A 72,089-nucleotide genomic window follows, 5' to 3' on the forward strand; every position below is an offset into this window, starting at 1 on the left:
AATGTGAGTAACAAGAAGTGCTTAGAATGTTCTACATGTACTCCCAGCTGAAATTATTTTCACAGGAAAAGTAATAGGCAATTGCTGTTACATTCTAATGAGTAACATGTAATGCGTCCCTATCACTAGTACAAATGTTTTCATTGATAGAGCTTAAGATAGCAGCTGCTTTCCACTTATATCACAGCTCAGTATTCAGTTATCCTGCCCATAACAATATATATAAATCCTTCCTTTCCTTTTTTTTTTTCCCCAATGTAAAATTTTCTAGCTTAAAGCAGAGGTTACTCCTATCTGTTCTTAAGTGAATGACCTTTCCCTTTTTACTATAGAAATTCATGCTATTCCTAATGTCCTAGTTCTTGAGATAATTTGGTCCCTTCCTGGTGACCTTCTAACCTCTTCTGTGTTGACTGTAGGCTAGATCCACAGAAAGATACAGCAGGATTCAGTCAAAATTTTAGATTTGCTGGTTTTGCTGAGTACCTCACTATCTCTGATGGCATTGTCATTATATCACCAAAAAAGTACCATAACAATTCTGTTTCTACATGTGCCCCAAGTTTTGAAGGTGAGAATTGAGGCTGATGTCAATTTAATTTTCAGACCAACCTTAACAGCATCCTTCTATGAACTCCTTTCTTCCTATCCTTCCTTTGCTTTCTTTTTTTACAGGACTTATACCTTCCGTCTGGACTTCTGGCAGTTCTCCCTTAACCCTTCCAAGATTTAACATTTTTGCTGATCTGTTCCTTTTTCTTATTCATTGTTTATGTTCTGTTTCTTTTAGTGGCATTTTCTGACATAGTCACTTATTAAATTAGGCTTGGAGTTCTTCCTGTCAGGTTTTTTCCTGTTGTTTAACATGGAAATTCTGAAATGGTATTGCAGTAAAGAAGTTATATTCTTCTTCCATGTACTTATCATGATCCTCTTTTTTTTTTTTTTTTCTTTCACAAGAACAGTTCTCTTTTCATAAACGGTTGTTAGTGGCTGAACAAGTCTCAGTTTCCTAGAAATACTAATAATCTACTTATTTTCCTTCCCTTGTCAAATCTTTACCCTCATCCTTTGGAAGAAAAATACTTTGAAATTCCACTGGAAGAATCACTGAGAATAACACCACTTTCTTGAAAGTTTTCTCTAAACTGGCACAATCTAGATCTCTTCCAGTAAGAAACCAGCAGAATCATTGTTTTCCAGTGCAACTAAAAATTAACAGAGTGTTTTTCAGGCTTCCTCAGGTTCGTATTTCATATCCTTACTTTTAGCAAACATAACCTTCTGTTCACTGGATACACTTTGATAAGAAAATGTACTGGCTTTGGTGGCTTTATAAGTATTTCTTGTTAAAATGCTTTGCAGGTTTGTATACTTGATCTTTCCTGTATTTGAGAGAAATCCCAGCATTTTTCCTCCCTGATATTCTTAGGTCCTCAGGTCATGGCATTCCATTTTATCTTGCAGTACTTTGCATATTATCTTCATGTCTCCTTGGACTCTACTCTCCCAAGCTACACCTACACTAGTAAACTAAACAGAATGATGGCAATTAGGCTTTACCTTTTTCTTACAGCTAAATAGCATAGTCAACAGACTCTTTTCAGCCCAGCCCACAAGCACTTTCCCAGATAATGCGGAGTCACCACTTGAGACTTATCTTAAGTCAGGAACCATTCCCAATACACATACTGCATGTGAGCTCCTTGTTTGGTGACATGAGAGAATTTAACTTGGTGGACATGGACTGTACCACAACCCCTGGACTCAGAGCCAGAAAGTGATCCTTTACACATTTCATTTTTTAGTACAAACAAACCCAGCTGTCCTCATTACCATTTTCCCCTGGAACTAGTTGAATTTCTGTTCTTCTTTGCCAGACATTTTCTGTTTGTTTCTTATTCTACAGGAAAATCTGTTTGTCAAATCAGTTTTTCTGTAGTAAGGGGTATCTTCATTTCTGTTCATGAAAGTTACTATCTGCATTTCTGGGCATCTTTAGGTGTGTGAATATTTCAATGGCCCATTCATTCTTCTAACTTCTCTGTTCCATCCCTATTTGAGCACCAACTTTTCACTCCTCAGATATCCTCTCCACCTTATATTCTACTTTTTTAAATGCTTAGCTTCATTCAGGTCCTGATCTAAAGATAATACACTTTCTAGATTTCTGGACTTACTCTCTCCAAACCATCGTAACCATCACTGTCTTTGGACCCTAACTTTAGGGAAATAAGGAAAAAGAATACCATCCAAAATTGCCTATTTGCAGTCTATCTGACTGCTGACCATTTAGTGTTTCAATGCAGTCTTGCTTCTGTGCTGTGGCTGATTTAGATGTCCATCAACAGTGACTGAAGGGAGAAAGCTTCCAGCACAGACTCAGCTAAGAGCTGACACAGAAATGTTAAGCCTGTGTGTAATTTCATTTCAAGATAATTTTTTTACCTAAGAGTAAATTCATGGGAAAAGTTCAAACACTCTCCCAACATAAATCTCAGCTAACTGAAATTCAACATTAGGCTTGATATTAATTCCATGAAATTGAGTAATAAAAGTTCTAACATCTGAATTTCTAAGCACAACTGTCTTTTCAAGGAACTGGAGAAGTTTTACATTCTTAGCTTTACTCATTTCAAACTCTACCATCCATCATGAGGGAACCTGATTCTACATTCTACATTCTTCCTTAATCTACATTCTACATTCTTACTTGGGTGAATCATGAATTACTTCACTCAAGATACTGGAAAATAAATGTATATTGATGTAAGTCTGTTGAGAGCAAATTTTATGTGGGAATATAATTGACACTTTGAAATGTGTTTTCTAGCCGCACAAGAATCCTGCCTCATGAATTAGTATTCAGACTAAAAGATGGATTTTTATAAAATATAAAGTAGACATTCAGAAACAGCTACACTCTTTCCCCAGCAACATCAGGTGGTAAGATCCCAGTCCAGCTAGAATAGGACATCCAGGAGATAATCTAAACCAAGAGGTACATAAATGAACTGACTTAAAACAGAGGTCTCCAGAGCTACCTCTGAATCATGTTTAATACTTGCTCTTGTTCAGTTAGTTTAACTTTTACATTCAGATTTATTGCCAACTTTCAAATTCACTGAAAGCAAGATTAAATAAACTTGGACATTTAGTATCATTTTTTCCTCAATGGGCTGTCTATCTTCTCTGACCTTCAGTTTCTGACTGAGAAGTATGCAAATCTCCTGTTATCTCCAACCACCATACATGTGTCCTTGATACCCAAAGAGTTGAACACAAAATTCAATGACTATATTTCAGGAACTGATTTCACATGCAAGCACCCGAAATGTCTTCTAGTACTGCAAGAAAAGGAGTCTCTCAGTGCTTTTCATCTTTCTCTGTATTTGTAATTGGTTTGTGTGCCTTTATCTTATCTCCTCTTTAAAGCAAACAATTACAGTCTCTTTAGTCTCTCTCAGATAGATAGTAATATTTTCCATTTCTGACCTGCATATCTCTGATACTTCTCAGTGTCTACTACATATTTCTTGAACTGGAACCACAGGAGCTGAATAATAGCTTTGTTTGCTTCTATTGTTATTATTGTTACTGTTGAGAACATACCATTGTTTGCATTACTAGAAAGCTGTTACAATATTTTGACACCGATTTCCATTCTCTTCCTTCATTATGTGCTTTGGTTTTTTGCCACTGGTACACACTGACCACAATTCTGAATTGCTCAAAACTATGTCCACATTCTCTGCCCAGCAAATCCTTACCATTACAGTGGAAAACATCTTATCTAAATTTACTATCGGGACATTGTAGGCATGAAGTCTACACTAGTCGAGGAAATAGTGTAGAAGCCTTGCATAATGAGCTTACAAAATGGGCAGAGGGTTATTGAGGAAGCTCCACAGTAAAGCACTTTGAAGTTATAGGTAGTTTAATGCAACAGAATTGGCTATTTTAAGGAGCTGGAGTGTGTGTGATGAGAATCTGCTAGGTTGTTCTCCCAGAGGAATTATGGATGGGATGGTGGACTACAAAGGCTTAGTGAACAGGAAGGTGAAGAGATTATTTCAGCAGTCTGACGCCAAAGGAAGCCTTAGCAAATGACAAAGAAGTAAAGGTAACACTGGGATACCATAAGTAATGTGCTGAAACAGAGAAAATAATAGGAATAAAAAAAGAATAACACTAGAGAATAAAGTTCCTTAGGTGCAATTGTGGCAATGAAAAATCAAACAGAGGTACCCGATGCAAGGGAAAAGATGGTGAAAGATCAAGGAATAGAATGGTGAATGGTGGAGCGGTCAGCAGAGAAGTAGCTGCTGAAAGCATCAAATTACAGAGGAAGCTTCAGAACGGAGCCAAATCCTCATACCAGATAGAGTAACATAGCTAACTCCATCATTGTCAACCAATTCATTCCTGCAGATAAAGTGACTGCTAGTGCAAACATTTCTTTATGAAACCTGTCATTTTTCATTAAACTCTTTCATAATTGGCATGTTGATATGTTTGGATTTTAGGCCAAAAACATATAATTCAGAAATCGTCATTCTTGCCAACTAAATAAATATTTAAATGTTTTATTTAACTTGATTAAGCATGTTTTCAAATTTTAAAAAATTAACTTCTGGAAGTTTTCCTTCTATTACTAAATAACATCTGAACTAAATAACATTTGAACAAAAGGATGTTCCCTTTTCTTTTGTGAGCCCCAGATACTATTGAAAGATGAACTTTAACCTATTTTTGCAGTTTATACCTTATCTTAGTGTTAAATGAGGTTGGTTTCATTTGAATGATCAGCATAATGAATCACTACATTGTTGATAGCAGAGACAATTGGACAGTCAGACACAAATACAAAACAAAATGCTCCATCTTCACTAAACCCTTGATGTAAAGGAATTTTAGCTAAAGTGGCAACTTTTTGCAACCCCGTATTAGCCAGAGAGACACATTTTTCAAAGATATCATGGACTGATTTTCAAATCCTCAGACCTCAAAACAGAATCTTTGTATAAAAAGAATTCAGTGCCCAATGTGAAAACCCAACCATATAATTTGATACTTCAAATTGGAATCATGTTACAATGTCACTGTAGCCCCTGGGACATCATCAAATGTGTAGGGAATGCCAGTAAGAGGTAGCGTGCTTATTTCCAACATGATTATTTCTGGCTGTATTGTGGCATTAACAAAAGTAACATGATTTTACTAATAAAAATGTACTAATATTGGACATAAGTTTTAACCAACACTTCAGATTTTGAAACCCCTTGATTTTGTCAGAAGTCCATATCAATCAATGCATGGATTTTGCATTCTACATGAAAAATCTTCACAGTAAAACTCCTATTTACTATGTGAAATAATAGGGACAAGTTAGTATTCTGAATAAATACACTTCTTTTGTGCTCATTTATATTCCATATCATATTCTCATATTCCATCAAAACTGAATTTCATTTGGAAACTTATAACTCTTAAAAATTTGGATTTTAGGAGACACATTTTCATCTTCAGCAATACAATAACAAAAAAAAAACAACAACAAAGTCTCATCCTGGTTAGAAGACTGCTACATTTCTTTTTTAATCTCTTTAAAATATGAATCTGATTCCTATCAGTTGTATGTTCATCTAGGATGCTATATTGAGTTTAAAAAGGAATGCAAACAGAGGTTAAAAAGGCCTTTCTTCTTAGAGGACATTTCTAAAAATCAAGAATTTTTGTTATCATTAGTAGAATTGTGCTGTTTAATCAGCTGGGTAAACTGAAGATATGGCAATGACACAATGCAAAGCCCCTTTAGGGATAAAAGACAGGTTTTTTTTCTCAAATCTCTGTGACTGTTGGCTTGTCCTAGAATTTAGAATCGCAATCACTACAATAACATTTTTAATTTTGAATTAAATTTTAATTTTTACCCTGGGAAGGTAACTGAACCCACTGCTCATTAAGGCTGTATTTATGAAGGTGACCAGAAAGGGAAAAGCCTTTGATGTCAGTACCAATAAGATGAATGACATGTCCCCTTCCTTCTAACTTTTCAGAGCCTCAAGCCTAACAGGTGCAGTTCATCATCCAGTAATGAAATTTATAACCTGGTCCATATATAGATTAAAGTTCAACCCCCACCTGACAGCCATATCTACTATCACTTTTGTGGCTTCATATATTTCGTTATCATTCCTGGTAATGTAATGCAAAAGGTACTGACTCATTTTTATTTTTTTTTTCTTCCTTGTATTACATCAGTGCCTTAGTAAAATGAAAAAAAAATCTCTTTCTCCTCCTCAGATGAGACATTGGGCAAACCTAACTATTTCCTTAATTATCATGTGAGAGTTTTGTCCACAGAGCCTTCATTGTGGCCTTCAAGCAGCTAATATGTCACAGGGGGTATCTTCTGCAGTATTAATTATCTAACATTAGGAGAAAGCTAGTAATCAGGGCTTCCTATGCTCTGCAAGGCAAGTTAGTCCATGTGTGGTTCTATTCCCTATTACTAATGTAAAGACAAATTTTTTTCCCTAAGCAGAACAGTGTCTTGAAAAGGCTTAAGAATGATCTAGTAAAATTCCCTGTAATATTATGTAGAAATTTGTGTGGCACAATACCTATCAGTTAAAACTATCAGACTGATGGATCAGCTCAGACGCTGAATGAAGGTGACATGTCAGACTCTTTGACTTTGAGTGATTATTGAACAGCTCTCAGAAGCAGAAAGAAAAATGAATTTCTCAGAGTAGTGGAAAAATGAGCTCCCAAAACAACTGGAAAAGATTTAAACATTATTCCTTGGTGTATTTTTGAGCAGCAGAAGCCAGCAAAACCAGCAAGTTAATAGTTCTATAAACGATAGTTCTTACTGTCAAAGCTTCCATTTATTTGAAGCGCCAAAGGCTAAGTATTTAACTGTAGTGTTGTCCATTTGAGGAGCACGGTCTTCTGTAGAAAATTAACATGTGACAGATAAATATTTGAAAAGAAAGAATAGAAAAACGAAGGAAACTGTTTCTACGTTGATGAACTCAGTTCATAAGTCTGGAAAACAAATTGGGTCTCTGAGAAGTGGCCAGATGCAGAGATGAGGAAAAGCATCATAGAAAGCACAGTAGTGGTGTGAATTCATTTTGGGAAAGCAGTTGGAATTTTGCAGGCAGAGATGGCATCCTGTGTACATGAAAGCTCTGGCAGTATGAAGGGTTGAAACCATGGGAAAAATGAAGCAAAGAGGTGCACAGATTTTCAAGTTGGAGTTTTCATAAACCATGATTCACTGAACCACTTATGTCATGACACTCCACTGGAGTATATGTTGGCAAGGCTGGCAATACTGGACCATTGCAACCTGGACAAAAAGGATGACAAAAACACCACTGGTTCAGTGGAATTTACTAGGACAGCAGCAGTTAATTTTGCTACAGGAAATCCCTGGATTGTCATTGTGAAAGCAAATAGGTTATTTCTTAGTCTTACTTTTTTGCAGATGCACTGAACATCTGTACCAGAAACAGTGCTATTAGTACAAAAAAAGACAGCAGAAGATCAGTCTTTTAGTGGTGAGTTTAGAAGGGAGCATTTGAGTGAAAAGTATGGATAAATAAGAAATTGGAATTAATGGGGTGGGGATGGGGGTGAGAAAGAAAGGGGGAGGTGGAAACATAAAAAAGATGCTGGTTTAGAAATATACTGAGCACTTTGCAGTGTCACCTTGTTGGTGAGAGACAATAAAGTAGAGGTTTGCAATGTCTTCGTAGGTATCTCGTGGCAGAATTCAAAACTGAATTTAGAGATCCCAACCTGTCTCAGTTCAAAAGTACATTACTTTGCCTAGGGACAAAACAGAAAATGAAGGAACTGGGGAAGTTTAATACTTTGAAAGGAGTGCATGAATAAAAGGTTCAACAGAATCAGTACATTTTCTTGTTAGCGCAAAAGGACAGACCCTTTGCCCAGGAATATTCTCAAAAGAACTAAATAAATATGTAAAAAGGAAACATTTTCCACTACCTACAAGGAGAGAAATTCTGGAGATGGCTTATGCCAAATATTTTTCTACTCCTGATGCCTCAGCAGGCTTCTGGCAGTGGTTCTTAGACAAATAGAGTGTATGTTTATGCACCTCCAACACCTCCTTTGGGAGACACAGTTTCCTCCAGTTGCCATTGGGTTATAGTTAACACCATAGGTGTTTCGCCAGAAAATACAACCATTTTTCTCTGATGAGGGACATGCAAAGACCTAAACAGACGACACTGTGATCTGGGAAACATAGTGGAAGACTAAGACCAATGTTTCCAAGGAGCTCCTAAAGAATCATAAGTGTTGGGCATTAATGTGAATGAGTAATAGCATTAAAAAAAAAAAAAAAAAAAGAAAAAAAAAATGAACACTGTGTAGTGGGTATATTAGAAAGAGGAGAGGAGAGAGGAGAGGAGAGGAGAGGAGAGGAGAGGAGAGGAGAGGAGAGGAGAGGAGAGGAGAGGAGAGGAGAGGAGAGGAGAGGAGAGGAGAGGAGAGGAGAGGAGAGGAGAGGAGAGGAGAGGAGAGGAGAGAGGAGAGGAGAGGAAAACTATTATGTGTGCAGCTAGGACTTTGTACTTCCAGATACATGTCCCAACATGCAGAGGAGTTGTTTCATTATTTACTTGTTCAGTTTTCTGGCTCTACAAACTTCCAGTTGTGCTACATAGTAGTCCAGATTCATCAGAAAGGCTGCTCCCACCCAAAATTACATGTAGCCTTCTACTTAGGACATATATACATAGGATCAAACCCTATTAGAATCAAACCCTCACTCATGATAGCAAAGCAGGAAACTTGGTCAGCCGCTTCTCAAGAAAGTGCTGCTGTTCCAATGGAAATTCACCTGTTTATCAGTCATTTAAAGTACAGTTACCCAACCAGTTACATAACTCCATCATGTATGTGTGAGAAGGCAGTAGCCTGTTAATACTGCAGCTAGACTGAAGTCCATGAAGGACAGAACATTAAATGATCGTACCTTCGTAACTGGTTGGACTCCACTGTACAAGGCCCAGAGCATCCTGATCTAGTAAGATATGTTTTGAGTGTGGGGCTGTCTAGATGACTTTTAGAGGTCCCTTCCAAACCAAGTTTATTCTATAAGTCTAAAATTGCTAAGGTTTCCATATGATGTCAGAGGTTTTCCATATCCATAATACCCATGCACAAATTGTCTCTCCATGCAAAATTAATTCAGCATATTGGAAGTATTGTCATACTTCCTACGTTTCATACTTGAGTATGTCTGATGAATGCATGAAGATTTTGTGAACACACAGTCCATACATATATATGTGTGACAATTTCAATTTATCAGTCGTTCTTTATGTATATGAACTGCACTTGCTCTGTGTTATACACAGAATCTGTGCACGTTTTGTGCATATTCCATGCTTTTAATTTTTAGGTACAACCAACATATGAACATGCAGAACATCCTAAACCAATGACAAGATTGAAGAATGAGAGAAAGAAATGAAGAATGAAGAATGAAAGAAGGCATAATTGGCAAAATTCATTAAATATATGACAGCTCTATCTAGCTTATTTCATCAGAATTAATAAATGCCCTACACTTTCCTCAATAAGCCATGAAATTTCATTTCAGAATGGTTAGTTTCCAGAAGCTGATGACATTTTTATCTCCTTTAGGGAATTTTCCCCTTACTAGGATTTCCTAAGGAAAAAAGGTGTGGAATGTCCAGAAATGGTTCCTCTCTAAATATAGTTTCATATTTGTTTTTTAGTATTTTTTAATATTGGTATTTAAGGTTTTTGAATGGAATGGTGAGCCAACTTAACGATCTCTTGGTACCTACTAATTCAACAATGTTACTTTATAATGGTGAGCACCAAGGCCCAAACTGTCCTTATTTCTGAGCTTTGTGGACTAAAGGAAAAAAAGAATAATCTTAAGGAAAAAGAAAGAACAAAGCAGTCATCGCACATGGTCTTGATCCAAAGACACCTGGAGAACTTCTGTTTAAGGGGTTTGAGTTTAGATCAGGACTAAATCTGTGCAAATTAGAGATACACAGCATATACCAAAGGTTGGAGCAATTTCCAGTGTAGAACATCAAGGAGTAGAGCTTGAGGTTTCCAACATCCTTTCATCATCCTTTCTCTTTTCAAATCTGCACCAATAAAATTTGCCTGCCTTTGCCATAAAGCATGAAAAACATACAAAGATGTAAGACCTGCGATTTAGTCAACAGGCTTTAGAATGGTTCCATCTCCAAAGTCTTAATTTCACTTCCAAGAGATGCACTCAGAGGAGAGTGGACTTAGCCAAATGTAATTGAGAAACACAATGAATGAAATAAGATAATGTGATTTAAAACAGATTAGTATGGAAGATAAACTGTGTTCTGGGGTCAAAGCCCAAGATTTCACAGACAAAGGTGAAATAAGAACTTTGTTGTCTAACTCCATGTGAACATTGACTTCTTCCAATGAGCTGAAAACATGAGGACTCCTTGATGATTGAATAGGTAAAAGCAGTGTGTGGCATTTTGTGGCACCTGTTATGGGAAAAAAAGCTGTCCCTTGACTAGGTAATCCAGCAATATAAACCTGTCACAGTAGAGCGGTGCACCCTTGTTATCTGCATGCTTATGGGCTGAGTCATAGCTTCCGTAAACTGTTTATGTCCATGCAATGTCATATTAATACAATCAGCTTCAGTCTGAGCCCAAATGGCCAACTGGAAGCAGTGAGGAGACACAGGCAAAATTGGGAGATAGCTAACAAATCTCTCGATGCTGGACGCTTCAGAGGTCTATTTATCTGCAGTGCTAAGTGAATAAATATGTGTATTTTAAGTAATAATCAAAATGTCTTGATGTTTTAAAGGATTAAATTCTATGTGAATAAAAATCTTATATTTATGTACAGTCTCTTTGGTAGAATCATGCTACAAAGTAAAATCATTATTATGTATCACAAAACACATTGAGGCAACTGTGGACACAAAAGTAAACAAGAAGCTATGTTGCTTTTTGGAAGTAAAAATTAATTATCTCCTATTGGTTGTTTTATTGTATCTGTGATTGATATAAGCCAAGGACAGAAACCACAATGGAAAAATCTAAGAAATGCTTTCTTCATGATGCCTCCAATACTGATGAATCCACAACAGAAATCACTGCAAAAAAAATCTCTGAAATAGCATGCTCTTGTTAATGTAATCAGACAAAATCCTAATTACAAAGGAAGATGTCTTTGTTATTGGACAGTACACTCCATTCATTGTACATCAGTGCTTACCATTTGGTTGAACTGATGTTAGGAGTTACATGATCATAGTGCATCCTAGGAAATATAACCCAACTCTCAAGTCTGAGAGAGAGGGTATGAAGAAATAAGAGACTTTAAAGGTAACTACCAGGATGCTTGGTAACATGGTAACACTTCAAGGGAAAAGAAATTACTGCTTAGCTAAGCCAAAATTTGATTTTTTGAGTCAACAGGCTAAGAGGAAATATTTTGATTCGGGCATGTCAAAACATTTCCATTTCATCAGATACATGAAAATTAAATTTGCTGAACAAAATATTCTTAACTAATTCCATAGTCTTTTTTTTTTTTTACTGCAGTTAGCTTTGATAGATACAAGTAGAGAAAGAAACCAAACTTGAATTTTTCAAGCCATAAACCCAGTCTTTTTTACCAATATTCATATTCATTAGAAGGTTCTTTTGTTTGTATTTTGATCAGGTTTATCTTCTTCATTCAGATAAATTTTATCATCTATTTTCATATTTTTGCTATTATTAGCAAATAAAGAAATTGAATCTAAAAATAAGGAAACAAAAGAATTATGCAGAGCTTACTTTCAGCATGAACATGACTGGAATATTGCAAGTAGATATAAAATTATTTTTAGAATGGTAAATGACAAATTTTGGTGCAACAGTGGAAAAAAACCCTTAAACTTTCATTCTTGTGCCTGTAAAGAGGAGATGTCTAAATTGCATAATACTCTCATATTCTCAAGTACCCATACCCTTAAGCCTCTCAGCATCTATACTGAAAGCATGCTACAGCGATCATTTCTTCTAGCTATAATTTCTGAGTTGTAATTGTTCCTGTGTAGATGTGGGAAATTTACTTGAATACATTGTTAGCTGGAGGACTTTGCTTTTAAGAGTCTCTTAAAGAAAAAAAAAAAAATGAACTGGAACAGTGACTTATCTAGAATATATGCTTAGTCTTCTGCCTTCCGGGGCTCCCAACAACCAAAGTAGAGCATTGTCTGGAGTGCAGTGAGGACCTGAAACTCTCACCTTTGGACCTTTGGCAATTTGCTCTGAGCTTTCTAAACCGTTTGCCTCAGCTGCTTGCTGCACACTATATAAATGGAAGTCCAAGTCAGAAGGCTCATTCTCCCTCTGAGGCTGTAGGGAAGAGGTGAAGAGGGGAGGGAAGGAAAAACAGGGGAAAATAAAAAGCAACAAGAGTGTCCAGGGCTCACCATGGGCCCTGTGCAGCTCTTGCTGCTCTTGCTGCTGCTCAGCAGTGGTGTTCTTACACGTAAGTACTGCTTTTAATGTTAGTGCTTTTTGCTGCTTTATTTATGAACCCGTTAAAACAACAATAATGCAAAAATCAACAGGACAATGGCTTATAGAATTAGGGTAAGTGTGGCAAAGATCTCATCTCTTCCCTTTGTAGGAATGGGAAATCAGGAGGATCACATCAAAAATTCACAAATGTTTTCTGGTATCTTTTTATCAGATTTAATGTATTTTGCAACTTGTAAGGAATTCACATAATTTATTTTGGCCTGATAGTTTTTCTATAATGCTGTCCTTCTAAACCCCCATGAAGATACTGAAGTTTGGAGATACCATACAGATTTATCCCAGCTGGTTTTAACCTATTTTGTGGCAAATGTGAAGATAGAGAGCAGTAAAGCAAAATGTCTTTGGCAGGTAATACTGACATTTGAAACACAATTTTGTGTTAAAAGGCTCATGGTCATCAGTAGTAGTGGTGGTTAAAGAAGTAAGCCAATAAAAGGTATTTTTCCCCTAAAATCAGAAAAGACAGCCTAGATCAATATGGTGCTGTGGATTGTAAGATATCCTTCCTTCCCAAGAAGTGGCTTTTTTAGAATATAACACTATAGTGTAACTTAAGACTTCAGGAAGCTTTAGGAGGAAACTGAGTCTGAGGCCAATTATACAGGTCTGGTTTATATATAAATTAAATTCACCATAAATACACCTTTGTTGAACTAATATTCTACTGATGAATGATGATACACAATTTTAAAGGATGCACTTTTTTTCCAGTGGTTATTAATAGTGTTATTACTCTTACTATTGTAATAGTAATTGTAGTATAACTATTGCTATTGTTGTTACTGTAGCTAATGAGACACCCTATTTCTATAGTGTGGTCATTCTTAGAATGTCCAGAATGAAAACTTGGAAAGTGTGCAGAGAATATTGTGATAAGTCCTGGTGTTCATGTATGATATCCTAAAGAATGACATAGCATCAAATGAATGCAGCAAATTATAGATTTGCTGCATTACAGATTTGCTATATTATACATATGATATACTTTATTTTAAATAGAGTCATATGGGACATATCTAAAACAGATTGGAGCAAATGATTCTACATAATTTGAATAGGCTTCCAATAAGTGTTCTTCTCTTTCAAAGAATAAACTCTAAATATTCAGAAAATATTTAATAGAAAAGAATAGTAGTATTAATCTTCACGGTTTTCCTTTTTTAAATGCACAAGAAGCTAAATACAGCCATGTATTCATTATGCAGTACTTTTGTGTGCTCAAATAGGCTAAAATTTTAAAGTAAACCATGTTATATGGCAGATTTAATTTGTCTACCTCTACTTTGTTTGTCCATAATTTATAAATTTTCTATTTCACATAACATAGTGCTTTTAAAAATACTTGTTAACCAAAAAGCTGATGCTTCTCAGTTTAAATCAAAATAATTTAATTCAGTGACTTCAAGACATTATTCTGAGGTCTTAGTTCACAAGGCAACTACTGTAATTCCCTCTGGATTTGACTCTGTACTGGTAAGGGTAGCTTTGTTATTTAAATCAATGTTCAAAAGTTGGTATGAATTTAAAAAGCCTGACAATGAAAATATAGTATTTCTGATTATATTTCCATAGCCCTTGTTTTATAGCTGTAAACTGCTTTTCCAGCTTTTAATTCTTTGGGTTTTTTATTCTTTACAGAAGAAGAAACACCCGAAAGTGGAAATCCAGGATGTTCAAGTAACTGATTTCTTAAATCTGCTTTTGTTATCTTATTTTGCTATATTAACTGAATGCATCTTTCTAAGCCTGACTTTTCCCTAAATCTCTTCCTCTGAAACAGAAGTGATAGTAATATTCTTTATTGCCACTTACTTTAGATATTTAATTAGCCACAAAGCTTGGCTCAAAGAATCTCGAAAGTTTCCTAAGAAGTGATTGAGTTTCTAAACTTTTAAAAAGCTGCCATTAATAAACTACTTTCCTTTGTTTTGTTGATGTCTTAATTGTCAGGTGCAAATTCCCTAATCTAGAAATCCCTGTTTATTAGATGTGATACTTTAGCAGTGAGGTTATGTATATTAAACTCTACAGTGGGCTGAATTTCTCTTCCCATTTACACCTTCCAGTGACTGCTAAACCCACGGAATTGCACTTGGATATCTAACTAAATACCTGTAGAATAAATCATCAACTCTGTCAGCAAGGACAGCAGTTTCTTTAAACAAGTCAAGACTCGGGAAACGCTGACTTTATGCCCTGTCTTTGTAGTGAACTCTGACTAGCCTTGACTGCTTGGTTAGATATATAATGTTCCACCATAGGGTCAAAGTACTGCAGGAGGTGTTTTGTTCTCGTCTTCGGTGTCTTTTTCCCCCTTGTTTTTTGCTATAGCGCCATCTCCGGGCAACTGGGTTTATTTCAGCTGCCTGAATCAACTTGAAGAATTTGGGCTTCATTGCCAATTTCTTATGTATTTTGATACAATAAATTACATTATATTTACAATTCTAATCTAATAATTTCCCTATTCCTTTTCCATTTATTCCTGTTTAAAAGCAGGACATGGAGGCATAATCAGCCTTTTGGCTTTAACATAGTAGATAATGGTGTTGAGAAAATTTTTGAGAACGTTCAGTTAAACAGTATTATAGATCAGGACAGCCAAAAGTGACAGGGATAATGCTGAATTTTCTTATAGCAGTTAATTTTAGTGTTAATTAGATAATTCAGTTTGCAAATGTTTTTGATGCTGATTACTGCATGATAGTATTAATTGTATTAATTCTGTTTAGGAATTACGTGAAAGTAATCTCAATTGAAACATTATTACAGTATGTAAAGTCTATAAAAGTGACAGTCCAAGGAGGAAATATGAGATTTGTAGTACTATTCTGTTCTCCTTTTAAATATGTAATTCTGTCACATAAAAAGGTCAAGTTAACATTTCCATTAGCCTCTGACATGACAAATATTTTATAAAAGAAGAAGAGCAAACTACATTCATGGCACATATAGATAGGCAAAATCATACAGATTTGATGGTGAGCACGTGGGTTTACACCAAGATACCTTTACCTTTTTTTTCCTATAAAACCAGATCACGACTCTAATATTTTCAAACAGTCACAAATAAGTGCAAAGGAGCAATTTAGGAAATTCCTTTTCACTCAGCATCGCAACAATGTCATAATCCCAGTAAGCTGTTCAGTCTAAACAGAAGGAGCAGTAACTTCTGGTTCAGATATACCTAAACTGCTCTGACACAGTCACTTAAAATACCTGATCATCATATGTTCAGCTTAAAAATAAATCCTGCAGTTATAATGGGAATGAATTGTAATTGAGAACATTGTTAGGCCTACATTATGCATTCCAGACGCCAAAGGATCTTATAACCCTATATTTAATACTGAAAAAAATTATCCTTTTCTTTATGTCTCTAAGTTTATTCTTGCTTTTAAGGTTTAGAATTACAGGTGAATTGCCTCTAAAAGCAATGGGAACAGATAAAACACAGGTGAAATTCATCCCTTTGAGGAAGCTCACTAGGTTTTGAGGTTTCCTTTGGCAAAAAAAAAGAAACACCTCTGCAGATACTTCCTCCTGCCTTGTTCTTACTCATATCAGTGATTTTGCCTTGTTCTGGATGCTTTTCATATAACTGATGTCTATCTCCATTAGTAAAATTTTATGATCTAATAAGTGAATTAGAGTAGACCATGTTTCGGGAGAGTCTGGAGCCGAAAGATACTCTGTAGATTTCGGTGAAATGGTATTGAGGAATGCTAGATTTGGTGTTTTGTCTCTTTCTGTGTCTATTTGTTTTCAGTCTCAATCATGTGATTTAGATAAAGCATCTCCTTGTGTTTGAATTATGATGGAAAAATCTAAGCTGAAATTAATAATTTTGTTACCAGTTTGAAAACTACCATTTGGCTGATTTAATTTGGAAGCAATAGGGTCATTTGAGCAACCTGGTGTAGTGGAAGGTGTCCTTGTCCATGGCAGGGGTTTGGAACTAGATGATCTGTAATGTCTCTTCCAATCCAAACAATTCTATGATTTTTAAAACTTCCATATCTGAAGTTTTCTCCTGCTTTTTTCGGTAACTTTAATGGGGCATTATTTGAAGGCCAGATGTTGTCATATTGTCAGATCTTATCATACAGAGAAGTGGACCCCAAAAATTATGTTTTCCCCACAAGTTTTGTCTTACTCTTCAGAATGTATCTCTCTGACATTACTTCTTTGTCTGAAAGCTGTTCTGCACAAGGAAATAGTGGGAGGGTCCTCATGCTTCCTTTAAATGTGGCATTCATTTTACTTACACAACACTAAGCATGTATTGTAAGGATCTACATATACATATCCTACACAAATCATAAAAGCACTCTTGTTTTCCCAATTTCAGAAGATGCAGCCAGATTTAAACACCTCAGAAAGTATGTTTATTCATATGAAGCAGAAACATCAAATGGGATCACGGGAACAGCAGACTCTCGAAGTGGTTCAAAGATTACTTGCAAGGTAGAGAAAGAGGAGTAAATAAAACTGATTTGGACTGTTATATATCTGTATGGAATAACATGGAAGCTGGCAGCTGGGGAGCATTCTTCAATGTTTTTCCAAACAAGATAATTCTTTTGAAAGGCACATGTTAAGAGTCCTGAAGACTAAGCCCTTCCTGTCCCAGAGAAGGCACTGAGGGTGTCAGAAGTCCTTCATACCACTGTGCCAAATGCATTTCAATCCAGATCTAGCTGTACTTTTACATGAGAGAGGGGAAGACATGGTATTTCAGTTTTCCTTAGCTCTCAGGCTGAGTTTGCCAATGTCCACAAACAATTCTAGAAGTTGAACTAAAACAGCTTATTGGTGCCATGAAGACCACTTAATTGCTTGTTGATGGTAACAGTCAAGGCAGAACTGGAGCTATAGGAGTAAAAGATCCTGTAGCTCATTAAATTACCCAATCTCCCTCCATTTAACCCCAAACTTTCCCATCATGTGTTTGGTTTGTGTTTTTTTTTTCTGAAATGAATAACTAAGGAAAATATTTTTTTGTTTAGCACACACTGTTAATGACAGATCACTGACAGTGATCAGTGCAATGACTCAAATTTTCATACAGTTCTTCTAGTACCATAAATTTTCAGAACCTAAGCTGATTGCTTAGCATGTATTTAGCATACTCCCTACCATCAAACCAAGCAAAGACCAACTTTTATATCATTTCCCTCAAGTTACCTTAAGTTATTTAGAGTACTTTGGAATGTTTCCCAAAAGTTTCTAGCAGGGTGATTGTGACACTCAGAAAACCCAAGGCATATCATATTTGCAAAACTGTAATGGATGATCCTGGAAAAATTATAATGAAAAAAGGATAAATACGTCATATTTGTATTTCCAGGTTGAACTGGAGGTACCACAGCTGTGTCACTTCATCCTGAGGGCAATGCATTGCTCCCTGAGGGAGACATTTGGTGTTGACACTGAAGGAAGGACAATGCTAAAGAAGTCAAAGAACTCTGAGGACTTTGCAAATGCCATGTCCAGGTAAGCATTATCAATTATCATCAGTACTTGTAGCCTTAATATGGAACAGGATTCAGTGTTACAGTTCACTCTATGTTTCGCTAGGCATAGAACATGTTTCACGATAATGTTAGGTTTATAAGCTGGTTCCACAGCAAAATTTTTTAGATCTAACTTGGCAGAGTTCTCAATTGCTAGTAGAGAAGGTTTTTTCCCATCCAGAATTTTCACCTGGAATATTTTTGTCATCTATATCATCTACATCAAGAAACTGTTGGGTAGTCTCCTAAAAGATTATTACAAGTGGAATGTTTCTTCTTATAAACAAATCTTAAATGGCTCTGTGCAGCCATTTTAAGATAATTTTCCTCTGTTGACGTGGTACAAAGACTGTGCAATAGAAAGGCATTTGAGACTGAAGTCCATGTTTCCTATCCAAATCTTTAATGACCTATGCAACTTATCTTTTCCTTACTTATCTGCTTTTGTAACTTATGGCCGCTACTCCCTCCACCCAGCTAGTCTCTAGTGCTTGTCAGTGCATGTTTTACTCATGCATCCTCATGCTGTTTCAATGCCTCAGTATCAACTCCCTCTTGTTTCAGAAGCCATAGATCTCAAAACAACTTGAGACAATGTTAAACTATGTTTTTCAGAAAACAAAGTATAATTTAAAGACTGCTACTAGTAGAGAATCCTTCCCATCATTTTGTAGCCTATTGCTGTAGTTAATAATTACCTCATTCTAAAAACTGACTTTTCTCCTCTCTGAATTTGTGCAATTCCAACTTCCAGCCATTGCTTTTGGTATTTGCTTGTCCTTAGATGATGTAGTCTGATGGTATCAGAGTGACCTTGGTTAGAATTTTGCTGCTTTTGTAGTAATATTTTCTAGTAGTAACAGTGAATAGTAAATAATGATAGACCAAGATAAACATGTTGCTTCATTCATGCTAGCTATTGCCAGCAGTTTATTGATAACATGTTCTTCACTGGGTGGCTTTGATGTGATCTCACACTAACAATGTGTTTTTTGGGGGGGCAGGCATGAACTAAAATTCAGCATTCAGGATGGAACAAAAGTCAAGCTGTATCCAGAGAAGGATGAACCTCTGAATGTACTGAATCTCAAGAGAGGGATCATCTCAGCTCTACTTGTGCCAACAGAAACAGTAGAAAACGTACAAACGGTTTCAATGGTAGGTGTTTTGAAAGTATTCACTTTATTTCCTTAACAAATGGAAGAAACCTTCCCTAGTAGAATTACTCCTGAACACCGTTTTCAAGAGACCTCTTAATTCAGATCAAAAAGGGTACCTTTCAGCTAGATCAGAAAATGTCTGACAGCATGAAAAAAACACTGATTTCTTTCCTGCTTCCAGGATACTGTGTATGGAAAGTGTGACAGTGAAGTTGAATTCAAATCTAGAAAAGGAAATGTTGCAGAAGATATTTCAATTAACAGAGACCTGAAAGCCTGTGACAACTTCAGTCCTATCAGAGATTATGTCAGCCCTATTGCCATTGTAAAGGGACTAGTAAGTATGCCATTAAAAATTATATAAAATTATTCACTACATCACCTAAAATTATAAACAAGTACTACAGCAACTAAATTTTGTATTTATCTTCTAATAGGTTTTCTGCACCCTTGCATTAGGTCAGACTGTGGTTTTGTTGGCAGTCAATAGAGAAACAAAGATGCAGAGAAAGAGTGTAATTATATTCTTTCATGTTCTTGTCATTATTTTTTTAAAGGAGAACTTCTCTTAGATGGACTTAGTACTATTGATTACATGATAACCTATCAGGTCAAATCCAAATTTTTAGTTTTGTGGGTCAAAATTTTCACCATTCCAATTTCACGGAAAACGTGTTGTTCACCAAAACCCTGATATGTATATGATGTGCAGGAGGAGAGGGCTTTAAATGCTCCCAAGTAGATGGTTTTACATGCTGATCAGGCTACCTCTTAATCCATAATGATCAAATGCAGTTGCTTGCTTGAATATCAGCAGATTTTTTCCTGGTTTTATGGCATCTGTGCTTTTGAGTGTTTTCCCTCAATTATTAGGAGCTCATATCATGCTAAAACTACATTTTATATTTTCTGCCATTTCTACAGCTTGTAGAAATATGTAAAATTTTTATGATAAGAGTGAAATTAAAAGGAACATCAGCTGTTACCAGGGGCTTGAACTACTCTAAAAATTGCAAACTGGTTTCTATGAAGGAGTCCTTTGTTGTAGACAGCAGGGGATCAACCATGAAGTAACTGCTAAGCCAAACACCTCTATAAGGCCTGAAGGAAAAATTCAGTGGGATTTTTGCCTGTGAAGAGACTCAAGACTAAAAATTGTTACTGTCACAATTTTGTCTTTGTGTGAAAATGATTACAGTTATGCACCTTGTTTCTAATATGCTGTAACTTAATATTACAGTAAAACTATGGCAGCCTCAAAACTATGTTTGTTTCCCATAATAGGCAGTAAAATGACTGCCAAACTATTTATTTTACAGAACATCCCATTATCTACTCTTCTAAGGAGCACGCAGTTCTGTCATTACAATATTGATGCAAAGAAAAGGCATATAAGAGATGCTGTCTGCAGTGAAAAACACCTGTTTCTGCCTTCCTCATACAAGTGGGTTGCTCACTATTTATCATTACACTTTCTTTGTAAATATTCATTTTAAATGGTGATGTATCACATTCTGCCATGACTGGATCCCCAAATATGCGTTTTGTTCTCAAAAAGGGAGGAGACCCTCAGTGGTACTTAGACTCAACTAAAGGACTGAATTTTTCTTTATTTGCTAGAAATCGCTACGGTGTGATGACAGAGGTCAACCAGACACTGAAGCTTGAAGATACCCCAAAGATTAATAACAGAAATTTTGATGGAGGTATAGCTGCAATTCTCAATAATACAAACACAAAATGCAGATTAAATACAAGCATATTAAAAAAAAAAAAAACAAACCAAAAAACAACACTGAATTAAATAAAGATGCAGTTGAGGGGACCAAAACAATTCATAATTTTTAATGATTTTTGATGAATTTAACCAGGAAAAAAGCTTGAGGCATAAAATGGAAAAACCAGAAACATTTAAAACCACTGCAATTTTTAATAATCTTTGTATTTTCATTTCAACTTTTAAATATTATTTATAATTAAAAATTAAAAATTTGCTTGGAAAGTAATTTTAATCTTATTGGAAATTATTTGATTAACCCTTTTTAGCTAACCATAATTTCTTATGAAACTTTTAGCTCCAGCTGCCAAATCTAAACAGTCCATCATTACTATATATTTGGTTCCAAAACATTATTTTCTGATATGCAGTTGGTAATTCTAGTCATAAATAACTCTTCTAAAATATTCTCATTAAAAGTTAAAAAATCAAACTATGCTAACATAAAAGGTGTTAAAGAATCATCTTAATGAAAATTTAAAAGAATTTATGCAAATAAGTGTAATATAGCTTTGGGGGGAATTATATTTAAATTCTACTCCATTATTTTTAGTAACTGTTCAGCTGTTAAACTTCAGCAATTATCATCTAATATAATCCACAGACTTTATGCTAAATGTATGGCAGAAGATAAAAATGAACATAGCTCCTTGAAAAAGACATAAAGAATGTGATTTTTTTTTAATTGCCAGATGAACTGGAAGAGAAGGGACTTGCCCTAGAAAGTACAGATGCCAAATTTCCCAAGCAGGGGGATGCTGTTCTGAAGATCCTTCAAGAACTGCAGAAACTTACAACCTCCCAGCAGAACCAGCAGAGAGCAAGACTCTTCTACAAATTTGTTTCTGGGCTTAGAAGTTTACATGACACCACTCTTAGCTCTCTTGTGTCAAAGATGATGGAAACCTCAAGGTATGTTACAACAGTTCATTGCACAAGCACAACATATCTCAATGCCACATTTGCTGCAAGTGGTTTTCAGTTAGAGGTTAATTAGATGTAAAGAGTGTCTTTCAGAAAGATTAGTATCATTGGAATTATCTAGAAAGAGAAATAAGGAATTGAGAGTAAAACCTGTGGATTTCACATTTTTTCATCAGAAACACTTGGTTGTTAATTGAAACTTGAATATTAAATATATGAGAACAGTATCAGAATTCAAATAGATCTGAAAGTTCTAGCCTTCTATGAAGAGCCCATAAAACCTTCCAAACTTATTGGAGAAGCCAAAGTATAAATTAGAATATAATGCAGCCCAGTGCAGGGTTTTTTTCCTCACCACCATCTCATGCATGTATGCCAGATGCAATCCTGTGGATATGTTATTATAGCCAAACATATTGAGTTTTGCTCAAGGACTGTGACTGTAAGTTCAAACTCCCAAGCAAAACATACAGTTTTTAAAATTATATTTCTGGATACATGGAAAAGCACAATTCTTTGGTCTGACCATGCCCTCTACTTCCTACCCATACTCTTCTGTCCTAGCTGGCTTCAGTTTACACATACTTAATGACCTCAGTCTGTACAGAGACTAGACCCTCAGTCTAGTTCAACATATTATAATACTTAGAGTTGTGGGAAAGCCTCTGGTGAAGAAAAAACAGATATGTCTGTGTAATTATAGTATCGCTAATACTTTCTTGTTGTTCACAGCTAACCATGTTATAACTTAAATAATCTCTTTTCCTTTCAGTTCCATCACAGTACAGGCCCTGATTCAGTGTGGGACTCCAGAGTGTAATGGTGCAGTCATTCAAATAATGAGAACTGGAAATGTGAACCCACTTGTGGTAGACCTGGTCACGTATACACTGGGACTATTGCCTTCTCCAACTCCAAAAAGAATACAGGAAATTCTTAATATGGCCCAGTATCAGCCAAGTAGAGCTTCTTTTTATGGCTTGAGTCATTCTGTTACTAAGTAAGTAATGACAGCATGTAACTGGACAAAGTATCCTCAAGAAAACACTAAAATGCTGAGAGTAAACCCTAAAACTAGTCACTTTTTGAGGATTCTTTGTTACTTTTTGTTATTTATTGTTTGGCGTTAAATAGGCATTCCTCATTTTCTCCTTTTTTTCCTAATGTGTTTCTCTGTTTCTTCAGGTTCTACAATGAGAAGATGACTGTGACAGAGGAAATAACAAATGTTGCAGATTTCATGATTTCACTGCTTGGTGCTGATTGTTCTGGGGAAGATGAACTCACGTACCTAGCGCTTCGGGTATTTTTATTTCCTTTTTTCCTTATGCAGCTACTAGTTTGAATTGTAACTCAAATATTACTTTCTTAGTGGAGAAATTGTTTATCATCTTTCTGTGTTTTCATTACTGACAGGCTATTGGAAACATGGGCACAGTAATGGAGAAAGCTAAACCCAACCTGAAGTCTTTTCTTAAGACATGTATGAGAAATGAAGCTGCATCACTTTCAGTTCAGAAAGCAGCCATCCAGGCATTCAGGAAAATGACTGTTACTGAAGAGGTAAATTGGGTCACAAGAACCAGCACAAACTGGTTTTAGTTCATTTTGTTCAGAGAAGTTATTGAATATGCAAAACCATTCCCATTATTCAATAGCTTTGTTATCTCCCTTTTTAGCTGTCTCCTGCTTTTTTGGAACTCCTTTAGTTAGTTTCCACACACATACCTGAGAAGTTCTGCAGAGTTCTGACTCAGTGGGTGTTGCTTGTTTGAGATGCAGTTGCTTTGTATCGGTAGTCTCAGTTTAAATGTGAAGTCTGGATCTGTTCCTGTTAATGTCTTAAATGGAGTTCTACTTATTTAAAAGTGGTTTTAACTAACAAAGCACTCCATTTAAATTTTATTGTCATTGTTATAAATAGTACTGGTTAGATTTATTATCTAGGTTATTATTACATTACAGTGACATTAAAGCACCTCCTACAGAATGGGTGCCAGCTTAGTATATTGATATAGTTCCAATATCAATATCAAATTGTTTCAATATCAAAAGATATTGAAAACTGATATCAGTTTCAATATCAAAATATACACTTTTGTTTCCTGACGAGGCTTAATGAGACTGGGAACGTGGAAACACCTGGAGTTCATATCCTCAGATTCAGTTTAATTTAAAGATTTTTTTTTTTAATTCAAAATATGCTTTTTGTTTTCTGCAGCAGAAGATTTTTATCAACTTCTCAAACTGAATTATCTTTTTTCCCAAAATTTGACAATTTGTTTGCTGACCAGAACTCTTCTGATTCCCAAAAATGAAAACAGTATTCTAAATAAAAAAGTAACCTGCCAAATGTAGGATAAGAAAACTAGCTTTAATAAACCCATACTTTCTATGGCATTTTCTATCAAAAGAAATTTTATCAAAATAGCTTCAATGAAACATTTTTGATCAGTTGTAGAACTAAAGCATAGAAATAGTTATGCACTCTTGAACACATTACATCCTGGAAATTATTTCACCCTATATATTCCCAAAAGAGTTTAGTGACATCATCTGCTAGCCAGCTCATCAGTGCAAACCTTTCTTATATAGGACCGTTCAGCACTTCTGAAAGCATTCCAAGAAGGGGATGCACCTACAGACAAACGTCTAGCAGCTTATCTCATACTGATGAAAAATCCTTCCCCAAATGATCTTGCCAAGATTTTGAGAGTACTCACAAAGGAGAAGAATGAGCAAGTGAAAAGCTTCATTGCCTCACATGTTGCCAACATCCTAGACTCTGAAGAAATAGGCATTGAAGAGTAAGTAAAATTTATGTGGTTATGTGCTGGTCTTTTAGGGAGACCAAAGTTCTAACCATAATTGCAGCACTAGTTATTTAGTAATGCCTTTTTTCTCTTTTTTTCTGATTGTTTGGGTTGTTTTCTTTGTTTGTTTTCTTTGTTTGAACAAGCATATCAGGTGAGTAAATCTGTGGCTGTTAGAGCATTGCCAGCTTACAGTCTTATATTTACTGTGCAGAGAACAGTGCTAGCCATTTGCAATCACCTCAGTCATATGAATGTCTGCAAGTGAGACAAGAAATCCCTCAACTAAGATTAAATGACTTTTTGGAATTTATACTAACCATATTTGCATTGCTGTCCTCTTTCCTAGTCTTAAAAAAACAAGTTGAAGAAGCTCTGAAAGGAAACCAGGTTCCAACAGTCAAAGATTTCAGAAAACTCTCACAAAATTACCAGATTTCCAAAAGAGTTTCTGTACCTGGCATTGATCCCCTCTCTGCCAAAGTAGAAGGAAATGTTGTATTTGATCCAAACAGCTATGTTCCTAAAGAGACTATGCTAAAAGCCACCCTGAACATGTATGGATTTGGGTCAAGCGATATCTTTGAGGTACAATTATTAAAAACTTTTGCGAGTATTCAGCTGTTTTCTTTCTCATTTCTGTTTTCTTACAATGACTTTCTCTGAATAATGTATTGTTTGTACAAGCTTTGGGAGAAATCTAAATATCACTATGCTTACAAGGGGACTTTCATTTAATCTCAATAGTTTTTAGAGCAAGCCAGCCATTATGCGATGTCACTTGGCACTGACTGGATGGACGACCTTGTTGGAGTTACTAAAGGCCTCAGCTAGGGTAAAATGAACCCATCTGTAACAAATTGCCTTCATGCTAATGAATCACTACTGCCACACTGACATAGTGGATTTTAAGTAAGATCCAGCTTATGTGTAGGTTTTTTGTTAGATGTCACCAGAGAGATAAAATTAGTTGTAATACCTAGTATTCCATATCTTCCCTTAGAAATTGTAGACTTGCAGGATAGCCTTGAAATGCATTGTTTGTTGCCCAGAAAGTCTCCTTGTTGTAAAGCTCTGAAGAAGTGGAGAGTCTGTCTGTTACTGCATTATCCTATTTGTTACAGCTTGGATTGGATGGAAAGGGGTTTGAACCAACACTGGAAGCTTTGTTTGGAGAGAAGGGATTTTTCCCAGACACTGCAAGCAAGGCCTTGTACTGGGTTGATGGCAGAGTGCCAGAGCCAGTTTCCAAGATGCTTTTTGACTATTTTGGTTACTCCCAGGATGGCAAGCAGGATCAAGTAAGCTTGAAAACATTCTCTGTGCAGCACAGCATTCCTATCTTTACACAACAATTACAGCACTTCCCTCTTTATTGTATATGAGTCTTTTCCTCTTCTGATAAGCTAAACCAGAAATACTTAATGCTATTTAATAATGTTTTTTTCATAATTGTATGAGAGAGGGGCCTTTGAAGGCAAATTTGTGAGAAGTGCATGTGCAGATTAGTTCACATTCACTAAATGACTGTTTTAGATACATGGTCTTACAGATTTCTCATAAATCTGTTTTACTTCTTTCAAATTGAATTTTCAGGGTGTCATGAAAGGAATCATACTTAACCTTGAAAAACTATTAAAAGAATTGGGCAACAAAGAAGCTCCTGAAGGAAGAGCATATCTGAGAATCCTGGGAGAAGAACTTGGGTACATGAAACTCAATGATTTCAAATTGCTGGGAACCATGATTTTAAAGAGTGTTAAAACTCTTCAGACTATTCCCGAAATGGTATGTTTCTGATGCACTAATGTGTATTATTAATTTGGGGGTTTTCAACAAGATTTTTTTTAAATTTAGGCTGTGTTTATGGTGTAAAGAATGTCTATTTGACACCAACATGAAAATAAAATTATTTAAAATATCCAGGTTTAGTCTGAAGGACTCTGAGAAACCCATGAAGACTCCTCAATATCCAAGTGGAGTCCTCCTGGAAGATGGGTGAAAGGAAAGGAAAAAGGAAAGTTAAGATCTTATTGTATGACTGAATTACCTACTGGAACAATGCCCTAAATCATTTGCTGGCGATTATGCTACACTACTAAATATCTAATCATGAAAATGCATATTAATATTAAGCAACCATTCATCATGTTAAGAAGAAAAGAAGTTGTAGTACAGTTGAAATACAGGAATATTCGGTGAACGCCTGCTTTCATTGAAGTTCAAAAAAAAAACGCTTTGCCATTGACTTTGGGGAAGCCAAAATGTTAAATGTTATCTAAACCAATTCACCTTTGTGTGTGTATGTCAGCGTAGATGATCTATGTGTATGAAAACAGATAATAAAATCCAGTATTCATTTAAAACTGAGATTTTGATGGACAGTCTTTAGTGCATTCTTTTGAAGCAAGTAATCCATAGGGATTAAGATTCTGTACTATGTAACTAATTTTTGGATTATGCAGTTACAGTCATACCATGATCAATTTTTAAAATATGAGATGTACATTTCCAAAGTGTAGATATGTTAGTGTTTCTTTCCTTGTTTGCCTCACAGATCGCACAAGCCATTTCAAAAGGTGTTGACAGGGATTTATTCATCCACTACATGTTCATGGACAATGAGTTTGAGCTCCCAACTGGAGCAGGCCTGCAACTGAAGTTTGCCTTGTCTGGAATAGTGACACCTGGGGCCAAAGTAGCTATGAAGCTTCATCAAAAAAGTGTAAGTCTTGACAGCTGTCTATATTTTGTCTCCCAGTAATCTACAATCTCATTCCATGATAAATGTGTAACACCAGAAGAGTTTTAAAGACTATAAAATACTCTTGAAATGAAAAAAAAAAGAACTTATTAGAGGTCTTCAGTTAATTTTTGGATGACATTTACATTGAAGTAAGAAGTAATGCATATAATAAATCAAGTATAAGACATAATAAAATTTATTAAAGTATTTTAATCACCCTTTCAAAAATAATCCTTTTAATCTGTGTTTATTTCTCCCTCTTTCAAATGAGAGTATTACAAATTCCTGTTCAAACCAACCAGTTTATAAAAAATTCTGATGTGACCAATTCAAAGTGAAGCTTTTTAATTTTAGTTAAAAGAAATAGTGAAAATTGAGTTTAATGGAACATTTTTTGATCACAAAGGAAACATTTTAAAATTATAACAATTAAAGACCATGATACACAAAATTATTTCTCTGGATAAAAGAAAAAAAACAAAGCCAAAAAACCCCAAACAAATATATCTCTTTTTTTTACAGTTTTAGTAGCTATTTTGCTCTAATTTAGTAAATATTTTATATAAATTTATCAATAATTTCAGTTCACCTAAACTTTTAATACTGATTGCCTTTTAGTTACCTTTGGAATCTTTTCCAGAATTTTTCATTCTGTGCATTCTTTCTGTAATGGCCAAACCAAAATCTTGAAATTAAGCTGTTTTCTGTTAAGAGAATTTAAAATCTTGGATCCATTTTTTTTTTTTGTCAGACAGCTTGCTCATTTTTTTTTTGAAAATTGCTATTTTTGTTTTTACAATGGAAAACTGGCTGTTGTCTTCAGATTTAAAGTACATGCAAGTAGTCCCATGTACAAAATCTTTCTGAAGCATGAGTATTTTTTGCATTAAAGTAGGTAAGGTTCCTTAGTGCTATAGTTTTGCTCTATTTGTCACTTTACAGTTGCCATTTATGGGATCCCTCTGCCTGTGTGACTTGGGGATCAAATTTTTTTTAATAGCAAAATCAATTATAGGAAACTTACTTCTAGATTATCAACAATATTAATTTGTTTTGTAAAACCAGTAAGTGTATTGGGAAAATAAATACAACATTTTGTTTTTATTAAATAGATGCAAGCAGAACTCCTTGCTAAACCTTCAGTGGCAATTGACTTTGTAACACACCTGGGAATAAACATGCCTGAATTTGCTAGAAGTGGTGTGGAGATTAATTCTAATATATTCCATGAGTCTGGAATTGAAGCACATGTTACTATGAAAGCTGGACAGCTGAAATTCAGCATTCCTGCTCCAAAGACTCCAACAAAACTCCTCAGTATCAGGTAATGAGAACTGAATGAGAACTTTCAGGGCTATGGCCTTCCCTTCTCTTCATTATTTTTATTGTGATAGAATTGAGAGGCTAGGGCTGGCATGGAGAAATTTTCAGTTCAGAAAAAAAAACAGGCATTGTAAAACTGGGTTAACTTCTTTTGTGAGATAAGCAAAAAGCCCAGATAAGTGGTGACTGTGAGTCATGGCTTACAGACTCCTTAATTCATCACTATTTTATGACATTTTCAACAACACTCTTCTATTTTATAATAGTAATGCCTATTTTTAGATTGAATTTAAATGAACTACTTACATTAATTTTGGAAAGGGTGGCTTAATAAATAGCATTATAATAATCAATAATCATAATAATAAACCACTTTTTCGTTTAACCACCAAATGTTATTTCATTAAGCCCCTACCTTAATAAGTGATTTTTTTATTTAGAAAATAAACTTGTTAATAGGTTAACATGTGTCCTGGGAATAAATGGTTCATCTTTCTGTTTCAGCAACACGCTACATTTGGTGTCTCCAACCAAAAACGAAGAGATTCCACCTCTGATTGAGAACCAAAAAACCTGGACTTCATGCAAGCCTTTCATTGCTGGTCTAAATTTCTGCACCAAATTATTGTACTCTAATGCCAGTGCCACAGAGGCAGCTCCATATTATCCCTTGACTGGAGAATCCAGGTAAGTCGTATCATCTTTAACTATGTTTATTTCATGTTAATTAACCTTCTCTTTTAAGATTTAGCATCTACAGTATCTTCTCACATAAAACTAACCTTTAAAAATCTTCAAAAACAGACTAGCAGGAGCAGCTCAGGAGAGCTATTGCGAACTGTATGATTTCTTCTGTTTGTGGTCATGAACAAAATAGTTATTTACAAAACATTTGTTTACTCCTTCTTTAGATTTGAAGTTGAAATAGTGTCCACAGGTGAAGTGAAGGAATACTCTGCAAGTGCAAACTACGGCCTGCAGAGAGAGGGAAATTACCTGATAGACACCTTAAAGTTTGCTATTCAGGCAGAAGGTAAGAGTTTGAAAAAAAATAGTATAGTTTACCTCAGTTTTGAACTGTGTCATTTAATAGGAAAAAGATTCGTATGAATGAATCAGAATTCTTAACAGTATAAAGTAGAATACCATTTTCACATCCAAACAGGCCAAAACTTTTAACTTCATTTCATATATGCAATCCCAGTGCAAGATTTCCAAAATCATAGGCTATTTTTATATCCCCCAAATACTTCCCCAAGTTTTAAATGAAACTGTGATATTGGTGAACAGAAGCAAGGACGAGACATTAATGAATTCTGTATAAGCAAGAGAAAAATACCATTTCTGATAAAATATGGAAGTAAAGCATAAAAAGTGAGAAGAACTGCATAACCAGCAAAATTTTTCAGAGACAATCTGTGGGATGGCAAGTTTACATGACAGAAGTAGTGATGGGATTAGTGGATCAGCACATGATGTGTTTAGAAGATGAGATAACAGATGACCTAGTTTCTCATTCAAGCTCATCAAAGGATCTTCAGGGTGATATGATTTCCAGTTGATCCTTTTTAATTTTCTTTTTAATAAAAGTCCAAACAGATTCCATGTTTGCAAATAACCAAAGTACACTGTATTTTCCAGGTGTAAAGCAGCATGAGGCCACACTGACCTTCAGGTACAACAGAGACAGAAAGATTTTGACCAGTGATGTCCACATTCCTGATGTTGATGTTGACTTTGGAACAAACTTCAGAATTACTGATGAATCCATTCCTGGGAAGAAAGCATATACCTTTGTCTTAGACTTTAACAACAAGAAGATTTCTGAAGTTACTCTTACTGGCCAGATAAGGTAACTCACTTACATCTTTGTATAAGACAGCTGAATGTTTTATTGAAGGTAGAAAATTTTATCCCTTTGTGAGGAAATTGCTTGTACAAAAAGACAGAGAAGCTTACCATTCAAACCCTCTTAAAAAAACCTTGAGGCATTTTATTTGAAATACGTCATGTATACACCTAATACACCAAGTGATCTTTCCTACTGTATGTATATATATAATTTGTATTACAAGTTCCTTGAGTTAGTTCTTCTATGTTTGCACACACATGACTACAAAAATGACATTGTACTAGTGTTATTGCAGGTGTGATAATCCAAGGATATAAACAAGGCAAGGTTTGTTCAGAGAAGTATTATCTTTTACTCGTTATGTTCAGCTCTACAAAAAGTTATTACATCTCCCCATGAAAAAATCTAATGGCACTCAATGAACAACAAAACCAAAAATAACTGAGAGCTTCCTGTAAATATTCCCACGCTTCATGATGAGAATATTTCCGGGAACATCTACAGGGGAGCTAACAGAAATGTTCAGCCTGCCAGGGTTTCTAAAATTGTCTGCCTCACAAGACCATAGTGAAATGAGCTGATCACATTCTTTAATAAACCTCAATCTTCCATGGAATTCTGTGATCTTGATGGTGCCCCGGGGAGTCTTTGTCTTTGCTGTTCATGCAGAATTGCCTCTGATATCAGTGGGAGCTTTGGACAGATGTCAGGGACCTCAATTCCTTTTCAGTTGCACTAACATAATATTAAAGTTTGCTCAAGTCAACAAAGCTACAGAGATATAAAATAAATGTGAATAAAGGAAAATGAAGCCCAGTGGCATAATATATTTTGTCAAATGTTTTGTTTATATGTGATTCATGGCCACAGTCTGTATCCTTAGTGGAGAATTCAGCTTGAGTAAGGAGTTCAGAATTTAGTTCAGGTGCAACTTTACCAAGACAGGTATGTATTTCCATCCATTTTAGTATTATAGAATTAGTACAGAATTATAGTGTGCATCTGCACAAAGCATTATAATAATTTACCACATATTTTTCAAAGTAGCTAGCTAAGCTGAAAACACTAATTGAATTGGGACAGAGTTTACAAATTTTATTTTGTTTTTTTATAACACCTATTCTGCCTTTACTATAGATTTAAATGCTGAAATTGCTCCTGAAGCATAACTGAAAAAGTAGAGTGAAATGTTTTACATTCACAGCTACTTTTTTGCTTTCACAGGTATGCTGGAATGGGAGAGGCAATGTTAAGGGGCACCCTTTCTATTCCTCGCCTGCAAACTGAACTTAGAAGTGAAGCATTGGTTAATTATTCACCAAACAAAGGGTATCTTGAGATGAGCTCAGCTGCAACAACTCATGGAAACTCAATTTCAGAAAGAGTTCTTCTCAGATATGGTAGGGACAAAAGCATGATCCACAAGTGCAACCTATAAATTTAAACGTCTTGTTACATTAGTTTACAGTATATCCCTAAATAGAATAAGAATATTACTAATTTTAACTTTTTCTTTTAAATTGATGATTTTCAGATTCTGAGAAAGTTGAGCTAGAGTGGAATTCAGGCGCCAGTGCTGCTGTGAAAAAAATGTCTTCTGCCTTCCAAATTGACTTTTCAGACTACCCAAAAACTTTAGAGAAGCATGCCAATGAACTACTGGATCAGAAAGTGGCTCATACGGATATGACAATGCGGCATATTGTGTCACAATTTATTGTGGTATGTTTTGACCGACAGTAGATATTACAGATTGACCATATAGACCTGGTGAATTGATGCCTCCCCCATGGAAGCCAAAATGGGAACTACTTGTCAAAGCACTCATCAGATTGAATGAGATGTATATTTTCAACTTTGATTGAGCCAGATACTTTATCAGATGCCTAAGGCTCAGTATATGGATAGTTACAAGGGCTTTTAGATTACTTAGTGGAAAGTCTTAAAACTCATTACTTACTTCAAAAAATTTGTCTTTTTATTGCAGGCAACCAACACCTGGCTGCAAAAGGCATCAAAAAATGTCCCCTATGCCCAGACTCTGCAGGACAAACTAAGTGGCCTGCAGGAACTGAACATTCAGAACATTAACCTGCCTGTTATCAGAATTCCTGAAGAACTTTTCCTGAAAAGGTATGGAGAGAAATTAGGACAGTCAGACAGGAAACTGAAAATCGATATTTGTTAATATTTTTGAGATATTTTATCTTACTTTGTTTTATAAAACAGCATGAAATTGCTCTAAACATTAGAATAAAAATGAAATTATGACATCGAATTTTAAGACCACAGAGACAAAATTGTATGGAGGAAATTATGCATGTCTTTAATACAGATTTGATTTTATATCAGTCACTCCTGTATTATCAGAATACATCCTGAAATACTGTATTATATAGTAATGAAAACTAAACAAAACCACAATGTTCATAATCTTTACTCCAAGCTACAGAAATGATGAAGCCAGGATTCCCCCAGATTTTTGCCTTGTGTCCCTATGCCCTTTGTCTTTGGTCATAGCCCTAATATCTTTACTTTTTTCTGCGCAGTCCTATTGGACAGTTTTTCTCATTCCCTTGCATATACTGCTTGATCGCCACTAATATAGTACTGTGACCTCTTCCCATGTCTGACTCCATCTGTCACTTGCTCAGAGGCAACATGTGCCATAGTTGTAGACATATGGACTGGATGCTTGCCCTAGTTTGGGCCCATCTCGTCCACCTAATGGAGAGTTTCACAGAACTTGCATGAGTTTAGAACCTTGAGGGTTTCACCCTTCTGCCAAATTTGATAGAAATCATCTAATATGTTTAAAATTCCTAAGAAGGGTTTGAAAAACAAAAAGAGAGACTGTAAGGAAGATAAATATATTTATTCTCTTTCTAGGAAATTAGACGGCAAATCAACCAGAGTAGTTCTAGGCTTTAAAATACTGACGCACCTGCCATAATTTGCTCTCACTGTGTTCTAGCACATATTGTTCTTGCTATTTAGTGTTCATTTCACATTGCTGCTCTGCTTTTGCATAAGAATTTAAGAAACAGTGTTGCTTGGAAGTATCTTCAGAATAAACTTGCAGCTTCCGCTGTGGTAAATAGAAACACATCTGTAGTTTTCCCATAAGCTAGGCAAATATCGATGGCTGAAATGAATGTAAAGGACAACAGTAGTGTAATATTGGATTACAAAAATGGAGAACAAACTTGCATTTTATCTCTCTTAGCACAGTTTTTCCGTGTACACTGTGGTAATATGAAACTGTAGGCTAATGATGCACATCTCTATGTACATGAAGCACTGCGTTCCTAAGCTAAATATACACAAGGAAAAAGCTGGGTTTTCTCCTATGTTCTTATCAGCAAAGCACATAATAATAATAATAGGAACTTCTACTGCTCTGTCATGTTGATTTCTTAACCATTTGACGGGAAGGAACAAATTTCAAAAATGCTTCATTAATTTCCATTTTAGGATGTGCTCTAAGTGTAGAAAAAACCAGATTTTGTAATATAAAAGACCAGTTAGGCAAACAAGAAACGCATCTTTGCCAGCTTATTATTCATGCATAAATAAGGCTGAGTTTCCTCCTGTTTTGCCTTTTCACAATTACAGAATTCCCTACAACCTTTTCAGCTGACAATCCATTTCTCCAGTCCTAGCTTCTGCTGAAATGGTTAGACTTTCATTTATTTTTATTCAGAATAAAATAAATGAGGAATATTTGTATGAATCTTTTGAAAAGCTTATAATCAGTAAGATAAATTCTTTATAATTTGGGTTCTTAGAACTTCCAATGCTAACAAGAATTTTCATGGATTTCTGTAAGAATGCGTCACTGTTTTTCTAAGAATATAATCACCTTTTTCTGATACTCAGCCTGCCATGTTGCACAAGTATTGCAGTGGTTTTGGAGGATTTTTTTCCTACATGACAGCTGTTTTCATTCAGATTCCTTCATTTCGAGGATCATTTTCATGCCAATACATCTTTTCATTGAAGTTCATAAAACAGAGTTGGATTCTCAGAGTAGAAAATCAAACGCAAGAATCATAACAGTTGTGTGGTTAGCCTCTTGAATGACACTTTCCACCTGTGAGCTAAAATTAGTTAAGCTCTGAACAAAGAATCATGAACCTGTGAACTCTAGTGCAAGGTCTTACAGAAAGAATGTGTTTCTGGGCTACTTAACCTATGAGTCTCACTGATTATGAAATAAGGGGAAAAAACAATGACAGAATTCATCAATATCAGAAGTGCCTTCACTAAATTCTGATAGAGGAGTGTTTAAAAAAATGATGATAATAATAGATCATCATTACATTTCATTACATTTCTCTCTAAACCTAATGCCAGGACATTGGTATAAGCATGTAAGCAAGCTTAGTATCATGCAAATAATAGGAATTGTGGAAATTTCTGTATATGCTTCATGAACTTACAATTTCTAATAGAGTTTTTGGTTTTGTTTTTTTTCTAGTGAAGGACGGATCAGATACAGCTTAAATAAAAACAGTTTTATAATTAATATCCCATTGCCATTTGGTGGAAGATCATCCCATGACATAAATGTGCCACAGACTGTTAAAACACCCCCTCTGGTAGTGGAGTCAATGGGAATAAGTGTGCCATCTCAGGAGTACAGAATCCCAACATTTACTGTTCCACAATCCTATCCACTTCATGTGCCTTTACTTGGTGCTTTAGAGGTCTCTGCTAATGTGTACAGCAACTATTACAACTGGACAGCAGCTTACACTTTGAGTAATAGCACGACAGAGAAAACAACAAGCATAATAACTGCTTATACCACAAATGCTGATTCAGTTTTTGAGCTACTTTCCTACAGTGTGAAAGGTAAGAATGTGTGCTAATACTCCAATGTCGGCAAAACTATTTTAAATACTGTATTTTCCATGTATCAGTTACATTTTCCTGTTGCTTATTTAAAGAAAGGTGGTGTACAATCTCAAATTCAAATCATATATATATATATATATAAAGTCATTTATATATGTCCATATACTGCCAAAACTACATAGCAGTTACCCTAAAATTGCAGTTTGAAATCTCAAATTGCAAAAGGACAAGTTAAATTCAGTCTTTTTTAAATGCTCCACCATGATGAAGCATGATAAAGAAAACATTAAAACCAGGAATGTTAAATATGGGTCATTCTTCAGAGTAAATCTTCTTACTTTAAGTTTAAATAATGACATAACTTTGTATTGTTTTACAGAACTATGTCTAGTAGTGTAGAGATTTAATTCATTCATAGTTCAAAACTTTAGCCCCAAATTTAAAAATAATAACAATTTTCACAGAAATATTCATGATTTACCAAAACAGTTTTTCCTTTAAAGCAAAATGGTATAATAGCAGTAATTACAATTCAAGCAATTTTTGGCATCAAAGTCTTAAAGACAAAAAGGTATAAATTATACCATCACTTTTGTCTTCTTTTTTATTTTAGGTTCTGGAGAAGCATCATATAATAGAAATGGATTCACCTGTGCATACGAAAATCACCTGAAGCACAGACTGTTAACATCAGTTTTTAAGGTGGCCAGGACAAAGAGTTATGAACCTAGTCCAGTTGCAAACTACACCATATCACTTATGGCATCCAGTACTCTGGGTCCTCAGCTCTCATTTTCCAGTGATATTGTTTCTGAAAAGACAAGTAATGTGAATATCAATAATGTCAAGATGGAAGGGCAGCTGGAAGTGGCTTCTGTCTTTGCAAGAAGCTTTTATACTCTGTCCAGCTCATACAATGAAAAGAGACGGGTTTTAGAAGGAAAATCCAATCTGAAGTTGGATTCTTCTTACCTTCAGGCTACCAATCAGATATCTGGCAGATACAGTGATGATTTAGTTTCCATTACTTCAGTTTCTGATGTAGAAAGTGGACTATTAAAAAACACAGCTTCACTGAAGTATGAAAACAGCCAGCTAAAAATTACATCTGAAACAAATGGGATGTATCGATATATTGCAGGTGTCAATAAGTTTGATTTGATTTTGTCAAAGAAGATGGCAGCACTTCGATCTGAGTACCAAGCCACTTACAAGCAAACCCAGTGTTATGCCTTATTTGCAAGTTCTCTCAATTCCCAGGATTTTGTTTTCAACACTGATATCTCTATAACTGATCAAAGGAATCGAGCTGCACATAAGTCATCGCTCAATGTAAACCAGTACGGTCTAGCCAGCAGTGCAACCACAAGTGTGCAGTTTAGTCTGCTGACAATGCAGAGTGAAACGAATGCCAAACTTGACACTGCTGGAGGCTCCATGTCACTGTCTTCTTATGGGCGCTATGGTAAAAACAATGCAAAACTCAATCTAGGTGGAAGAGTGAGCCTAACGGAAATAACGCTGGGAAGTGAGTATCAGAGTACACTTCTGGGTATGGACAGCAAACATGTTTTAAACTTCAGAGTTAATAGAGAAGGACTCAAGTTTTCAAATAATTTGCAAGGATCATTCAAAGAGATTAAGTTGGAGTACACGAATGACTTGAATATTCCTGGCTTATCCTTAACATTTGCTTCAAAGTTAGACAACAGCTTCAGCTTTGACAAGTTCCACAAGCATGTTTTTGACCTACAACTGCAGCCTAGCTCACTTGCAGCTAAACTGAGCAATAATATTAAATACACTAAAACAGAGGTTTCCAACAAAGCAGAACTTCTTCTACAGCCTTTGAAGCTGAACTTAGGTGGCAATGTCAGAGGAGCCTATGGAGCAGATGAAATAAGGCATACCTACACCATTACGTATGCTGATCTAGCTGCAAACTTTAAAACAGATACAGTCGCGAATGCTCATGGTGCAGCAGTGAGTCACAGAGTTCATCTGAATGTGGCAGGACTTGCTTCCTCAGTGACTATTGACACAAATTGTGATTCCAAATCTCTCCATTTCAGCAATGCTGTGCGTTCCACTATGGCCCCATTTGCTATCTCTGCTGACATACGTACCAATGGCAATGGAAAGCTAATTGCTATGGGTGAACACACAGGAGACCTTTACAGCAAATTCCTGTTTAAAGCAGAGCCTCTTGCTTTCACTTTCTCCCATGATTACAGAGGATCTACCAGTCATAGCTTGAGGTCCAGAGGAAGATACATTACCCTGCTTGATAACAAAGTTCATATGCTTTTTACTCCATCAGAGCAGTCAAGTGTTTGGAAATTGAAAAGTCAGCTAAACAATAATGTGTATTCACAAGATCTCAGTGCTTATAATGATGCAGAAAAGACAGGTGTGGAACTTAGTGGAAGAGCTTTAGCAGATCTCTCTGTAATGGATATGTCAGTCATACCACCATTCGCATCTGAAGAAGTTAATTTAATTGATGCATTGGGCCTAAGGGACAGTGTGTCACAGCCTCAAGAATTCAGCATCTCTGGTTCAGTGAAGTATGACAAAAATAAAGATATGCATGTCATTAACCTACCATTCTTGGAACATTTACCAGTTTACTTTGAACAAGTCAGAGGCACCATTCTATCCACACTGCAGGCCATACAAAGTTACCTGAAGAACATTGACGTAGAACAACATATGAGAAAATACAAAGCAGCTTTGGATAAAATCCCTCAGCACATTAATGATTACATGGACAAATTAGATATGAAAGGCAGAGTTAGCAGCATGAAAAACAATTTGGTTGCTTTCACAAAGGACTACAGAATAACATCTGATGACCTGCAAATTATGCTGGAAAAAGTTATGGACAATCTTCAAGAAATACTGTTTCAGTTGCAGGTCTATCTGACACAAATTGAGCAATACATCAAAGATCATTATGGGCATTATGATATTAAAGCACTTATTGTTCAGCTTCTTGACCAAATAGCTGAAACACTGACAGATCTAGATAATAAATATAAATTAAGAATGACTGTAGTTGACAGTATTCAAAAAATTCAATTTTTTTTTTACCAGTATCATCCTAGCAAAATCGGAAGCAGTGCTTTGGCTTGGATTAAAAACGTAGATGATGAATATAGGATTACTGCCAGAATACAGGAAAGCCTAGAACAACTCAAGATTCAGATTCAGAATGTTGATGTCAGACACATTGCAGAAAATTTGAAACAGCAGATTAAAACCTTCGACGCTAAAGAAGTTTTAGAAAAATTGAAACTTTCATTACCAATTGAAAAAATTAATGACATTCTTGAACAAATCAAAGACTTTATTCTAAATTGGATGGAAGAGTATGAAGTGTCTGAAAAGATTAGCACTTTTCGAGATAGTATGCACAAACTGATTGTAAAATATGAAATTGATAAGCAGGTATATTTTTTAATGGACAGGATGATAGAACTGTTTAACCAGTACAGAATAAAAGAAACTGTCTATAAACTGACTGTCTACCTGAAAAATATTGATGTGAAGTCATGCTTTGATAAAGTTCTTGCTTTTATTGATGATGCTGTCAAGAAAGTGCAAACCTTTGATTATGAAATGATGATAAAGGAAGTCAACAAGTTCCTTGATGTGGTTATTAAAAAGCTCAAGTCTTTCGACTATAACCAGTTTGTTGATGACACAAATAAGAAAATCCAAGAAGTATCTCAGAAAATAAATGAGGAGCTCAGAAATCTTGAGCTCCCACAGAAAGCTGAAGCTCTGAAACAGTATATGAGAGATTTTAGAGCTGTGATTTCAAAATATGTCGAACAACTAAGGGACACCAAGTTTGCAGTAATAATTAACTGGTTCAAGGATCTCATAAACTCAACATTTGCTAACCTTAAAGGCAAGGTAAATGAACATCTGGAAGACCTGCGAGAGAGGATTTCTGAAATGGATATTTCCCAGGAATTCCACTGGTATCTTCAGCAGATAAGCCAGTTGTACAATTCTGTTGTCATATACATTTCTGACCAGTGGAATATAACTTTTAAGAAAATCGTTGCTTGGGCTGAACAGTATGATCTAAAAAATTGGGCTGAAAATTTAAACCAGTTTGCTGAAACAGGATTTAAAGTCCCTGAAATCAGAGCACTTACAGTCACTATACCTGCCTTTGAGGTTAGTCTCCGAAGTCTTCGGAAAGCAGCATTTCTAACACCAGACTTCTTTGTTCCACTGACTGATCTGCATATCCCCTCCTATGAGATAAATATTAAGAGACTAAAGGACATGAAGATCCCAGTGAAATTTGCTACTCCAGAATTTACAGTTCTAAATACCTTTAAAGTTCCTTCCTACACAATTGATTTGAATGAGATTAAATTCCAGATTTTGAGAACAATAGACAAACTCATGTCTGGTGAATTTCATTTGCCAGCAATTGATTTGTATTTTAAAGACCTGAAGATAAGAGATATGCCTTTTTCCGACATTTCTTTCCCGGAAATACAAATGCCATCATTTCAAATACCAGAATTATTGGTTCCAAAGCTAAATCTAAATGAGCTCCAGATTCCTAACATGAAGATACCAGAGTTCCAGCTTCCACGTATCCCACATACTGTGATTGTCCCTACATTTGGCAAATTGTCTGGTGCTTTCAGAGTCGCCTCTCCATTCTTTACACTGTCTGCACAAGCTGAGGTTCATAATACTACAACATCCACAAACAGTCCAGAATTTGTGACCTCTCTTTCAGCTCAAACAACGTCCAAATCAGACTTCCTAGTTTTCAGTGTTATTGCAGATTCACGTCTCTTAGCCCCTGAGATGAAGCAGTTGAACCTTAAAAATTCCATGAAGGTCAACCACAGGTTTCTTAAAGTTGATCACACCAATGAAGTAGTATTTTTAGGGACTTCTGTAGAAGGTGAAGCTGAAACTAGAGCAAACTTATATACAATGAAAAATTCAATAGAACTACAGAATAATTTAATGGTCAAGCTGCAAAGAAAAATTTGGATCCAGAGTGGAACGGCATATTCCCACAGACTGAATATTCCACAAGCTGATTTCTCCAGCCAGGCTGATTTGGTGAATAATATGACAACAGAGGTAGAAGCAGGACACATAGCTTTTACTTCCACTGGTAAAGGAAACTGGAAATTGGCTTCTCCTAATTTCTCTGATGAAGGCACTCATGATTCTCATGCCACTTTCAGGGCTGAGGGCCCCATTATTACATTTTCTGCCAACAACAGAATAAATGATAAGTATCTGAAAGTCAACCAAGCTATGAGGTATGAATGCGGTGTCCTAAATTATGCAACACTTCAGATTCAGTCTGAAATTGAGTCACAGCGTGTGGGGCGTAGCGTTCTAAATGTGAAAGGCTCAGGACAAGTTGGAGGAATGAAAGTAGAATTAACAGGCTCTCACAATGCTCGGCTCAATGGACAGATTACTGGAACTGTAAATAATGAGTTTTTCTTCTTGGCACAGCCTTTTGAAATTCGTCTATTAACAAACAATGATGGAAATGTGAAAATCAGCTTCCCAATGAAACTGACTGGGAAAATTGACTTCCTGAATAACTATGGTTTTGCACTCAGTTCCTCTGTTCAGCAGGTTAACTGGCAAGCTACTGGCAGGTTCAATCAGTACAGATATTCCCATAATATGTCTGCTGGCAACAATGATGACAGAAGTGAAGCTCATGTTGAAATGAATGGAGATGCCAATCTGGATTTCCTAAATATTCCTCTAACCATTCCTCAGCTTCAGGTTCCCTACACTGGAATCAAAACTCCTCAGCTAAAAGATTATTCACTGTGGGAACAGGTAGGCCTGAAAAATTTATTGAAGACAACAAGACAATCCTTTGATTTAAATTTGAATGCTCGGTATGAGAAAAACAAAGACATGCTTGTAATCCCACTTCCTTTAGCAACAGTGCATGAAGCACTTAATAAATACATCATATTCTTCAACAAGTATTTTGAGAGAGGAAGAAACAGCGCTTTAGATTTTCTCACAAAGTCATATAATGAAGCCAAAACAAAATTTGACAAATACAAAATACAGACTTCACTGAACAAATTACCACGAACCTTCAGGATTCCAGGATACACCATTCCAATTGTGAATATTGAGGTTTCTTCTTTTACTGCTGAGATGCCAGCCTTTGGTTACATGCTCCCAAAAGAAGTAAGTACAACAGGATTCACAATCCCGTTTATTGGCTTTTCGGTACCATCTTACACACTTGTCTTACCTTCTCTGGAGCTTCCAGTCCTTCATGTCCCACAGGATCTACACACTCTAAAGCTTCCTAGATTCAGAATCAACAGCCCCTCAAACCACATCTTAATTCCTGCCATGGGAAACGTTACTTATGACTTCTCATTTAAATCCAGTGTGATCACTTTAACTGCAAATGCTGGGCTATTCAATCAGTCAGATATTGCTGGGCAACTCAGTGTCTCATCCTCTTCTGTCATTGATGCACTGCAATTTAAGCTGGATGGCTCAACAAGTTTGACAAGAAAAAGGGGGCTGAAGCTGGCCACAGCATTGTCCCTGAGTAATAACAAATTTCTAGGAGGAAATCATGACAGCACTGTTAGTCTCACAAAGAGGAACATGGAAACTTCAGTGGAAACAAATGCAGAAATCAACACACCAGTTTTAAAAATTAACTTCAGCCAAGAACTTTCTGGAAATACTAAGTCTAAACCCACTCTTTCCTCAGAACTAAAATTAATGTATGACTTTAATACTCCTAAATATGGTACCAGTGCTAAGGGAGGAATTGCTCACAAATTTGCTTTAGAGAGCCTTACATCTTACATATCAGTAGAAACTTCTACAAATGGGGATATTGATGGAGCATTTTACACTGGAAGTGCATTTTCTGGACATCTAGACCATGAGGCAAACACCTATCTGAATGCTAATGGGGCTCGGTCATCTCTCAAGCTTGAGGCTCACTCAAAAGCAGATGGACTCTGGAACAATGAAATGAAAGAAATACTTGCAGTTGAAGCATCTACCCGTCGTGTTTATGCTGTCTGGGAGCACAGTGGGAAGAACTATGCACGATATACACCTCTTTTCACAACAAAAGGGGCTCAGAAATGCAAAGCAACCTTAGAGCTGGCTCCTTGGCGCATATCAGCAGATCTTCAGATTCAAGCCAATCAGCCAAATACCTTCCTGGACACAGCCTCAGTTAATCAAGTTGTCACAGTGAAAATCACTACTGCAAACCAGAAAGTTGGCTGGAAGAGTGAAGGCCAAATTCAGTCATTATCTCTTAGTCATGACATGCAGTTATCAAATGAAAACTCAAAGGCAAAGTTTGATATTTCTGGATCTTTGGAAGCGTACATGGATTTCCTCAAAAACATAAAGTGCCCCATTTCAGAAAAGAGCTTATGGGATATCTTGAAATTGGACATCACTACCAGTACTAACAGAAAACAGTACTTAAATGGTTCAGTATCCCTTGTGTACACAAAGAGTGATGATGGTTACTTTTTCCCCATACCTGTGAATAAGCTGACTGACGGCTTCACTTTCAGTATTCCAGAGTTACACCTAAAAGCTCCAAGCCCTGTTATTAGCACTCCAGAGTTCAGAGTTCCTTTCACCACTCTCCAGATCCCAGCGCAAACTATTGACTTGCGCAACTTAAAAGTTCCACAGACTCTAAACACAATGCCGTTTGATGTCAACTTACCCACGTTGCCAAAATTAAGATTCCCCAAAGTGGATGTAGGAACCAATTATATTACATTAGAAGAATACAAAATACCATATATTGAAGTGACAATACCTGAATACCAAATAACTGTGTCTCAATTCACTCTTCCAAAGAGTATTTCTCTTGGCAATTTCCATGTAGATCTGGATGAAGTAGCTAATAAGATTGCAGATTTTGATCTGCCTACAATTACAATTCCTGAGCAGAAAATTGAGATACCCCCTCTCAAATTATCCTTGCCTGCTGGAATATACATCCCATCATTTGGTGCCTTGACTGGATCTTTCAAAGTTGCTTCCCCTTTGTACAATGTCACCTGGAGAACAGACTTAACAAACAAAAAAGACTCTTTTGAACAGTCCATTGACTCTACCTGCAGCTCAACATTGCAGTTCCTGGAATATGACTTGAATGGTAAGGCATTAAAATTCAGTAAGCCACAAATTTGGGGGTAATACTTTATACTGGCTTTTTTCAGGGTTGGTTTTTTTTTTTAGTGACTTTTTATATGAAGTTGTTGCTGTCTATTTAACACTGACATTAGATTATACTCTTATCAGTAGCAGAATGTTTTCATGAATTGTTATCAGAATCTCAGTCAGTCACCCTGAAGGCTAGTGGCTAGATATCTGAATAATTAATGTCATACTGTGAAAAAAATGGGAAAGATCTCTTTTCTGTGTAGCAGTTTCTTACTTTAAATTGTGAGCGACATAACATTTCTTCATTACTTACACGCACAAGAGAGAAGGCAGGCTCACTTTTTATCTGATAAAGAAATACCTATGTTTTACCTTAGGCAATAAGCATATTTGATTTCAGAAATGATTTAAAACTCAAAAAACTCTGGAGTTCCATATAGCACTGAGTTCTAGACTTTATAATAATACTAAAAATATGCACCAGAATATTTTTTTAAACACTCGAGAAATTAGAATCCCCATTTATCTTCTGATGAATGCAAAATATTCTATCCATGTTGCTCTAAATATAGAGAGAATTGAATTTTGAAATACTCTGTCTGACCAAATATTTTTGTGACTTTTTGTTTGGGGCATTATGGGCATTCAGTTTCTTGATGCATAACTTTACATCTTACTGAAACACCCCACAACTGGCTATTTAAGGTACAATTGGATATGTATTTTGCATTGTTTGCTGGTAAGTTCTTGAAATACACACATCTGAAATCTTTTTCACAGTGGATTCAAACTATAAATATGAAGAAGGTGTGTTTGTTATGAAGACAACTGGCAGCTTTTCACATCGTGACATGAGTGCAAACTACAAGGAAGATCTTACTGTTTCAAGAATTAGGTAAAGATTTGCTTTAATAATATAATGTATAATGGACAAAATTGCCGATGAAGTATTGTTGCTTTGCTCTCTAATGGCCCAGAGTGCTTTGTTGTAGTTAATAAGAAAATGTATAGCTACCATGTCATTATTGGCTGTGCATTTTTCCCTCCTGAGATAGCTGGAAAGCTGTTTTCTCTCAGCAGCCCCATTTGAGAAAACCGTTGAGATAATAAACACAGTATTTTATAATCAGATCAGTTCTAGATCCGACCATCAACATAGCTGGGGTTATTTTTCACTGAATCCCTGTCACCACAAGCCATCAAAGAATAATTTTTATTTAGAAGTACCAGTATTAGGGATTACAAACTTGGCCTTTTAACTGCCTGTTTTGATCTACAAGTGTCGTGTTGATATAGCCAAGGGACAGTCTGTGAAGTCAAGTACAAATACAGATAAAAAGTACTGCCTCTAGTGTTGGTTTAAAACAACACAGCTCATACAAAACTGTAGAAAGCTGACAGCAGTACAGCTAAAGGTTTTGTTTGGCTGCCCTAATTTAATGAAAAATCTTAGCAGAGCTCAATATAGTTTTACTTAAACCAGGAAAATTGGACTGATGTGAAGTTCTAAATATGTTAGGCTAAGAAATATGGATAGTAAACCCCTACATTTTCATTTGATGACAAAGCCATTGTTTATATGCATATAATAGGTGGTATTGTATTTAGGCATCCTGCATTGGGCATTTTGCTTTGTGCATTTCTTCATAGCTGTGTATCCATTGTTGTTGCAGCATCACAGAAAACAGTGCATCACTAGACATCATCAGCCCAGCTTTCATAGATATTCATATGCGTTATGAAGAGACAGAGAGCAGGTCATCAGGCTCTGTATCTTCACCCTCTGCTGGGACCTTGGGCTATGTCATTGATTTGGGCAATGACATTCTCACAGCAAAAGTTTACTACCGAACTCAGGTAAGCCTGATATGAGCAAAAGAAAGTAAAAAAGTCGGGTGTGACCAGGGGAAAAGTTCACTTTTAAGGCTTGTATATGTTTATGTTGAGAAATAAATTAACCACTCTTTCTCCAAAGTATATTATCAGTAATCAAAGTTTTTGTTTCTTACATTGGCCTTTCCAATACCAAAAGTAGCAACTGTCTGAGACTGTTTCAGCTCCTCCACGCAATTAACTTACCCTCTCCCGTGATCAAGAAGACACACCTGTTGAAAGTGAAGAATGTACAAAGCCATTTTTAGATAAGCCGCCCATCAGCTTTAATGTATACCCTTCAGGCTACTTGTAATATTATAAAAGTGGCTATTCTAGGAATCAGGCCACTGGAAGAAGTCAAACCATCTATAGACTGTCTTTTTTAATCCATTAATACATCACAGTACATTCTGAGAATTAAAAACCTTACTAGATTTACTAACAAAACATTCTGGGTTTTTTTGCATACTACAATAATGTCAAACTTAAAAATCTTACCTTCCACAATTAAATGCTAATTTAGGAATCCCAAGAAACTCATAAATCACTAGTATGAGTGAATTATCACCAAAAAATGGAAAATTTATTTCTGTAAATAGTTTCTCGTTTGAGGATCTTTAATTACTCTGGGTAACTAAACTGTCCATTGATTTAAATTATTACAAAATTGAATTATTTAGTCTTTTCATATGAAGAAAATGCTTTTTGAATTCACTTTAAGTTGTTTCAAGAATGAGTAGGCTTATTTTCCCAAGTAATTCACATGTCCTATCAGACATGAGAGGCATTTATTACAAAGGAAGGAAGAATCTTATTTGCAGTCAAATTTTAAACATTAACAGACAGTTATGTTCTGGTGCTGCTATTTGAAGAGGCACATAGTAGCTTGATACTGTATATTTTTTTCCAAAATAACTTTTCAAGATGAGAGCAAACACACAGTAAACAAAAAAATTTTAGTGTATTTGTCTTAATATATAATAAAATTAAAGATAGAAGATGAGGATGCTAAAATACAAAGGCTCAAAGGTGGGTGCCAGGAGGATGGTGCCAGATTCTTTACAGTGGTGCCCAGCGGCAGAACGAGGAGGAATGACCATAAACTAAAACACAGAAAGTTTCACTTCAGCATGAGAAAGAGCACCAGAACAGGCTGTGGAATCACCCTCTATGGAGACATTCAAAATCTGCCCGGATGTGTTCCTGTGTAACCTACTCTAGGTGGTCATGCCTTGGGAGGGGGGTTGGACTAGATGACCTCCAGATGTCTCTTCCAACCCTAATGATGCCGTGACTCTGAAATATGCCCACGAATAATTTTGGATTTATTTCATATACAAGCTACCTTTTTCTTCTTCTTTTCTGTATTTTCAGTTTGCTCCTCAGAAGGACATTGACATATTAAAAAGTGAGATATCCTCCAACAAAAATGGCCTGATTCAATTAAAATTCAACTGGAAAGAGGATGCTGCCAAAGACTTGCTGTTGGGTCTAAAAGAAAAAGTACCTAAAGTGACAAATGCAGTCTATAAGTATGTTAATCGGTATCATAAGGAACATATGGGACTGGAAATTAGTGCTGCCACCTTAAAGATGAAAAACATCATGCAGAATAATGCTGACAAAGCATACACATTTGCTGTAAAACAAATAGATCTAATAGATGCTCAGCTTCGCACAGCTGCCAATGAGGCCTCTGGCAAATATCAGGAGATGAAGGTCAAAGCTAAACAGCTGTATCAAAAAGCAGCAGATGAAGCTGAACAGTTTGACTATCAAAAAATAAAAGCAAAGCTCTTGGATGCTACAGTTGACATAATAGAAGAGTATCACAAGAGAATAAAACACCTAATTGACTCAGCCATTGAATTCCTGAAGACCACAAAATTCCAGGTCCCTGGGCTGACTGAAAAGTACACTGGTGAAGAAATATACCTTATGGCTACAGAGAAGGTAGCAAAAACCACTGATTTATGCCTTTCAAAACTTCAGGAGTATTTTGATGCCTTGATTGCAGCTATCAATGAGCTGGAAGTTAGAGTTCCTGCTTCTGAAACAATTCTGAGAGGTCGTAATGTACTTGACCAAATTAAAGAAATGCTGAAACAGTTGCAGGAAAAAATCAGGCAAACATTTGCTACTCTCCAGGAAGCTGATTTTGCAGGAAGGCTTAAGCAACTGAAACAAATAGTGCAAGAAGTTTTTCAGAAGGCAGAAGAAATGGTGAGAAGCTTGCAATCCAAAAATTTTGAAGACATCAAAGTCCAAACACAGCAGCTGTACAAAGATGCAATGGCTTCAGAGTATGCACAGAAACTGAGATATTTGGCAGAAGATGTTAAAAAATACATTTCTCAGCTTAAAGATTTTAGCCAGAAGACATTCCAGGACCTTTCAGAAAAGCTGCGCCAGCTGCTCCTTTTTGTAAAGGTTTTGCGGGAGGAATATTTTGATCCAACTACACTTGGATGGTCAGTGAAATACTACGAAGTGGAAGACAAGGTACTAAGATGGCTGAAGAATCTAATAGGTACACTAGTAGATTGGCACAACAAATATGTCAGACATCTTGCTGACTCAGTTACACACCTGACAGACCAAGTTAGAGAACTGCTGGAAAAGTACAGCCAAGAGTATTATGACATTATAACTGATGCTGGAGGAAAAGGAAGACAGAAGGTCATGGAGCTATCATCTGTTGCTCAGGAAAAAATCCGATATTGGTCTGCAGCTGCTAAGAGGAAAATCAATGAACATAACAAGCAAGTCAAAGAAAAATTCCAGGAGATCTATGAGCAGCTTAGTCATTCCCAAGAAAAGCTAGTCAGTGAGGCCAAAAGGTTAATCGATCTAACTATGGAAAATTACTCTGCATTCCTGCAATATATCTCAGAGCTTCTTCGTTGGTTTGAGCAAATAGCAGCTGAGAGCATAAAGCCATATATAGCTGTTCGTCCAGGAGAGCTCAGAATAGGTGCCCAAGCCATTTGATTGGCAGTCCATTTACCAAATGCCACCAGAAAAGCAGAAGCACTCAGAAAAAAAGTGGAACTAACATGCACACTGATTCAGCAAGGCATTGAGCAAAGCTCTAGAAAATGGGAAGAAATGCAAAGATTCATTGATGAACAACTTGCGACTGAGCAACTGAGTCTTCAGCAGATTATGGAAAATATACAGCAGCACATGAAGATCTGAATGGACCTCCAGAAGAGGAGAAGTAGTAAGTTTGCACCACAATGTATTTAAAAATAACAGCAATTAACATACTGGAACTTCAGTTAGATACTGTTTGAATCTGAATTTGTAAATGAAAAGTGAATAATCTACACTAGGTTATTTTAATAAGCTTAATAAGCAAATAAATGAGCTCTTTATTATATTTTTGTGTTATTCACTGCAGCTGCTTTCACTTGGACCATAGGGCTTAATCCAACAATTGTCAAGGTCAATGGGAAGTCTTTTGTTCTATTTCACTGTATGTTGGATCAAGCCAGTAATGTGCAATACATTTTGTAAATAGTCACAAAAGCTATGGAATACATAGAATAAAAAGGTTTTAAGAGAAAGGTCACATTCATAAGCTAGTTCAAGAACAACCTGGAAACATATCTATTTCCCAGCACAGATACCTTCATAGATAAGTTTGGGAAAAAAAAGAAGAGGAAAAATCTACACAAAACCATGAAGATAAAAAATAATGAATTATGGAAATAACATCAGAAAGTGAAAAAAAGCCATAGAAATATAAATACATATAGAAATCTGACTCCTGGAAAACTGCAGATAATAATGTCAATGTTCTGTTAAGAAAAATGAATTCATGCATGTACCTGTTTTCAGAGAACTATGCCAAGAATTTTAGATGGGTTTTCTTTCTACTGGCTAATTTATAATACAGAAATACAGGGTTTTCTTACCTGTTTCCCCATGATATTTCTGTTTTCACATCAAATTGTCTAACTTCCAGTTATTGTGAGATTAGTTAACTGTCCAAGTTTCACTGACATGACTGTAAATGATGTGAGTCAAAAAGTTTTCCCTCAGCCTCCTTGGCTGAAACCTAGGCCTCATTTAAATGAATTCTCAATTTAAAGATGAATTTAAATAAAGTTGAAGAATTCACTCAGAAAATAGGATTGCTTTTGAGTGGAAAATATGTGGACCTCTTATAGTTTATTTTCAGTTGTTGGAATACTACATAGACAGTCCTTGAAAAAGGCATACTCAGGCTGAAATAATGTTACCTCTTTGAGAATAAACTCTTTAATAAATAACACTAGAAATTTTGTGTATATGGTTTTTATTCAATCAGTTCACTCTGCAATATGGTTATTGATTGTTCATTACTGGGTAAACAGAGTCTGATTTTATCCCATCGAGTGATTGGGTTCATACATGAAGCAATGGAGCACCAGCTTACAAATACCCAAATGAGTTTGGTGTCAGCAGATACATATTTACAGCACAGAGCAGTACCATGTAAAGATGGTAGCTCAGGTCCTGGAGATGGGAGATTCCAGTACCTGTGTTGAGTTTATGCAGCAATAATGCTCCCACCTCTATAGCTGATCTGCACCAACATAGCCAGATCTCAGAGCAAGTTGGGCTATAGAATTCCAATATTCCTATTGCCAGTTAATATTATTACCTGAGCAAGTCTGCCAGTAATGATTTTTATCAGACGATCTACATTAACCCCAAAATCAGAACCTGACAAGCACAGCACTATACACAAATCTGTCTAGCTGTCAGCAGAGTGGGCATCTCTTAGAAAGTAAAGTAAATCCCTTTTCTCTTTAAAGCTTTCATCCATCACAAATACAGCAATAATTCTCAGCTAAAGAGATGGAGTAGTCCCCTGTGAACTGTAAAATAAGGAGTTTTGTGAGTAGAATTAATCTGCATATATCACCCTGCCCAGGAAAACCAGAGGTATAAACATCCCTGTTTACTTTTCCTACTGAGTATCCCAGTAAATAAAGATGTTGGCTGCAGAGCCCTTTCACCTTCATTAACAAGGAAACTGAAGCCCATGGGTCATCTGATTTTTATTTGATGTCAGATTGCACGACTCATTTCCCTGAATTTCACAAATGTTTAAGCACAACCAGATTTCTCAGAGACTGTTTGATTCTTGCTTCCTTTCATCATGACAAATAGCCCTGTGAAACAAAGGACAATAGGAAAAAATGTAACAGTTATGGGAGAAGAGAGATTTAAAGTTTTGTTTTCTTTTGTTTCCCCCCACATGAGTATTTATTTCTGTCCATCATCTCCCATTTCTTGGGAGGGTTATAAATTCTAAAAAGGATTTACTTATAAGGAATGGGTTAACTGAATAATAAATATGCCAAATAGCATAAATACTGGCTCTCTTTGGCAAGAGTGAAGCTTCCCAAGGGCAAACACAATAGTTTGCACACTAAACTGTGGTTAGACGTTAGAGGAGATTTCCAAGTCTCATAGCAGCATTGCAGCCAATTGGATTAAAGCTCTTAATCCTGTAATTGACGTGACAGCCATCTTGCAGTCATCCCACAAGTTGGTTTTGGGAGGGACTGGAAGCACAGCATTGCTCTCAAAAATAAGATCTTGCTGGAATTTAGCTGCTGTTAAATCCCCACACCAGAGAGGTCACCTGAAGCACCCCTTTGAAACTCTGGCATTCTGACACAGGAAGGAGTTGTGCATGTTTATATGCTGCATAGGTACTTCCCACAAGCATATGCAACCAGGTGTAACTTTAATTTCCATGACTTTCCCTGTTGTTTGTTGTTTTCTTTTTATTTCAGCTTCCAGAAAGTCTTAACCTTATTTTACACGTTACAGAAATGTATACAAAACCTCAATTATCCAAATTTTGCTGCAATTCACTTATGAAACTTTTGCGATATTTGAAATATTATTAGTTCTATGTTGGCTTCATTTTTCAGTCTAGTTCAATATTTCTGTTTCTATATTTCATTAAATTGAATTGTGTGGGAGATAACGGGATCAGCAACTATCTGGGCTCAGTGACACTGTTTCTTTTCTTCTTTTATTTTTTTTTTCTATAGTCTTCATCATCGAATTCTCATAAATGCCAGAGGGGGTTTTCTTTATAATTTACAGCAAGTGTCAGACATAGAGCAGAACTGGTTGTAAAAGTTTAATTAAGTGAAAAATTTTAACAAGAAATTCAGAGAACAATATGCCCTGCTCTAAGTGATTGTAGAAATAACATTGACAAGAAACGTGTGTGTTCCTAAATGAAAAACTTTTGCAGACATAATACAGCAAAAATGTTCCAGAATTTTAGATTATGCAACTAACTAGAGCTGATTTTTTTATTAAGTGATTTAAAAATACATGTATCATTTGCTGCATATACAGAGATTCTACACACGCATCCACGCACACCATACAGTGCATCATCCACCTCTGGGTCTAAATTACTGATACTTCTAGAGCAACTGTCATTATGGCCTTACTGATACCTTACAAAGTTAATATTGAAACATTTAGTTGTTCAGTAAGTGACACCAAATTTTGTACTACTCTTCTGCTGGCAGATTTATTGCTCAGGTGGGGAACCAGAATTTATTAAAGGCCATAGGACATACAGAATTCCTTGTATTCCATTTCTATACAGCCAAATCCTGGGCCAAATTAAATCAATGGCAAAATGTCTTTTGGCCTCATCAGGAGTAGGCTTTGGCCAGTTAGGTGTATAACTTGAGAAGCACTTTGGGATCCTGTAGGACAAAGGCTATATTATTATCTATAAAAATCTACACAAAAATATCTTTGAAAAACCATGCAGACAGGAAAATTAATCACTAACAAATTCAACACAGGCTAGAATGAAGGTTACTTGCACAACACCAACCAGAGTCCCTTTACATATTTTTACCCAGTTTTACCTAGTATCACAGAGAAAGTCTGCCAGTGCCAAGAATCCTGTGTTCTGGTCCCATGCCTTAAACATGGAAACATCCATATACCTCTCATCACCCTCTCCCTAATTTCATTACCCATTCAAGGCATTATGGGAAACTGAGACCTTGTAGAACAAAAGCATATGTTGGAGGTTTGCAAGACCCTGCTTTCAAAGTCTTAAGCAACCCAGTCTGAGTTGAAGGTTGCCCCTGCTTTGAGCAGGAGGTTGTACTAGAGACCTCCCAAAGTTACTCTAACCTGAGTTACTCTGTGACTCTTTGTGACTAAACTGATACGGCTTTATTTTACCTTACTTAATGCCGTACTTGCCTTTGGTAAATGGTTTGTGAGAAATTTGCTCCATCATTATTCTAATATATCATTATACAAAGTTTTATAGTATCCCTGCAAATAAATGCATTATCATCCTGACTGAGACCATGAGACATATAGGCCCAAATACCCCAATACCACTCAGAGGCAACTCCTTATAAAGCCTTTAAAATTCTTAAGTTTTAAACCAGTGACTGGCTTGAGAGGCAGTTAGTGTACAAAACCAATAACAAGATGCTAGTAGACCCCTATGCTAAGGCAATCAAATCAAGATTCTGAATTTAGCCATAAAACACCCATTTACCAGGTTTATGCTTACTCCCTCACCCTTCACACTCCCATGGAGTCTGTATCACATTATACTGCAAAAAAGGAAGAAAAAGGGAGCCATAGTATCGCTGTCTCTCAAATTCAGCATAGGTATCAGCATAGGTGTTAGTTTAATTTATTTCAAGAAAACTACCTTTGAATGTTCTCAGAAACATTAATAAAAAAAAGGTCTCACAAACACCTACTACATTTCTGCTATGTGACACTTCAGACAGACGTTTTTATTGTTAGCAGGCTGTTTGTCTCTCCATTATGGTGTTTTTTGATTGTTATTATGTTTGTTTCTTTAATAAACCTTTGTTTTTCTCTATGGTAATGACTGGCTTACAACTACTTAAAAACAAAATGGAAAGTTATACAAAAACATTTAATTTTAAAGTTGCAGAACAGAAAACCAGCCAAATTTGAAGGAACACACATCCTTCACACATATCCCGTATACACAAAGCTATGAAGTCAAAGCCATTACAGCAGTACAAACCCCACCTCGTCTCTCTCTCAGATGCATCTGTCTACATGGGCACACATGCATGCAAACACACGCACATGTACAATGTACATTACTGTCAAATTAAAAGCCTAAACCTTATCCTTAATCCTTAGGTCATCCCCTTCATTTTAGCACATTGAGCCAGGCAACTCTTCCCAACATGCCTGTCAACAGTTAGGTGACATAACTCTTCACACTCAGGTCCCATTAATTCAGTAGCTTCACCAGGGTGTTCCACCAAGTTCATCATCTAAAGCTTCAATTTTTGTTTGAATACAAAAGCAATAAGTTTTAATTTTTAGATGTTGCAGTAATGCAAATTGACTTAATTTTGGTCTTCCAGTGGAAATACTCTGATGAATTTGGTGTACAATTTTGTGGAGATACGGTTCATCTTATTCAACATTGGCCAGTTCCTCTACCAAAAGACTTGAACTGAAGATTTCCAATTCTTTTAGAACAACATTTTTGTTTTTGAAAAGGTTTGTTGATATTTTGGTAGCCCAGTAATGATTTGGTAACTTGCTTGGGGCCATGTGTGTGCGTCATCTGGACTTCTATGTCTTCCCTCTTCAAGTTTCTACTGAATGTCACTATCCTTCTGCTTTTTACAAATCTTCCTAATATATACCCCATGTCTGATTACCCATACAACATATTATGGAGACAGGATTTAATTTTAATAGCTCACATTCTGGATTAGGGTTCAGTTCTTGGCCAGTTTGGGATCAACTGTATGATTCAGTCACCTCATTTTCTGATATACTAGCTTCCCATAAGTAAAATCAGAATTATACTTCTCTACTTTTCAGTGGAATTGTCTGAATAAAACAAATTTATTACCTGGAGGTAATCTAATAAATCTAATGGTACTGAAGATCATGAAGTTGATAGGCACACTGTAATAGCAACAAGAAATCAAGATACATGTAATGACTTCTTTCTCCCATCATCATGTTTATTGTTTTAGAAACTTGGAGTTGATTTCATGTGCTAAATCACTCAGAAACACTCTAGTCCACCCCAAAACCATCATACATACCAGGCATCAAACATATAACACTCTCATACAGATAAATGATCTGAGGAATGGACTCAACGGCTGCTAGCAGTTAATTTATATCGTGGTTCCACCATAAACTTTTAACTTTGGAAATAATCTGTCACCCGTTTCAATTTTTGGCTGCCACATAATGCACCTTTGTGAAGTCACTTCTATGTCTAATAGAGATGTTTCTTTTTATGGATGAACATTTGTTTAAAAATAACAAATAGTTATCTCATTTACCATTCACAAAAAGTGTGCCACTTAACTGTCTGTAACCAAGCCCCATTTCATCTAGTTTAATGTTTAGCAAGGCATGCAAAATAATCAATATTACAGGGAGATGATTTATTTAATAAAATTACATGACTTTTTTCCATTAAAAAAAAGCCAACAAATAATTGCAACAAAAAGTGTTTAAAGTAGAGAAGCATAGCCTGCAAAGACTGATAGCAAAAAGTCAGCACATATTGGAAAGTCAGCTAAGCTCAGCTGCTCCTTCATCCCGTCTCCACTTCTGCTCTGTATCTGGTGTGCAGCCAGTCTCCATTTCTGAAGTCGAGTACTCCCATAGTGATTACTGATATCCACCATAATGTAGTTAGCAGATACCCCATTTGTTCCGCTGTGGATAAGGTTGCAACAGAACTTCTTTAAACACACTTTTTTCCACTGGGGACAATAAAGTTTAGGATATATATAGACATAGAGTGTAATATGCCATGTATAATATATACATTTACATGTTATATCTATGATCTACTTATCTTGTGGACAAGAAATTGAACAGGAGTCAGCAGTATGGTGTTTTGCCCAAGAAGGCCACCTGCATATTGCGCAGTTGTAGCTAGCAGGTCAGGGAAGAGATCCTTCTCCTTTATTTGGCATTTGTGAGACCACATCTGGATTACTGTGTCTGGTTTGGGGATCCCCAGTGAAAGACATGGACATACCGGAGTGAGTTAAGCAGTGGCCAACAGCCTAGTCAGGGAGCTGAAGCGTACAGTGTGTGAACAAGGGGGAGATGGATGGATAGATAGATAGATAGGTCTATTGAGTCTTAAGACGAAAATGCTAAGGGGAGACATTATTTCTGTCTTCCATGACCTGTTGCACAGTTATAGAGAAGAGAGAGTCAAGCTCTTCTTAGAGCAAAAGTCTTTTCACAAAAAGCAATAGATAAAAGACACAGGAAGGAAAGGAAAATAGTCACCATGTGAGTGATCAAACACCATCCTAGATCCCAGACAGGTTGTGGATACATTCATACCTCTTTAATGGCAGAGATTCCTCAAAGGAAAGCTTAGTTATAGGTGACCCAACCACAGGAAAATCTTAAAGTGCAACTCATGATTAATCATGCAATCCAAATGTATATTAAACCTGGCTTCAGTACTTCTTGTGCTCCCAAAACTATCTAGCGTAATGTAAGCGGAGGAAGTTCACATTCCCCACTCACACTGGAAGCCACAAAAAATTGCCCTAGACAACATTTTGTGGTCATAGACTCCCTGCTTTGCTGCTGTGTTTATCTTCAACTGATGGAAAAACTGGTTTTGGGAAACTACAGGCAAATAAATGCGACCTTTTGTTTAGACGTAATGCATTCCTTTTACTCATTGGATGCCTTTTTGAGATTAATCTAAGATTGTTGCTCTTGCAGTCAACCAGATAAGGCTTTTTTCTTTCAGAGAAGGCAAGGGTGGGATGTCTACAATTTTTTTGGCTAAAGCAAGGCTGATACTTTATGCAGTTCGGCCTTTGTTCTTAAATACATAAACTTGGCTTAAAATAAAAAGTAGCAGAATCTGTTTGTTATTAGAATGCACTTGTAGTTAGCAGAACCATTAACCATTAACCAGCAGCTGTCCTTTCACACTGTGTGAGAGGACCACACTTTCCCCACATATTCTGAAGGGCAAGAATGGCACGTACTACAATGTTAAGGATGTCAGAAATATTGAGGATGCCTTTTAAAATACATTAACTGCCTGTGTTTCTCCAGCTAAAGAGGTACTGTGAGAAGGCAAGGAGACTGAACAAGACAAGCAGTTTATGCCTGATTAATTTTATCTCTGAGCTCGTCTTCTAATACCACATTGTTACTGTTATCCCAAACAGTTTGTTTGGGATAGTGCTGTCTAGGGAAAATAAAACAACCAACCAACCAACCAAACAAAAAATCACAAAAAAGACCATTCATGCACATCTTTCTAAGGAGTGTCTGTAAAGTCTACACCAACTCAAACATGTACACCAGGGTTTGAGAACCTTTTTAAGTGGGCTGCAATTGCTTCAATCCCTTCTATTGAAAGTTGTTTATGCCCTTTCCATGTCCCTTCAGGTACTGCCCTAGAAGTGACTGGTAGAAAGCTAGGAGAGATTTCTCTGTATTCTATCTTTTCTTTAACCCATTGATCTGGCTGCCAAAAGGCATAGTGAGTGCTTGTCAGACCATGCCCTTTTTTGTTATATACTTTCACAGAATCAGACTCACAGACTGGTAGAGGTTGGAAGAGGTCACCTTGTCCAAACCCTTTAACCAAGAGGCCCATCATGAGCCAGCTGCCCAGCACCATGTCCAAAACGGCTTTTGAATGTCTCAAAGGAGATAGACTTCATAATCTGCTTGGGCAGCCTGGGCTGGTGCTCAGCCACCCCCTGATATTAGAAGGAACCACCTGTGTTTCAGTTATGCTCATTTCTTCTGGTCATGTAGTTAAAGAGCATGCAACACTTTCACAGTGAACCAATGAGGTGAAATATTACCTTCAGTCAATCCGATAAGCATTTTTCTTCCAGAATTTAACCTCCAAATCTTCAAATCCAAATAGCAAGCAGCAACACAAGCCTTTAATTCCCCTTCCCAGCATTATAAGTTGTTGTTTATTCTTATTAGTTGATTGTTTCTTCTCACATGAGTTGTAGAAGATAATGCATGTCACAGTGATGCATCAGCCCTGGTGAAGTCATGGCCATGTCACAGCAGGCAGAACATGGTGGTAGCCCTGTCACAGGTGGATTGGTGACAAAGCCAGCTCCGGTGGGTACAAAGAGGGCTTTGCCAACTCAGGCTGGCCAACAAGTTGGAGGTGGCTGGATGAGCAAGGGCAGGAAGCAGAAGGTAGGGCAGAGCAGTGGCTGCTACACCTTTGTTGCTTTTCCTATGTATTACAGCCTCTGGCACTCAAAGAGCATTGCAACTTTCTAAATGGAAAATGACCTAAGATACAAGGAAATACACAGAGCCCCAGTCACTACCATGTCATAGTCCTACCAGCAGCTGGGGATTCCTCACTGCTATGGACAATGGAGCACAAATCGCCTACCATCTCTGAACCCCACCGTAGTCCTAAAGGCAGCTGAAAGCTCTGTTCACAATAAATCTGTGTTGCATAAAAAAACAGGCATTAAACTGTTTAAAGCTAAAAGCAAGTGTGATTACAATTGGGGAAAACTACAGAATGCAAAACTTGTGCAATACCAGTCAGAAAAGCACAAATTCAGGAAAAGCAGTGCAGCCCATGGAAGTCAAATAGTATCTGTAAGAAGGAGGTACCATCCAGAAGGTCAGTCGTGATTAAGGGTATCCTGTGCTGAAGAGTGAGAAAACAATGGCTCCGCTGAGAGCCCTGGCTTTAGCTAAGGCCTTATTAATACACAGATGCAAAAGGAGGAGAAAGAATCTTCTTAAACCAGGCTGTTCCCCATATTTGGTGCATACACAGACCTCACATTGTGGCTTCACCTTCACTGGTCTAAAACACTTGAAGTACATAACTTTTGGCAGCTCTACACTGGGATCAGCAACCTCCAGCAAGAGCCAGTAACAAAGAGCTCAGGTGCAATAACATCTTAAATCACCACAGCTGCTTGTTTGGCATATGTGAGTCATGGATCCAAGTGGATGAGTATAAAATCCTAAAGGTTACATCTATAGTAGTAAACTAAACAGTGTCAGAGCCATCAAGCCATCTGGAACAATCTGATCACACCCATAATAAAAAACTCTCTTAACCTCTAGAACAGGACAGCCTCCTGCATGTTGCCTGCTGGCAATGGTCCCTGGCCTGTGCTAACTCACAAACCATACCTAGAAATTGTTTGGGAGACTGTTAGTCAACCTGGACCAAAACCACACCAAGAACTTTTCTAACAATTGAATAGCGTGGATGAGTAAGTTCCAGTGCCTGTGCCCATGTTTTGACACTGTTTAAGTTACTAGAATACATTTACTCATAGTTTTCCAAATCTCCATTGGAGATTTGTAGGACAAATCTGCTGTCCCTACATTTTTTGTCTCTGAATTTAGATATGTAAAACACATGCAGCCTGACAGTACCTCTTTACTCTGCATACTCCTAACTGGTGTGTTGACATGCTGCACCCAAATTTTCCTCCATAAATATGCTTTTTTTTTTATGACTGCAAATTAACACATACTTGGAATAAACCCCCCCATGTTTGGTCAAGCCAAGCATACTTTCAGAACTGGAGCAGTGTGGAATGTACATCTGCAATGTACGACTGCTTTAAGGGATCGTGAATACCAGAAGAGTAACAAGTTGGGCTTCTGAAGCTCAGCACTTACTGTATTTGTTGCAAAGGATTTGACTTTCTCTGGTTGTCAAGCCTTTGCAGTCATTACTGTGGTGTGAAGTGTCTTGGTGGTTTTTAACCCACCAAGTTTTCACAGAATTCAGCAGACTCTGGTTCTGGTTCTAGAGATATATGCCAAAGGTAGGCTTCTTGTACAACACCTCTCCCAGAAATATGAGGTAATTTCTGCAATCATCATAAATGCGAAACCATTCTTAGAAACTTCTGAAAGTGTATGCCCAAGCAGGTTGCATATGCTCCTACCTACTCAGACGCCTGTTAGATGTTTCAGCCTTCTGTGATAGCTCTTTAAAAATATACAAGGTTGTATACACCTCAGTGCCTCCTGTATATTGCAGCTGTTGCCCAAGCCAAAAAAAAGGCAATGGGTCTTCACATCCTCTCTTTTCCCAGTGTGTTGCTCATGCTCCCAGCCTCAGGCTGGAGAGAAGGAAGTTTGGCCTTCAGGCCAGGGAGGGTCGTCAGCACAGATAATGTGATTATCAAAGTTCTTCCTTCCCCACCTCCACACCAGAAGTACTGATGGAAGATATACCATCAGGATTAATCCTTTCCAGGACTCAGTGGTGACCTTGGTGGCCCTACAAACCAAATGTGATCGTGGAAAAAGAAAATTCAATTTTTTTCAGATAATCACAACACCACAGAAGTGTTTTGACCAAAGATTTTTGCGTTTACTACCAAAACCACTACTGGTTTGAGCACTGCCTGTTCTATGCCTCACTGCTTTTAATTTTCCCATGGACAAAGAAAACAGGGGGTTATAACATAGCGGCAGTAAATGCAAAAACCTGACAATATGTGAAACAAGCCCAAAACATAACTTTCTCCCTGTAAGTTGTTGGCTTCTTTGCTTTAACCTGCTTTTCTTCCAAATATTTATTTCTGAACATTAACATTCAACATGCTTTGTTATCCTTTAGTTATTTCATTTTTTATTACAGATCCCTAAACAGTTCTTTATATAAGAAAAAAATTAGTTTGCAGAAAAGACATGAGCAACAGATCACTCCCTACCTCCCAGGAATAAAGTTTCGGGAGCAGGAATATTCTACTGCTGTAAAAAGTGTTTTTCCCAGTTGTTTTGACAACAATTGTTTTTAATATGGTGTCAACAAATCCATTCAGATTTGGAAATATTTTGGCTTGAATAAGCAACAAATTTTTTTACAATAACCTTTCCCCTGTATATATACCAATAAACAGGGTCATGTTTTACTCAATAGTAATTATGAGGTGACCCTATAAATTATTGTCCAGTGATTCATGTTATTCTATAGACTTTAGGTCATACAGGTCATTCCAGACTGAAAGTGCTGCAAAGGATATATTAGGCTCTGGGGGAAACAGGGAAAGAATATAGTGTACACTTCATATTGGTATCATGGGAGACCTGGCTGTGAGAAAGCACTTTGCAACAAAACATCCTGAAATTAGTGCAACAAACCTGAGCTAAAGAGGTAACTGGAATGCATGTTTTCCTACTAAATAGAGAGAGGGAAGACCTCAGCTTGTCAGAAGAAGCAATGACTAGAATTAAATTTCCATAATTCTTTCTCTGTTCAGTGCTAGAAGATTAGGTATAATAACAGTAACATGGTTTTGCTTCACTACACTATTTATGATGATGTGACACTATAAAATAAGAGTCTATGTACTTCCTTCTCTCACAAAATTTTCTTCAATCTACCTCAAAACACTTTTTGTAAGAAGCAAATGGACCTTAATTTTAGATGTGGAAAACAAGCATGAGCAACTAAAAGTGAACTAAGGGTCCCTCAACTGCTTAGAAGCCCAGAAACTCAACTGAGAGCATGTGGGCCAAGGCACATACCACACCTTTTTGATTTCCTGAGCCATTTTTTTCGTTCCCAACCTGTGTGTCTCTTAGAGAAATCAGCTCCTGAAGAAGCTAGACAACCTCCTTCTGCTCAGTTGACTCTGACAAAAATAAATAAACTAACCTCTTTGAAAATCAATCAAAGCTGGCAGAAGGAGGAAGGGAACCCTTCACTAAACTGGGAAACTTATTTTCCCTGTCCTGATTTGTTCGATTTTGTAGTTTAGTAATTCTGTATTTTGCCTTTGTTTTTAATAAACAGCAGAGAGGAGACTCTTGCTCCAGGAAAATGCATCTCTATTACTGAAGATGAACAGATGTCTCCACAATTGACTGTCTCTCCACAAACACTGAGCACAACAAACCCTTCTTTGCTTCCCAAACTCACAATATTAAAAATGAGCCTTTTTTCCATGCCAATTCCATCTAGCCAGTCCTGTCTGTGGGCTGCCCAGGTGCTGCTGGAGAAATTAGCTGCAAATCAGATCCAGAGCTGTAGCAGGATCACTTTGCCCCAGCTGGTATCTTCCTGGCTATCCTGGCTATCTCACACCTCATGTCACATCAGCAATGTGCTGGTATCCAATATATGTCATGGAAAGGACTGAAAAGCCACCTGAGGATGGCAGCTGAAGTGGGCTGCTCCAGCCAGGGTAGTTCATCCAATCTAACCCTGCTTCCCAACCTACAGCTTCCAGAGTTCAGGAGAGTTGAGCTGCACAACTTACCCTGCAACAGCATCCTACTCTCAGGGATTTCCCAGACACTGTCAGAGGTTTATACAGCAGGAAGGTGCATTTGCTATATAATTCATGTGCATGAATGGTAATACATCTCATTTAGATTGGGTTAAAAACACAAACTCAGATTGGTTTTACTGCACATGTGGCCCACATTGCCACCATCCCTGGAGGTATTTAAAAGACATGTAGATGTGGTGCTTAAGGACATGGTTTAGTGGTGGACTTGGCAGTGCTAGGTTAATGGTTGGAATCAGTGATCTTAAGGGTCTTTTCCAACCTAGATGATTCAGTGATTCTATGATTCAATTCCAGATTTACTTTTCCCTCTCCAGAGTTTAGGGCAGGTGTGAGAGCTGCTGCACAAAGCAGCCAAAGGGTTATATAGTACACCTTTCAGTAGGTGGTCCCACCAAATATTTTTGCGTGCCCTAAACCAGTTTCCAAAATAAGGTCAAGCGAATGCATTGGAAACTGCTACTGCCATCATTCAAGGAGCAAACAGCATCAAAACATTAAAACTGTGGAGTAAAATGTACCATATGTTACTGCTGTAACTGCATCCAGCTTTACCTCTGCAGCTTTATCAGCCCAAAAGATCCAGGCGGCACGCAAAATGCTTTGGCTGAAATGCTCCGCTCAGTCAGATGATGGCACTACAGACTCAGGTCCACCGGCTGCCTTCTGCACTCATTAAAACGTCCGCTCGACCGTTCATTATTCTGGTTTCATTCTCCACCCCGGTTTTCCCCTGGTTACCTGGTTGGAAACTGTACCCCCTGATAATTCATATGCTGGTGCAGACAGCTCATGGCAAACGTTGCTAAGAGAAGGACTGCCACCTGTTAAGAATCCGTGGTTTGGGGATGCAGTGAAGTGTGCTCCTTTCCCACACTAGTATTTTAAAAGGTTATAGATCATGTGTGCATAATAGGCAGAACATTAGGTCACTTGTCTCACTTACAACAATAATCCATTTTGATATGGGTCAGGTTGACACAAAGGGTCCACCCATACCAGATCTATTGACAAACCTGATCCCTTTCCCTCAAACTAATGAAATTTTCAACTAATGGGTACTTAAGTTAATAAAGTGTGCCACACATCTGCTAGAACCCATTTGTAAAATAAAGCACTGGAGTTCAATTTTGAGATCATTGACATAATGTTTGAGTGGCATCCCACAGTGACCCAGCATGGCACCAAATTAAGGAGAGTAACACAATAAACATGTGAGAAATAATGTTAGTGTATAAACAGTAAGTAGGAGCTTCTCTTTCTTTCAAGGAAGCGTAATACTACTTGGGGTTCATACCATCACTAATGAATTGCATGGGACAAATCCTGATCTCCCCTTGCAGCCAATGAGCATTTGGACAATGACTTCAATAGGACCAGGATTTAACTTGGGTCATTATTTTGATGGAAATTGGCAACAAGCTGGTTCTTATAGCTAAAAAGTATCTTTTCACTGAACTTGTGTGTGGCTAAAATTACCCACTCTGCTCTATTTTGTCCTTTCTTTTGTTGTGGAAGTTGGAGGGGAAAAACATTTCAGCAGAGCCTGGGAGATTTATTTTTTAATTCCTTAATTTACCTGATAATTTCAAGCTAAATATCTCTTAGCAGTTACAAAGCTCGTCTTTTCCACGGCCCTTGAGGATTAGACAGAGGAGTTATTTGTGAATATCAGCTGAATTTTAATAGTCTGCTTTCCTATGCCACTCACTACAAACCAAGGAACAGTGTGGAATACCAGTGGCTGTTTAGCGTTTCTACTGGCCTTGCTTTTTTAAAAAACCCCATACTTTTAAAGAATTTCATTCTTACAGTTAAACAACATTTTTGGATTAAAAACATTTTCCATTTAAAAAATGGAAAACAAGGAAGTTTTGACAGCATTTTTCATAATCAATTTTCTTTTCAAAAAGGTAAAGCAAACATCTGAAAAAACAAAATTTTTTTTGAACAAAAAAAAATCATCTTACTTTTTGTGGTACTTCTGTCTGATTTTGAAGAGGAAAATTAGAAAAAATGCTACATTAGTAAAACAAAATTTTGAATTAAAAAAACTGAGAAGGATTTAGAGCTCTGTTTACCAGTTAATCTTTTTACATAGAGGAAAGATATATTGGCTTTATAAGCAAGATCTTTAAATCCCCTCAATATATTCCTAAAGCAGTTTTTCAGTGGCAGTAGCAATACAAGCTCATGTGAAAAGTTTATACTGAAGAATCAGCAGAACTCATGCCTTATTTACTGTCTCATTGCAGATGGGATGAAACCTGGTGGTAGACAAGAGCTCCAGGCCTGCCTCTGCTCTGCAGGTTTTGCAGTACAACCCTTCAAAATGCTGTTAAACTGGGATTGCACTTACAACGAATACTGGAAACAATTCAGTCCATATTTTTTTCCTAATAAAGCCCCAGCAATTTTAACCTGCTTCATTCATACCCCACTTAGATTAAACTGTAAACATGCTTCCTCCCCTCTTTTCAATCAGCTGTCCCCTGTTTCAGCTTTTAGCTTTGGAAAACAGAAAACAAGTCCAAGTTCCTGTGTTGAGCCTAAATCTGGCCTTAATCTAAATGTGGTTGAAGACCCCTTAACTACGCCACACTGGCACACGTTCCATCTCAACCCTCAGTACATACATGCGCTGTTCCAAGAACAATGTTTCTCGCAATATATCTAAGCTTTCAGTGCTGAGTCCAATCGTCTTTACAGTACATATACAGGGGGTGGGAATAGCTGGGGATGTGCAGAGGAAGATCCCACTTGAACATCACTGCTGAGGCTGTTTTTTCCAAGCTGGTTCACTCCAGGGTACGTTCATGCAACAACGTCATTTTCCAAAGCAGACCATTTCTGTGTTCATCATCCTGTATAACACAAATATATGGGGGCTTTCTGAGCAACTGCAGTAGGTTTGAAGCACATCTTTCTTTTTTTGATAAAAATAACTCCAGTGGAGTCAACGTCTGTGCAGCCTTCTGCAGTGACCTGCAGCTCAGTATGTGCATGCATGGACTCAGAATGAAGTTTGACTTTGGTGAGGGAAACGTCCACTCACTTGGGTCACTGAGCTGCCAGCCTTACTTTTTTTACCCTGCTGTCAAATACCACCCAATGGCTTTGCCTGTCCAGGCCTGAGTGGATATCAGTGCAGAGTGCTAAATACTTGTTTTACTGAACTCCCCATCATCTGAATTTGGCCATATAGAGTTGTCTGGCTCTGCTATCCTGAACAGTTGTCCTGGGTTCAACAGTAGCAGTCATGTTTCTCCTTCGTGGTAGCTGGTGCAGTGCTGTGTTTTGACTTCCAGCCTGGGAACAGTGCTGGTGATACCGATGTTTTTGGTTGTTGCTAAGTGATGTTTACCCTGACCAAGGACTTTGTGAGGCTCACGCTCTGCCAGGGAGGAGGGGAAGCCATGAGGAAGCAGAGACGGGGCGCCTGACCCAGGCTAGCCAAAGAGGTATTCCATACCACAGCACGTCATGCCCGGGGTGGAGGGTAACTGGGAGTTACCCAGAAGGACATGGGTTTCCGGGTGGGACTCGTTTCTTGGCGGGTGGTATCGTATTCTCTTCCCTTGTTATTTTCTCTTATTGCTGTCGTTGATAGTAGCAGTGGTGATTTGTGTTGTACATTGGTTGCTGGACTGTTCTTGTCTCAACCCATGGGAGTTGCACCCTTTCAATCCTCCTCCCTGTTCCTCCGGGAGCAGGGAAGGGGAGAGCCCCGGGGGGGGGGGGGGGGGGCCTCGATTGCTGTCAGCCCGGCACCACTCACTGGGAGTGAGTGAACAAGCTGTCTGGCTAGGGTTTAAACCATGACAACAGTGTGGGCTATTAGGAAGGGTCAAATCTGGAAGTTGTGGCAGCTCCTTCTCTGGCAGTGTTCAAAGCTAGGTTGGATGGGGCTTTGAGCAACATGGTTTAGTGGAAGATGTTTCTGCCTGCAGCAGGAAGGATTTTTAAGATCCCTTCCAACCCAAACCATTCTAGGATTCCATGATTCTATGAACTCCAGCTCCCATTTACTCCCATTTTACATCCAGACCTCCACTGACTTGAGATGGTTTATACCATTACAAATGAGAGGAAAAGCCACCCTAAAGGTTATAGTTCTGCACTCTCTACCAAGGTATGACTTCAGCTGGTGTCTTTGGGGAGGAAGCTGCTGTAACTCATGACATTGTGGGACTGCTCTTTACCTATGTGGAGAGATCCTACACCTGAGGCAAAGGAAAATAATCTCCCCTACCAGGTTGCAGAGTCAGCCTGTTAAGTTTTAGCAAAATCTTCTTGAAATTGCCAAGTAGAGCTGATAAAAAAACAAAATAAAATAAAACAAAAAAACAAAACAAACCAAGCTACCAAGCTTCTCTATTTCAAATTTTTTTTATTTTTAAGTATTTCTCTTTGCTATTTTTTTGACTCCTCCCTGTGTTTCTAATTCAAAAAGCATTATGGGAATAGCCACCAACATTTTTCATTTGTCAAATACAGGGAGCTTGACACATGATATATTTTAACATAAATTTCCTTATGCTTTCTATAAAAATGTATTTAAATAATACTGGGGTGATCAGAAATTATTTCCTGGTCAAAACTCATGCCCAAAGTCTGTTTGCTCATTCTATCTTTTGGAGAGAAGGAATTACCATCATATCTACTATCAATTCTTCCTTTTTAGGGAAACACCTGCATAATTTGCATAGGGAAATCTGGCAGAACTCCATTTCACCCTCCTTGTGTCTGTGTTACTATTACAGCCTGAGGTTAAATTCTGCTGGCACACACATTTATGTTCTGGAAGCAATTTTTTGTTAACACCTATGGTAGCTCTTAGCGTCAAGTTGCTTAACATGACAATTAGTAGAAATCACAGCAGTTGTGCTCTTTTTACGCCAAATGTCTACCAAGAAACCAAAAAGGGAATTAGCTACATCAAATGAAGAGAAGAAACACCATCTAAGCACCATTTGGCATGAGGAAAATAGTGTCAGACTACATGAATCCTGTTATAAATGTATTTGGGCTGTTGATTTTGTGCTAGTAATGTTTAGACATTATATACGCTCTATATGTGCCAGTGTCTGTTTTAAAACTGAACAAAATCTTCTCTTTAGTCCTTCCTTTCTCCAAGATAGAGTAAGATTTTGTGTATCTGCAACTTTGACTTGGTACCTACATCCTTACACTCTTTTTCTTCTAAAAAGCCACATTTTCCCAAAGAACATTTGTTATGAGCTTAGCAAAAGAACCTTAAGTGCTTCCTAACTGATACTGATGTTTTCAAATTCAGCTCTCACCTCTCTTGACAAATAAGCATGGACATCAGACAACAAAAAGTGATTAAGATACTGCACTTCAGAATTTGTCCCCTGCACATCAAACCAAATGGAGTTTCAGTGTCCTAACTGTACAATACTAATAGCATATACTGCAGAGCTCTGGAGTAGTGTCAATTAGTGCATTGTGAACACAAGGTGAAATTCCCTCTGCAAACCTGTTCCATACACCTAGCACATCATTTTAGAGTAAAAAGCTGGCTGAGGTGACTCCACTTCAAAGTGGCCATGATGTACTGCTGCACGGAGGCAACAAAGGAATCCACATAGCCTTTTGAGGAGTAAGTTTCAGCCTTAAATTATCAGCCTATTTATGTGGTTGTAGATACGAGAAAATTGGAAGTGGGCAAGAAGATGAGTTCAAGGAATTGGTATCTGGACCCCATAAGGCAATCACAGCCTTGACCCTCAAACACATATTGGTACCTAAATGCCTTCATAAATTTTTACCTCAGCATCAACATAAGAAGGCAGCATCTATGCTCCAAAGAAGATTAATTTATATATTTCCTATTTAGACATGCATATCACTGAAGAGAAATCACAAATGTCTTAGAGAAGAGCATAGGGACAGACACAGTCTGCTGCAGGGGAACTGGAATCAGATTGTGCAAGCACCATCAGCAAACTCCATCTGTAGTTGTCATGTCCTTGGTGGGCCACACCATCAAGCATCTCCAAGGCCTATCATGGTCTCTTTTCTCTGTGGTGAATAAGGATATTCATCAAAAAGATCCAGGTTCTCAGCTCTCACACATGGGTGGCTCCACTTGGGAGTGAAAGGATACAACTGCATTGAAAATAGCCATTATAAATGCAGCAAAGGAAGGGATTTTGTAATAAACAGGGAATATCAGAGACAAACAAGAAATAAAAAAGTAAAGAGCCCCCTCCAGTGTCACCATATACGTGATTAATGAGACTTAAGGAATTTGCCAACAGACTCCAAGCAACTGAGTTTTCTTTCAATGGTATGCAGTGAGGTTGTATTTGTATTCAGAAATCCCAGCTGTACTTGATACCCAGGACTATTCCATATATGTGAAAAGAATTACATGCAACTCAGCTAAGGAAAAAAGGAATCACCATTCAAACACAGGATTTAAGGCCAGGATATTGCTATGGGCATTTTTGCTATCTAGCAGTTTCACCCTCCTTAAGTTGAATGCAGAGAAATTGAAAAGAGATGAAGTTATTAAAAGTTAAGTTTATAGTGCTTTTCAGAAGAGTTCAGTTTGGATGGTACAAAATGAAAAGAACAAAGTGAAAGAACAAAATATGAATACAATGCAGTGAAAAACTAAAATAATGAGGTTCTGTCTGCCTGACTTTTGCCTTGTTATCTAACTTGCATGCTTAGATTTTCCTTGAACCTGATCTCACAGTCACTAGAAAGAAGACACACTTTCCCCAGGTACGCTATTTTTCAGACTGCTGGCTTCAGATCTGAAAAGTCCCCAGTGCATCCTGCACATTGGTCATCTTTCCATGTGTTGGAGGCCACACACTGGGTCTTTGAGATTGTAGCAGTAAAACTGAAGACTAATCGACTTTACATCTGTACAAAACTTAAGGAGAGAAACCTGAATAAATATTTCAAGGGGCGGATAAAGTAGCATTTATACAATTCTGGTCCATTTCTAATACTCACTGAGATCCCTGACTGTTTCAGTGTGAAGCCAGAAGTAAACCACAGCTGAGCCCCTTTCCCATTCATAGTTGTTCTGTCTGTATGTAAAAACAGTATTTTAAAACATATGGTCTCTTTATAAACAGTTTAAAAATGTATTGAAGCTCCTTGTTAATTGATAATATGATCTGATGATAGTATCTTGATACTTGGATAAGAAGTAATATATAAACTAGGAATAATACCTAGCCTAAAACCCAAGAATCCACATGCTAGGACAATCTAGAAAGGTCTATCTATGGTGATTGCATGTGGTTTGCATGGAATGCTCTACGAGGAAAGATTATGTTTAGTCTGGCAAGGATTCACTTGAAAAGTGGTTTAATCATAGTATACAAAACACAGACAACTGAATTTTGGACAAAAGACAGAGGTATTAGAGAATCTAATTTCTTCAAATACTGTAAGATGATTAAAGTGAAAAAACTAAACAGATCTTATTCTAATAGACAACTGCTGGTCTTGTGTAGCCCTTTAGCCTTTTAAAAATAACCAGGAGAATTGCAGAACAATTAGTAGAACAAATATTTGTTCTTACAAAAAGCATATTGAATAGATTTGGAACACAGGATGCAAGTAATTATTAGAATCAAAATAGGCTAATGTTCTCCCGATGCTATTTGTAAAGCAATTTGAGTTTCATTATTAGAATGTGTATTTAACATATCATTTTGAATCTCATTACATGCTATTTGGGCTAAACTTAATAGGATTATTATTTTTGGCATTCACGGTCATGCAGTATCTATAAACAATGTTTCTGAACCCTTTAATACAAGAAACAGACATATGGTGTCAAGAAGTGAGCAGACCTTTTTGCGTTTTTAACAGCACACTTATAACATGCCTTTCATTCCTATATTTCCAGGAATATTTGTAAATGTGTCACAGTTAAAGCATTACTTGTCCATCTCTGCTTACCTACTCTGTCTCTTATGGATCAGAAAAATTAAAAACCTTATTGCATTATTTATTGCCCCTGGTTATGGTTCATTTTGTTGTTATTTGGGTTTTTTTTTCCTAGCACATTACTGGAGAATTACTTAATGCTTATGAGGTGATAGAGAAAAAACATTAGCATTCATCTTGTTCTAAAAGTACAAGGAAAAGAAACAACATGAAACTTACTACTCAAATATGAGAACTCAGATTGTCTCCACCTTATATCTAGCGTATTTTCTAATATACACTGCAAAGACCCCACAACTGTCAGTGGGCTGCACTACAGTGTCTGCACAATGACACAATATCAACAGAAACATTTGAGGTCAACCCTGAGTAGCCCAACACCTGAAAAAGGTGAAAACTGCCCTGCCCTTCAGATAGGAAACCACCATGCAGATATCAACAAAGCTTAGTGTTGTTCCTCTTTATCCACTGGTGAACATACCCGTTGCTTCTTCCAAGCTACAGGCCAGAAAAGAAGGAAGCATAGAGCTAGAAAGCAGGAGCAAGAACCAAGCGACTGTTTCCTGTGCTTGAAGTCTGTGGTACTTGTGAGATCAATCACAGCAGGAAAGTTGTGACAAAATGAACTCACATGAAAATTGGGCATTGCTCCCATTTAGGATGGATGTCCATCATGTGCTGATGTTACAAATGGTCAGTGAGTTTCGGAATTAACATTCACGAACAGATACATAGGCATAAAATCACAGAATGACAGAATGGTCTTGTTTGGAAGGGACTTTTAAAGACCACCTGTTCCAACCCCACTGCCGTGAACAGGGTAATCTTTCATCAGATCATTGCTCAAAGCCCCATCCAACCTGACCTTGAATATTTCCAAGCATGGGACATCCACAGCTCCTCTGGGCAACCCGTTCCATTGTCTCACTACCCATACTATAAATTTTTTTTCCTTATGTGCAATCTAAACCTACCTTCTTTCAATTCAAAACCATTGCCACTTGTCCTCCCACCACAAGACCATAGTAAAAAGTCTCTCCATCTTCTTTATAAGTCACCTTCATATAATGAAAGGCCACAATAAGGTGTTCCCCAAGCCTTTTCCAAAACTTTAAAAGCTGTTTTCTCCACACCCCACCAATCTCTGCTTGCTTTCCATCATCCATTCCATAGCACCTCTTTTGGGAAAGGCTGAAAAATAACTTCTGTCACTTGCTTCTGCATCACTGCAAGTATCTTAACTCGGCCAGCTGGTAATCTGCCATGCTCCACTGGAAATGCCAAAGAAGAACACAGCACTTGGAAAGAACAGAACTTTTGCAATATGTCAGCAAGAAATGTTTAGTGGCTTGATCCCTGAAAGTCAGTCATGATTATCCTGATAATTTGTGCTGAAGGGAGGGAATGAATCTTCTGACAGGACATCAGACAGAGCCCTCTTTACAAGAGGTTGTATTTTTGCCTGGTTTATCCGTATTATTTAACTCCGTGTGATGTCTGTGGTATTCACAAACAACTGTGAATGGATTTTGCGTGGGAGAAGGAAATAAAAAAGAAAATGCATGAGAATATGGTGATTTTAGCCATTAATATGGACTCAGGAAGAAGTTCAGAAGAACTGGAAACACCTACATAAATAATTGGTGCTGGCTGACATAATGTATATCAAACCCATTCAAGTGATGTGATTCTGAGTTTTTTTCCCTTTAATCTTTCCTTGACTGACTCTTTGTGCTAAATTACAGGCTTTTTTGTAGAAGGACTGTGCAAATGTTTAAGGAACACCGACTGCAAGAGAGTCACAATTATGACTTGGCAGCATATAAGAAGTAATGAGAAAAGAAGAATGAGAATTGGGCTTTTGAAATGGCATTGTTCAACCTTCAGTATCCCACAAAGATACAATTGAAAGTAACTAAATCGTAGGCTTAGTCCCACAGGTCTGAAAGAATTCCTGAAAGAATTTCCAGCCTCTCCAAAACAACAAAAGAAGCTGCCCGTCTGGCATGTAAGGATAGATTGGTGCCTGGTGGAACTAAATTCCTCATCTGAGGCAAACATTTCAATTACATAGCAGGAAATCCTATACTAAAGGAGCTTCTGCAACATTCAGGAAGATTGTGTTTGACTCTATGCCTTGCAA

At 37.0% G+C, this 72,089-nt stretch overlaps 1 protein-coding gene across 1 annotated transcript; it reads left to right on the plus strand.

Annotated features, from left to right (window-relative positions):
• Positions 1–12,413: 12,413 nt before the first annotated feature.
• APOB (apolipoprotein B) lies at positions 12,414–49,954 on the plus strand. The gene is given in 31 exon segments (XM_062618900.1): positions 12,414–12,570; positions 14,262–14,300; positions 16,975–17,090; positions 17,974–18,119; positions 19,144–19,297; positions 19,481–19,636; positions 20,619–20,743; positions 20,920–21,005; positions 21,769–21,988; positions 22,773–23,000; positions 23,186–23,303; positions 23,417–23,563; positions 24,596–24,807; positions 25,164–25,401; positions 25,938–26,114; positions 26,410–26,601; positions 27,371–27,538; positions 28,672–28,883; positions 29,387–29,569; positions 29,794–29,915; positions 30,524–30,734; positions 31,959–32,134; positions 32,269–32,456; positions 32,722–32,867; positions 35,215–35,591; positions 36,208–43,785; positions 44,574–44,688; positions 45,467–45,650; positions 47,043–48,647; positions 48,649–48,682; positions 48,685–49,954. Coding segments are annotated over 31 exon segments (13,893 nt in total). The 5' UTR covers positions 12,414–12,512; the 3' UTR covers positions 48,867–49,954.
• The last annotated feature ends 22,135 nt before the right edge of the window (positions 49,955–72,089 follow it).

This window comes from Pezoporus occidentalis, unplaced genomic scaffold (assembly GCF_034315485.1).
Source record: "Pezoporus occidentalis ecotype Australia unplaced genomic scaffold, CSIRO_AGI_Poc_V1 ctg206, whole genome shotgun sequence".
Lineage (NCBI taxonomy): Eukaryota > Metazoa > Chordata > Aves > Psittaciformes > Psittacidae > Pezoporus > Pezoporus occidentalis.